Source organism: Bacillus rossius, chromosome 18, assembly GCF_032445375.1.
Source record: "Bacillus rossius redtenbacheri isolate Brsri chromosome 18, Brsri_v3, whole genome shotgun sequence".
Classification (NCBI taxonomy): domain Eukaryota; kingdom Metazoa; phylum Arthropoda; class Insecta; order Phasmatodea; family Bacillidae; genus Bacillus; species Bacillus rossius.
The window spans coordinates 241,512-313,600 of record NC_086345.1 but is presented as its reverse complement, the minus strand read 5'-3'; the positions used below and the strand labels follow the sequence as shown (position 1 = coordinate 313,600).

Sequence of the window (72,089 nt, the reverse complement as noted above, 5' to 3'; positions counted from 1 at the left end):
GAATATTGTTTTTTATTATTTTGCTGGAAGATATTTTTGACATTATTAAAAGGTTGTATTGTTTGTTATGAAAAAATTATTATTATTTATTTATGTGGTAGATATCCATTATGGGATATCTTCATCTTCTTATTTATATGATAGTTATTTATTAAGTAATCAGTATCACATTAAAGTACAGAGTTTCACTAATCCGGATGGATCTTAAAAAAAACAATAATAAATGATGAAATAAATGATGTGACAAAGGAAAATAAGAAAATACACTTCTAACAGAGGTTCCTCTTGCCCTCGGTTGCCGGGAGTCTTACCGCTAGTTTTCCAAGGAGTGACTCACTCTATACCTGCGAGTTGTTTTGTTTTGTTCCCTTCAGTCGATAGGTGCTCCTGACAGTTATTTTTATTCAGTTCGAGTGTTGTATTGTGTGCACTGTTATGATTACACTTGTACTTCCTATTTCTGGTAATTAAACAGAGACCTCATATTCTTTGTTCACTACTTCTTTATTACGATTACACTGGATATAAAATACTATTATAGAAACATACACTTCCTTGTTGGCTTCCATCTTTTCACTGTCCTTTCTTGCCAACCTTAGCTACACAACTTCCTCCTGGCGATCCATGTATTTCTCTACTATTACATCTCCCTTTCTTAACAGTACTCTTCCAAATACTTAGGTCTATGTACATGACGTCCACTTTGTGTTGTGAGAGTGGTGGCAGGTTGAGCCGTGGCTAACTGACTGTCATCGTGGTGTAACATCTGATTGTTATGTTGATCCCACCATATTGTTTCCTTAAACTCCCTACTCTCATGATCCCATCCTTTAAAGTCCTCGTCTATACTTTCCCTTCTTCCCCTCGCCTGCCTGTTTGTCTCACCTCCTTCCCCCTCGTCGATCCTGTTCTTAACTCTGAACTCAAAATTGTTAGTTTCTTTATGTATGTGAACTCTATTTCTTTCAACCTGCTTGCCCTCAGGGGTCATAATCACATAAGATCGTGGTCTTTTGGAGGAGTACCCCAATACCTGCCCCATGGTCCTTTCCTGATCCCCTTGTCTGCTATAGAATACATTATCGCCCGGCTTGAAAGGCTTGAGCCTTCTTGATCCCCTATTGTAATACTCCTGTTGTTTGTTTTGTCTGCTAATGAGCTTTGCCTTGTCTGCCTGATGTACTTCCAGACTATCTCTACCCACTGTCAGCATGGTGTTTGGTTGAAGACCAAGCATCATTTCTGCTGGCGTTTTCCAGTTTCCCTCTAGCGGAGTGTTGTTTAATTCCAGCATTGCTAACTTGACATCCTTGTTCTCTACCCCGACTTTCTTTAACATCCGCTTAACTGTCTGTATGTGTCTTTCTGCTAGCCCGTTTGACTGTGCATATTGTGGACTGGAGGTGACATGGTTAAACTGCCATTCCTCTGCAAATTGTTTGAATTTCGCATTGGCATACTGTGGGCCATTATCACTATACACAATGTTCGGTATCCCATACCGAGAAAAAACTGATTTTAATTTATCTATGGTACCCTCGCTAGACATATCTCTGAGTTCTTCTATTACCACAAACTTAGTAAAGTAATCCACCACCAACACATAATTCTTTTGGAAGAGAGCGAAAATATCCGTGCCTACAGCCAGCCACGGACCACCTGGTACCTCTCTCATGTACATTGGTTGCTTGACATTTTTCTTTGGGCTCCTCAAACAAATTACACAATTATTCACCACATTCTCTACTTCTTGACCCATATTAGGCCAGTACAAATGTTGTCTGGCACGATGTTTACACTTAGATATACCTAAATGATTATAATGCACCCGATTCAGCATCTCCTTCCGTAGGGCCTTAGGAACTACAATTTGCTCTCCCTTAAATAACAAGTCATCAACTACGTTTAACTCACCCTGCACCATGAAGTAAGGTTTTGTGACATCCGCACACTCTTTCTTGTCTTTTGGCCAACCCTTTTTAACCAGCTGTATTACTGCCTGCAATTCTGGATCCTTACCTGTCTCTACTTTAAACTGTTCTAGTCTACATTGTGTGACTGGCAGCTTAGCTATTACTAGCCCTACGTGTGCTTCTATTTCTTGGCAAACATCACTATTCTGCGATTTCTTTTCCCCTAGCCTCGACAAAGCATCTGCGATGATGAGATCTTTACCCGGGACATGCTTCAGGGTAAACTCGTATGGTTGTAACCTCAAGCGCATTCTTTGCAATCGCAACGGACAGTCATTTAAGGGTTTTTTAAAAATAGAAATGAGAGGTAAGTGATCTGTCTGTACTACAAACTTGGTTCCATACAGATATTGGTGAAAGCGCTCACAACCATAGAGTATTGCAAGACACTCTTTTTCAATCTGTGCATAATTTTCTTCACTTTTTTAAGTGTTTTGTTTGCATATACTACTGGCAACTGCTTTTGAAGGATAACTGCTCCTAGGCTATGACTAGACGCATCGACTGATAAAACTATCGGCTTATTTCTGTCATAGTACTGTAGTACTGGGTTTTTTGTTAGCACTTGCTTAAGTTCCCTAAAGGCCTGCTCATGGTGATCATTCCACTGCCATGCTGCATGCAGTTTATCAACTTCTCTCAGGGGATGACTAATTTTATTTACCTGAGGGATGAACTTTGATACATACGTGATCATTCCCAAAAAAGTGGCTAATTCTTTCTTATTTTTAGGTGTGGGCATGTTCCTTATTGCTTCGACTTTTGCCTCATCAGGGCTAATGCCGTTGGAACTGATTTTGTGCCCAACATAAGTTACCTCTGAAGAACTGATCCTGCATTTTGACTTGTTGAATTTTACTCCATTTTCTTTAGCTCTTTGTAGTACCTGTTGTAACCTCAAGTCATGTTCCGCTTGATCTTTCCCCCATATAATCAAATCATCTATGTAAATTTCCACCCCTGATATGCCTGCAAAAATGGTTGTTAAGCATTTATGAAATACTTCTGGGGCCGATCTTAACCCATATGGAAGCCTAGTGAATTGGTATCTCCCAAATGGTGTATTAAATGTTGTTACATCCTGACTTTCCTCATCTAATTTGATATGCCAGAAACCCTTGAAACCATCCAATGTTGTGAACACCTTCGCTTCCGGCATTCGTGAGACTAACTCTTCGAATGTGGGCAATTGAAAGTATTCTCTTTCTATTTCCTTATTTAATTTAAATGGATCTATACAAATTCTGAGACTATTATCCGGTTTCCTGACCACCACGAGAGAGTTAACCCATTGTGTTGGTTTTGTCACTGGTTTGACTATTCCTAACTGCTCCATTTTATCTAGTTCCTGTTTCAGTGCATCTAGCAAGTGAAATGGTATTTTTCTAGGTTTTGCAACGTGTGGTTCTGCTCCATCCCTTACCTTTATTTTGTATGTATAGTTGAATACCCCAATTCCTTCGAACAATTCCTTATATTCCTGTAACACTTCACTAACGCTGTCAGGCAATGCATTGCTATCTAAGCTATCTATGAACCCTGAGCTACCTGTACCTCCTTCCATGATGCCCTGTTTAGAACATTTCTGTCCCCCATTGTTTTCAACTGTACCTACCGTTAGTACTCTCCTCAACAGATAATATTGTTTTATAGTGGGTAGGCCGATCACTGGTGGAGCGTTCTTGTTACCTTCTACAACTTGAAACTCCACCACACCTTCCTTACCTCCTTTAAATCTACAATAACAGAAACACTTTCCTACTACAGGTATTGGTAGACCACTATAATTCTCCAATTTTACTGTTGGGGGCACCATTTTTATTTTTAGGTGCCTTGCCTCCTCAGTTGTGATTATGTTTACCTGTGCTCCAGTGTCTAATTTAAATTTGACATACCTATTCCTAATTAACACTTTTTCAACCCATTCCTCCTTACTGTTTGCACTTTCACTCTGTACACATGAAACTTGACCTAATAACAATACTTGCTCATTTACTTGTCTCCCGTCCCATTTCTGTTGTCCGTTAAATTCCCTGTCCTGATCACTCATTTTGTTTACCCCAACTGTTCCGCTTTGCTGATTCACTTGATGTACAGAATTGACGTTTTATCTGCACACTATTCCAAAATGCCCTAGTCTGTTACATACCTTGCACACCTTTCCATATGCTGGACACTTCATAGGTGGATGCTTCTTACCACATCGCGAACAGCTAAAAGCATTGCCCTCGACCTGGTTCCAATTTCTTCCTCCGTACCGCTGTGGCATCTGCTTGCTGCTCTCCTCTCCATCTCTGTAAAGTTCTGTTGATCTTGATTGTGGAGGCCCCGAATACCTGGATAGTTTTTGATACGCCGATCTTGAAGGTTGTGCTTGCTGAGACATATTGGCTTGTTTGATTTTGCACACACTTGCCACGTTTTCCCCTCGGGATACGGTTTGTAACTGGAATTGTGTTAGTTCTGCATTTTTGCATATCTGGACACACTTGTTTAAGGTTAAGTTGTCTGTGTTTAACAGTTTGGTTTTAATTTCCCTGTCTTGCAGACCACCAATAATTCGGTCTTTTATCAGGCTGTCCCTCATATCCCCAAACTCACAATTCCGGCTTAGTTTCTTCAGGTCTGTTACATACATATCAATATTTTCCCCTTCCTTCTGGTCCCTGTTGAAAAATACATGCCGTTCCACACTGACATTGGTTCGCGGAACTTAATAGTTCTCAAAAGCACTTAAGACTTTGACTGGGTCATTTTTTTCTGCCTCGGTCAGTTCAAATGTATTGTAACGCTCCAAACCTTCTTCACCAATTATTGTCAGTAAAATCGCCGTTTGCACCTCCGCCGTTTGCTTCGTGGACCCCGACGCTAGCATATACAATTCATACTGCTGCTTGAACCTCCGAAAATTTTCCGCTGCATTTTCTGTAAATTGCAATGGATTAGGCAGTTTTAAATTATTCATGGTGATGTTGACTGCGTTGCTCGGCACGCTGCTCTGCAATACCTTATCGTTACCGCGTGGTGTCTATTTGCCGTTCGTGACACGTTGACTCTTCTCCGACTGCGCCATGTTATGATTACACTTGTACTTCCTATTTCTGGTAATTAAACAGAGACCTCATATTCTTTGTTCACTACTTCTTTATTACGATTACACTGGATATAAAATACTATTATAGAAACATACACTTCCTTGTTGGCTTCCATCTTTTCACTGTCCTTTCTTGCCAACCTTAGCTTCACAACTTCCTCCTGGCGATCCATGTATTTCTCTACTATTGCATGCACTTATTAAGAGCAACGTAATGGCTACTAAACTGTAACAATGGAGCAAAAACACCAAGCCTTACTGTTACTTTGTATTAATTTGGGTGAATCATTAACTAGAATCACGCAAGATATAGGAGTGGGAAAACAAACTGTTTCTGATTGGAAAAAAAATTGGAAAGAAATTGAAGATTTTTGTGCCAAAATGGTAATTAAGAACAGTCTGGGTAACAGAAGCAAGTTAAAAAACCAAAAAATGAAACTTTAGACAAGGCTTTGTACATTTGATTTTGCGAACAACGTGAACAAGGCGTTCCGCTGTCGGGCGTAACATTACAAGCGTTTGCGCTCAATCTCGATGAAAAATTAAAAGGTGACCCTGTTTTTACTGCCAGTGTGGGATGGTTATCTCGTTGGAAAGATAGACACTGTGTTCGTGAACTTAGTGTAAGAGGTGAAATTTTGTCAGCTGACTAGTGCAAGTGAAGACTTTAAAGTAAAATTTTAAATGTTTGTTAAAGATGAAAACTTAGAGCATTGCCAAGTGTTTAATGCTGACGAAACGGGATTAAATTACAAAATGCTTCCAAAAAAAATTAGCATCAAAATAGGATTCTGTAGCCAAAGGTCATAAGGTAAAAAAAGAAAGAGTAACTTTGCTTCCTTGTAGTAATGCTTCTGGCAACTTGAAAATTCCACTTTTGGTTATAGGCAAATCGGCTAAGCCTAGGGCCCATAAAAATCTTAAAAGAAATGCTCTTCCAGCCCAGTACACTTCACAAAAATCGGCATGGACGGACGGAAAAATTTTTAAAGCTTGGTTTTTGAAACATTTGTTCCTAAAACAAAATAGGTTTTGAGAGACAAAAAACACCCAGAAAAAGCTGTGTTGTTAATTGATAATGCACCATGCCACCCGAGTGAAGAAGAATTGTGAGATGGTGAAATTTTTGTAAAATTTATGCCAAAAATGTGACTTCTTTGATACAACCTGTGAATCAAGGTGTGATTGAAGCAATAAAACGGCTATATAGGAAAAAATTGATCATGTCTCTTTTAGAGCAACAAGAAGCAGACCCGTCAGCTAACTTAAGGCTAAGATCCTTAGTTTTGCAGCCTCCAAGAAAATTTTTTCTGCCATGAATATCGTAGTAGATAAAAAAATATATAAACGGCAGAATTGTAAACAAAACTTTGAATTTTGTAAATATGATGATAAAAATTTTCTCAAAAAATGCGTTCTTATTTAATTTGAATTTCGAAATTTTCAAAACTAAATATTAAGTATATATTTAAACGGTACACGGCTGTTACTTTGCACACAACTTAAAGGAGGTACAATGAACAATTCTGCCGATTAATTTTTTTAATACAACGTACAGAATTTAAATAATCTGAGTATAAAATATTGTGATTTAACTGTCACTTGCCGCTGATGAAAGGAACGAGTTCAACAGTTTGCCGCTAGAGCTCCGATTAGTTCCGAGTTTACTCACTAGATGCCTCGAATATCGCAGGAGTTCAGGCGGGAATATTATCGCTTCGAAATGGTCAAAACACAACACTAGTATCAGCAATAGTAATCAATGAATTGAAAACCGTCTCACGTTGTCGACAATTTCTATAGATATATTTGTCAGCTTTTCAGTGATGTAAATTATAATTAATATGCTTCTTGTCGTGACAAATTTATTCATAGAATATTTTTGATTTAAAATCATCTAATTACAATTACTGAATTGTTTTAGTAGATAGAGATTTATTATAATAGTTAGGCACCTTAAAAAAAACTTATTTTGGAAATACTTAAGTGCTAAATATGATTATAATATCTAACCTGTTTCGTTTACGGGCATCTACGTGAACGTCGCAAATTACATTTATTACAACATTATTTCACATATTATCTTAGTGACTTCATTATGTATTTTGATATGACTCTTTACCGTAACACATGAATGAATCCTGAAATCACTGTGTATTAAAATAATAGCAAAATGGTTTCATATAATAATATAACTTCCAAAATCAATTTAAATAATTATTTATACTTCTATTCAAGAATCGTACATTCAAGACAAATAAATAATGTTTAAGATTGTATTAGAACATTTTAATTATTATAAAAAAATTGATTTGCAAAATGACAATTATTTTCTATAAATTTATTTAATTATATTTCTTTAGTTATATTTATTTAATTATGTTTCTTTAATTATATTTGTACCTCGACTTTAGCTCTGGTAGTATGGTCTATACCTCTGGGTGTAATGTTACATAAATGAGTTATGATCAAAATATTAATAGTTAGTATTGCAACTTTATAGAGATGTTAAAAAAAATTAGTAACTGAAGGACCAGCCGCCTATGGCAACTTCCTCCCGTAATGATTTAGTTATGTATATAACGATACAAAAATAAGGGACAATCTCTCGATGCTGTCGTTCAAGAATGGTTAACTAAAAGTCGTTTAAATTTACCTTTGGTTTTTAACAATGGATTTTTCACTACCCAAGCATTTATTGTATCACTAACCTTGAGCCGTTAAAACATTTTCTTTTGTTACACAAGTTCGTTAGAAACACAATTACAAGTCAGTGGCGATTCTTTTTTTTTTTTGCTTCTGGAGTCATGTAAAATTATGTTTGTAAACAAATATTGGCCAGAAAGAATTATATATTTGTCATTTTAACTTCCGCTACATTATTTGTAACTATAAATTATCATAGAAACATAAGTTCCACGTTCGCGCACACACGCACGCATATGTATACATGTAAATACTTTTTAACAAGTGAAATGAGGAGTTATAGCAAATAAACATTCAGGTAATTTTCCAAAATACAATTTTAAATACCTTTATACTGTGTTCTTACATTTGCAGTTAGATTTATTTAAATTCTTTGGCAAATATTACAATTTAAAAACTTTTTTAAGTATGTCCCGTAATTTTTTTAGGTAATTTTATTTGTGTTACAAGAAACCGAAGACCTTGCTGAAGTGAAATTATTATGTATATAAAATGTGTTTAAATGGGTGTGTAATACTTAGATGAAATTGATACAGAATTATATGAAATAAAATTATATTGTTTTACCAGCCTTTGAGTTTTCTAGCTTACGTGAAATTGTTATAATTAAACTTTAGGGCCAAAATTTTGAATTGCTCGAATATGCAAAAAGTAGTTCACTCGCTCACATACTGGCCAATACAAATTCCAACCCACTGCCAAAAGGGCTGGAAACTTGAAATTTGGATCGCAGCCTCAATGAGGAAATTCGGAAAAGTACCAATTTTTATTTTCTAATTATTAAAAAAAATTAAGAAATAGGCACACACCTTTAAAATCGGTGTAAACCTTCTTTCGGAAGAACGTTGTTGCAGAAATTATTGTTTACTTCTCATGATTGTACAAATTGAACAGTAGGCCTACTGTAAATGTATTTGATGACATAAGCAATAATAAGTTATTAGCTGATATTGAATACAAACAATTTTTTTCGTGACTAAAAAAAATAAGGTTCTCTGCTTGACGAGTGATTAAATTATACTAATGTCAAAAAGATGTTATCGGGAAAAAATAAATGAAGTTATTTTATACCACTGATTCACTACCCATAAAATCAAACTGCAAAGTCTTTGCAACTGGTATCTCACACAAGAAATATAAAACATATTCGTGCTTTATTTTGTATAAAAATAAAACACATATCATATAATATCGGGAGATAGCCTTGAAAATCGTGCATATCACTAACATGGCCAATCAGACTCATAGTAATGTTTACGATGGATATTTTCGGGGTAGTTTTACGCTCAAAATTAATACAAAACAAAATCAGAAATCCTTGTATGATCATTTATAATACTACAAAAAATCTTCCATTTCCTTCGAATTTTATTGAGCACTAAAATATTGATTTACTTTTGGCCCAGATTTTATTTGAAGATACTCTGTACAGTTTTGCTTGTTTGCATTGTTTATTTATCAGGTTTAAATCATGGCCAAATTAATTGAAGTGTAACACAAATTATTTATATATGTGTGTCTGGTTTGGAATCAGTATGATGTACTAGAAAAACTATGTCCTATCAGTGTAATGAATGGTTGTACCCTTATAAGCGTTGAATATTTATGAAACATTTTATTTCTTTGGTTTTTAAAGCCGCAGACTTGTATTTTATTTATTTCATTTAGACAACAACACGCGTCCGTGTTTTCTACATGGCACACTCTGTAATATTTTGAATGTTATAGTAATTTTGGCTTTTTAAAATCTGTAATTTATGTGCAGTAGAGTAATTTGTAATTTTTTTATAATTTCTTTTCATATTTTTAATGATCCATTTGCTAATAGTATATACACTTCTCCATTTATTATAATAAACACATATTCCATTATTGGAATTAGTTCAGAATGGGTATCACAAGACTACAATAACTATTCTCCTGCATAAGAAAGGTGATAATACGAGTAAAGAAAATTATCGTCCGAGAGGAATTACGTCTTATATCCAGGGACACCTGTATTTCGCGAATACATTTCGTGTCAAGGTATTTTACAAAACACTGTAGATTTTTCTTGTAGTTATTGGCTGTGATCGGTGAAGGCTGTTTTCCCGCACTCGACGGGGCCAATGAGGACGTAGTTACCGTACTGCTGCACGCCCGCAATTCTCCAAACCTCTAAGGAAAAAGCTACAGTTATGTGTGAAATAGCCTGACACGAGATGTATTCGCGAAATACATGTGTCCTTACTTATATCGAAAAATATTTGAACATTGTATGATAATTTTAAGTATGAAAAGTACAAAATACTTTCAAATTTAATACATGGTTTTAAATCAACTCTAAGCACTAAAACACATACTGCTTTATTTTCTACAAAATAAATCTATACATGGCAACTGATTATGAATCAATTGAGCTTTTTTTATAAAGCATCTAAGGCCTTGATTGTTTAAATATATTGTTGGATAAATTAAATAAACTAGGAATACTATCAAATGCACAAAAATAGAAGAGTTTGATCTTATTGTTATAAAGCATAATCTATCTATTTAGCACAGCCTGAATAATTCATTCCCCATTGTCAAGACTAAAATTAAAAAAAACCGCGAAAGAAGCAGTATAAAATAACTATCTCATTATCTTTGCGGGTGACTCAAACATCATACAAACAAAACGAAATATTCTTAAACGCAAGAAAGCATATTTTAAACACTGTAAATAACTTAGATTTTAAATCAAAGGATAATAATCAGTCTGTAAAATTTAGTTAACGATGAGTTGGAAACAGAACATCAAACATATATCATAGGTGTTACTGCCAACAGAGAACTCTCACAAACAATACAATTCCTTTCTGCGTAACCTGCAAGCTCCGGTACCTTCTGTGTGTGTGTGTATATATATATATATATATGTAAAACTTTTCCGGAAGTCGTCCCATGGTAACCACTGAAATATGAAGTCTTACTTCTAAATCTACTTATCTAGAGAACAAATTGTATTACATTATTTTCATAAAATTAACACCTTTATACGAACAGAAGTTTGCTCTTTTATTAATTTTTTTTAGTTACGTGATAATTTTTTTGAGTTATAAAGGAATCCAACCTAAACAGTAAAAAAGAAAGGCTTTTAATGAACAAACCAACTAAGTCATTATAGATAACTGTTCAAACCATTTAAGATTCATCCTGTTACATAAATTTTTATATTTATATACATCTAATGTATAAACAAATCTGAAAAAAAAGGCAATAAATTCCGATTGACTTCATTATCGAACTAGAATAAAACACAAAATACACTTGCAGAGAACCACCAAATATATTGGGTAAGTGTTTCTGCAATGGAGTTAAACTTTAAAATTGCTTTATTATTTCAAAAAAAAAAAATTTAAAACTCCAAGCAAATGTAAGAACACGTCTTCTAGATATAATGGAATATTATAATGCCGTGTCCGAATTCACCTGAAGAATATGACTTCGCAAGGCTGTCAAAAATGGACGTGAAGTATGCTATGCAATACGCAAGTAAATAAATCTGTGTAATTCTCGCGTACTTCCACTTGACAATACGTCTTCATTTGAAAATTTTTTGGTCATATTTTATACATCATTTAAATAATTTAAGAGGTCGTAAAATAAATATCATTTATTTTGTATTTTACTGGTATCAATAAATAAATTGACAAAATTAATTTATGGATTTTAAAACGAAGTTTCAACAAACACATGTACATATTTAGCCTACCGATCGTTACTACAAAACAAAAGTACAATAATAATGTAAGTTGCCGTAAATTCACATGACAGCGATGAAGTGTTAAAAAAATGACTAATTTCCCATGCGTTTAAAAATAAAATCTAAACATCCTTTTCGGCTGGCTAAACATTGAACCTATCTGGATTCGTCAAAGGCAAGTGAAGTACGCAAGGTTGCAAACATGTAACTGCATTACTTTCTGATTAATTTTAATAAAATTATGCATATCTCCAAAAAATGTTCAGTTAAAATTAGTATTGTATTGGTGTTTGTATTAAAATATAATGTAGACCGGGTATATTTTTATTGTGTTTTAAGATTTGTTGACTTTTGTGCCTCATGTAGGTACTTTTGATGAAAAGTGAAAATGTAATTATGTATTATTATCACGGCCCAAAGCATAACTATATGATCGTTGGCCGAAAATGAATTGTAGTTATACTTGTATATCTAAGAAAAAGATTTGTATTTTGTATGAATGTAAGTATTATATTATGTAAATTTTTATTACTTAAACAAATATTTCGTACTCATAATATCTAGTTTCCATTTGCCTTAAGACATAATCAAATGATACACTCAGCAAAAAATATGTATTGGTTCGCAATTTTTCATTGTTACAATATTTTAAAATTTAAATTTGCTATTCAGCAATATCAACTTCTAAAACGTGAGTAAAAATTATCATTAAATTATATCAATGGCATATTTATTGCATTAGTATTCCTTACTCCTAATCACGTACTCTCGTTGATTACCTTCTGTATAACCTCAGTGATCGTAATTTATGTACACCTTTTCCCCACTAAGACGATTTAGGTGCAGATTCTGGAGCAGTGTTTTTTTATGTACGGATGTGTCAATAAATCCATCAGTTTGGTGGTGGTTTGGGGGGGGGGGAATTACTACTCTTAAAATATCACTTTATCTGTATGCACGATAAAATATCCTTTGGTTAGCTCCCTCCGAAATATTCTTATACAACCTATGACGTGTAGCCTACTCCTTAGATATTTTACTTCCAACACGTTTGATTGCGTAGAGAAGGCGATTATTCGAGTATGTGGCCCTTTCAGAATTAAATTATTATTATTAGTTACAACTGATGTTTATTTCGAGCCTCTTTGACTTCCAGTTCATACATAAAAAACGAACTACCAGTGATGCTTGACATCACCAGTAGGGATAGCGTGAAGGAGCTCCTCATTTCGCCAGACGAGACTGACATACACAAGTATTTATATTGCAATAATAAATTACTAAATTATAGCTTAATTTTCGAAAATATGATTTTTTTTTACAAGAAGTACGAATGCCAGGACATTTACTAATAACATCGTTTTTAAACATCACATATAAAAAAGGAAGTGTAATCAAAAGCCACAAGCTGCAGGTCAGCTAAAATAGCAAACCAAACATTTTTATAGCTCTAGCCTCATGTATACATACTTAAAAACATAATACATTTAAAACACTAAAATTAATGCAATAACCTGCAATATTTTGAAGACAGATATTCAGCTACAAAAAATTCTCCGATAGTGTAAAAAGTTCGCCTGTATATATAGTTGCACAGAAAAATACAGTCCTAATCAGATATCAAATATAGCAAATAATACCGCTTTGCAACATAACGTCATGCTATTAGATGGTCAACGTTCAACTGTTTGTGTACATAATACACATACGCACACACCTGTGACAAAATGTGTAAAGAAAGAAAATTTGTAGAAGCGCAAAACATTTGTAGTACACACACACACACGGTTAAATATTTTTTTCTTTACGGGGGCAGGAAAACTACATTACTGGCCAACTTATTTGAATGTAGTGGTTACCTGTGAACGAGCGTTCTTGCAAAAGAGATCAAATCTGATAGTTTTGACCACATAATCACCGCAGTAAAACATACAATTTATATATCGTATAAGTGTAGTGCACCAAATTAATATTTATTATAATTACCTGGGTTGCACTCGGTTACGTACGGGTTTCTAACTGAAATGTACCAAAAATAGTAATATTTATTCTCTTGCGCTTTGTTGAGGATTGAGTATTCTTGGGTGGGTGTGAGGGACATGGACAGAGAAGCAAAGGGATTGGAAATCTAATGCTCGCCGAGGAAGAGTACACCCTTCCCCCACCCCCCTCTTCCTGACCGGTCGTAAACATGACTCCCCGCTGGGCGATAAGAATTCTGAGAACAGCGTCCTCTTTCCCACCCCCCTTAATTTTCCGCGCGTCGCTACATCGTTCAACCGTACTGCCAGTGCGCTCTGTTGAGGACGTAGATAACTACGCGTGTCTTTGCCGCTCACGAGAAACTCAGGATCTTAGCTTTAATGGATCATATTAAAAAAGTGACAATGAACTGTCATTTACTTGGCTGCATGAGCATGGGAAGAAATTAAGCCGTCAACTTTTCAAAAAAGCTGGAAAAATTTGTGGCCAAGCATTTCACAGGAAAAACAGGGACAAGACGAAACTCAACCAACTTCAACTAGCTTTGATTTTGTACATGTTTCTCAACAGTTAGAGGATTGTGCCAACATAGAGGAGAATGACATATCAGAAGGGATGAACAGTGACAGCGTTATTGATCGTCATATGTTAAGTGAAGATGAAATCGTGGAGGCGTGCATTGCAAACACAGCAACTGAAATAGACAGTTCGGAAGATGACGATGGAGGTACGGAGGAATCAGCTGGCCCAACTCATGGTGAAGTGACTACATGCTGGAGGGGTTGCTGAGTTACTCTGAGAAGCAAAGCTGCTGAGCTACTGACCTTGAGGTGCCTACGAGATCGCACGGCAAAACGACGGCAATCTTCATTAAAACAAAAGAATATTACAGACTTTTTCGAGTAAGTTGTAATTGTTTTTAACCTTTAATTGTTTTATACTTTTTAATCACATGTAGGTATGTACAATACAAATTATTGTTTTATATATAAGTTACATACATATGTACATAGTTTCTTAGGTACTTTATAATAAAACACAGTTGATTTTTAAGCATAAAGATTTTTTCTTTAGCCTAAAAAACTATTTTTGATACATTTTAAAGTTGATTACCATTAATCCGGACTTTCCATGATCCGGACAGGGTCCGGTCCGGACAAGTCCGGATTAGCGAGACTCTACTGTATGCATCCAAGCAGAGTGTTCTTTTGTGTATTTATTTATTTATTATTATTTTAGCAAGTCTAAGATAAAAACCCAACCCCCTCCCCCTTCTTTCATAGTAGATGTTTCTTGTTATTTCAATGAATTGTTGGCCCCAATGTTTTGTTTCCATGAGTAAAGCCTTGAAGAGTCGTAAAAGTACTCAAATGTTAGTTTTTAAAATTATTGACTGCATGAAAGGGGAAAACAAATCTAAATAATTTCAGACAGTTTAGTGCTATAGATAGCTTATTTTAACAAATAAATTTTCTGCTGTATTACTGCTCATAATATAAATATTTACACTTGGAAAAATCATTCAGCAGGGTTCTCTGTATCATGAGCTGGCAGTTATCAAAATGCTGCTTTTAATGCGTACTCATGTCTTGTACATCAAACAGGATAGAGAGGCCTGCCAGGTTAAATAAATTAACACCTTTCCTGCAGTAGTTATTCTTTTACTAATTTGAAATAGAAGTAACTGTGCGCGTGCACGGATGGACAGAATGTGTTCTGCGTGTCGGCAGCGGTGTGCGAGGGGCGCGGCCACGCCCGGGGCGAAGTGGGCATCGCTGCTGTGAACATCCTGCACCCCAGTCTGGTGCTGTGCCAGATCAGCGACAGCCAGAGCTACCACAACGTGCTCACCAAGATGAACATCTTCAACCCCGTGGAGGTCAGCTCTCGTGTCTCCTGCACACTTTCACTTCTTGGGCTCTTATTACGTTTTGTCTTTTAATGCTTTTATTTGTATTATTTAAATTTGGTACACATTGTGATTCATTCCCTAAATGGCTTTACCTGTGTAATTACTGTCTTATAAAGATCATCCTTTAAAATTGTGTCATTTTTTGATGCATGTGCGAATGCAAGTCGACACGCACAAACTTATGTTTATGAATGAATAAACATACTCTGGACTATTCAACAAGTGACCTGTTTAATTAAATCTATATTATCAGGGTACAATACTTGTTTATTGGGAACAAAATTAACATTTTAATCACTGCAAGTGTTTTAGTAGATGTGATAATTTTGCAATGTGTAGTTGTCTATTTAATTCTTTCATCTTGACTCGTCTGGTATTCAAAGCAGCCAATTTGTTCGTAGTTAATTTTTGATTTTAGGCTTTCCTTGTAACATAGCATGATTTCTGCCTCTGCTACTAATAACTATTGAAATGAGAATTTGTTCTGCTACTGATGTCTTCATGTTTCATAATTAATTTCTACACATGTTTCTTCTATTTTCCATAGCCATTTAAGGTATTTTGATTGTGAATCAATATTAATTATTATTATTATTTTTGTTAGGTTCTAAATACAGATGAATGTAGTTTTATAATTATTTCCTCTAATTTGCATGGTTGGTTAAAATTATTATGTCTATTAATTACATTTTTTCAATTTTAAAGCATCGTCTGGGCAGTAAGACTGTTACATTCAAAAAGGTTTAAAAATAATGGAAGATACAGCTGCCAGTTAGTTATTTTCACGCCTCAGATTAGTGGGAAAACCCAACATGTAAGCGCACGAATGCGCAGCAATGAATAGAACTTTTGCTGGGTGCTATCTTGCCAGCCAATCAAATCACACCTTTAGGTAGGGTGATGTTTCTTTCCATATTTCCAGAGAAAAATGTTTTTCCATGACTATTTCTTATATGGTCATATACCTGGTTCTGTATTGTGATTGGTGAGTTGACACAGGGTTGTCTCCCCTTTTTCACTTTTGTAAGGGAAGACAACTTCGTTGTTGAAATAGCTGTCGCTTGATCGTCGCTGCGTGCGGCCACATCATTGACAGCTCACTGAAATGCAGTGAGATTTTTCAAATGGCTAATTTCACTCCTGTCGGTCAGGATCAGGCCGAATAGTAACTTTTTTTAAAATTAGTTTTGGACTTTTAAATCAAAATTTGACCCCAGCGTCGGCATCGGCCCACAGTGACTGTCGTCACCCTCCCGGGCATGTCCGCGCGATTAAACAAAGGGACGCCAATTGTTTTTTTTCTAATTGAGCGAAGAGATACAGTTAATATCTAATACATTGTCTGCACCTGTTGTGAAAGTTGTAATCTACGTCTGTTTTATTTGAGAAGTAATAATAAAACGAAAGACTGCTTTAAAACTCTTTTATTGTAAAGACAACTAACCACAACTTTTTTCTTACGAGAATAATTTATCCTTAATATTGGCAACTAGACAAAAAACAAAACTTCGAAACCAATGTATGTAAACTTTTCAAGTGATTGAAGTGTCTTGTTACTATTCTGGATTGCTTAGCCGGACCAACCCGGAAAGTAACAATCGTCTACTACTTCTTGACCTTGCGTTTAGGCTAGGAATGACCCTATGAAAACACTACTCCAGAACACCAAGCTTCTTGATGGCCGCAACCTTGATATGATTGTGCTGTCTTCTTTTCCGTTCCCAAGACCCGTGGGGTGTGGTTGCTCGGCAGATCATCGTGCCGAACACGTTCTGCGACGGGATGCAGCCGTCCAAGCTGTTTGTGGTGCTGAGCGACTTCTACCAGTGCGTGACGCCCGTGCAGAGACGCCACTTCAACGACACAGCAGGGCTGCAGCACATTCAGCGCATCTGCGTGTCCGAGTACGCCTCTGTCGAGATGCTCATCACACCCAAGTCAGTGCCTGCTTTTAGCTGCATAGTGTAGCTTAGGTATCGTCTGGTATTCAAACTGTTGAGTTGACTGCATAGTTTTACTTATCATTTCAGATAAGAAATTTTTTTAAACCCCAGTTTAATGTAAAATCCAATCCATGTACAAAATACTGACAATATTATATTTTTAGTTTAAACACTAGTTACTCACACGTTTTGGTTGTTATAGGATCCATGTAAACTGTATTTTAGGTCAGAAAATTTACGAACGTGCAGCAACATATGTAATGTAACTACAATTAATGATACTCTTGTTCCTTGAGATACTATGTTGTTTGTAGGTTAAATGTGTGATATGTGTTATAACAGAATGCAAATATATTATTTATGTGTTCATTAGGGTGACACTTAAATTTTGAATTTCATATTTTTTGAGGCATACTTCCTAAAAACTTTTGTAATCACCCAATATACTCTAGAAAAAAAATATTAGCCCTTTTTAAGAACATTATAATACTATAAACTTGTTCATACAAGTCGCGCAAATACTGCGCTGTGACCTGTAACCAAATATTTTAATATGACAATATGGGAAACTGGCCAATTATCATTGGCGAAGCGCGAGAATTTACTGCATTGCTTTCAAGTAGGGGTGGACGGGATCCCGAAATTCGGGAAAATAATTTTTCTCTTCGGGATAATAACTCTGGAAAATAATTTTTTTTAAATAGTATAAACCTTCGTCGTACTAATTTTTAAATTATAAAATACGTTACAGTAGTTGGAAATAGGGGGTTCAAGCACAGGCGGAGGAGCCAGGAGCCCGCCATCTTGGATGACGTCATCGGCGGCCATCTTGGATGACGTCATCGGCGGCCATCTTGGATGACGTCATCGGCGGCCATCTTGGATGACGTCATCATGACCTTTGACCTTGACCTTTGACCTTGCTAATCTAAGCTAATCTATGCCAATCTATGCCAATCTACGCTAATCTATGCCAATCTATGCCAATCCATATGCTAATCTATGCTAATCCGTATGCTAATCTATGCCAATCCGTATGCTAATCTATGCTAATCTGTATGCTAATCTGTATGCTAATCCATGCCAATCCATGCTAATCCATCCGCCATTTTGTATTTCTAGAAATTTCCACCAACTTCGAATCGTGACGTCACCGTTGCACTTTGTGTCACGGACGCCATCTTGGATTTGAATTTTTTTTTCGAACTTTGAAATTCGATGTAAACATCAACCGCCATCTTGTTTTCGTCTGCTGGTGGCCGCCATCTTGTTTTCGTCTGCTGGTGGCCGCCATCTTGTTTCGTCTGCTGGAGGCAGCCATCTTGCGACGTCATATAGTTCTGTTGGTCGCCACCAGATAGCAGCAGGGATTATTTTATTTTTTTTCTTTAACTAAAATAATTTCAGTGCCGAGGCTGGGATTCGATCCATGGGACGTGAAAACGTCCAGGATGTCGTGGTTACGAGGCGGACACCTTGACCACTAGACCACGAGACCAATTGGGATATGGTGGAATAAATAATCTATATATGCCACGTACTGACGTCAAGTTTTATGATAAAAGGGGGGAGGGTGTCTTTGCCTTCCCAAATGCATGAAATTCAAATTATTATTATACCATCGCCATCTTTAATTCCAGCACAGACTACCAGATGGCGCCAAATTCAAAAATTAGTTGCCAGAGGCGCCGCCATCTTGGTTCTCAAGTTGGCTGGCAGGTGTCGCATGCCGCCATCTTGGTTCTCAAGTTGGCTGGTAGATGTCGCTAGTATCGCGCGCCAAATTCAAAAATTAGTTGCCAGAGGCGCCGCCATCTTGGTTCTCAAGTTGGCTGGTAGATGTCGCTAGTATCGCGCGCCAAATTCAAAAATTAGTTGCCAGAAGCGCCGCCATCTTGGTTCTCAAGTTGGCTGGTAGATGGCGCCACCGTCACCATATTTTAGTTCATACAATCGATACCAGATGACGCCACCATCGCCATCTTTAGTTCCTAGTGTTGCTACCAGAGTGTGCCACCGTCGCCATCTTTAATTCTTAAAGTTACTGCCGGAGTGCGCCACCGTCGCCATCTTTAATTCTTAAAGTTACTGCCGGATGGCGCCAAGTGTTATGCAATGTGTAACCAGTCGAGATAAGTTTGGAACCTGTAGCCATATTATTATTAATTAATAATGTATGTTTATTAAATATGATAGAGTATTTATAAAATATTGGTGTTGTGTAGAGACTCTCTCTTCTTCTCGTAGTGGCGGAAGACATCTCGAAGGTAGTGTTAGAATTTATGTATTAAAGCAATCACTCTAGCTGAGGAGACTAATAACTTATAGTTACAATTCAATAATATCGGCAATTAAATGTTTTGATATTAAAGCAAACAACGTAAATGTTAAACACATATTTATTTAAAATCTTATTACAAACAGCAAGGGGTAAGAACAATCGATGATTTAAAAGAAGTAAATAACGAGTAATAAAATCACTTAATATTCACACACTACACATCATAGTGACAAAGGCAACATTAACTCGAGACCCAATTATACATAGTAGTATGGGTGGTCGAATAGCCAGAATTTAAGTAGCTGAACATTACAATGGGCGCAATGGAATTTGCCATAGAGTTTTATACATTTATCCAGGCGGTTTCCATAAGTCTTTAAAAGTTTGTTGAAGCTAGGACAGTTTCTTTCATTATGTAAATCAACAATGTTGGCACTGCACAGTTCACTAAAGATACTTTTCTGTTTGTCTCCTAGGACGTATACTACATCTCCTTCTTCAGGGTTGACGATGTCACATAACACTGATGAGATTTGGTCAAAGCTCACTTCACCTTCGTTCCACGAGAGTCCATGCACTTCATAAGTCAGTTTACGATTCTCGCTTTGCGACAGCCTGTCTAGTTCGGACCAGTCACATGGTGGTTTGAATATGTATTCATAGGTCCTCAATACATCACCATCCTCGATGAACATTGCTGCAAGTTGCTTAACCACATACCCCTTTTGTGATGTGAGGCACTGAATGTTGCAGAGAAATAATGACATTTTTTTTGCCAGTACTCACGATAACTGATGTGTGAAGCTGTGCTAGCTCTGCAAGGCTGATGCTAGTTCTACAGGTATGACTGCAAGGCTGCAGTGCTGATGTTGTCTCTAGGATGCTGAATGTCAGACTGGTTGTAACAACCTTTGGTGTCGTAGTACACACAAATTTACAATTCGTCTTCATCACTATCCCCCAAGCCACTATCCGTTCCTTCATCCACATCTTCGTTCACCTCTTGCGCTTCCTTTGCGGCCTCGATGCAGGTCATAACAGCATGATATAAATAGGTAATAAATATCTCTTCCTCAGGGAACTCAGTGAGAATGTTGAGGGTGGAGGATGTAAGGTGGTAATGTATATCATTAAAGTCCATACCTATGTAGCGACGTACTACATCCATTACAAATTCCCGAACATCGTCCATCGTAACACTGTTTAAATTACAATCGCAAACACTCTCCGCGTAAACACTGGTGGAAGCCATGATGATGAGAGCGTGGTTAGAAGCAGACTACCACGTTAGCGGAGCGATGCTGTGAGGCCCCAGAACTCGCTCGAAATAACCTGCACAACACATTCCAAAAACATGACGTAGCCTATGGTTGACGGCACAAACACCCTGAGTGGCTCTGCGTGTTTCCTCCTGCCCGAACACGCGCTGCTGTGAAAGCCTCTTCCCGAGCACAGACGTCACTCCCGCAGCAGACAAAACAGGCGTATGCTACAGGAGCTAGAACAATTGAATAGCCAAATATATATTTAGACTACCCAACTTCATAAATGACATGAGATAATTCCTGTGCGATAATCATACTTTAAATGTTGTAATGTATGTATAAACAATAATCATGACTAAGTACTTGAAAAAAAATGTAAGTGAGGTGTTATTCACCTTTAGCGCTTCTCGATTTCTGTATCTGCTACCCACGAATTAAATTGAGATGGGAAACCCCACCATTTCACAAAAGACCGACCATTTCTTCGTTTGAGAACTTTCTCCACCAAATATGTGTCCGGATACATCGTAGACTGGATCTCTTCAGCATAGAAGCCAACACGAATAGGCTTGTGGTCCAATTCTTCGAGGTAGTAGGTCCTGGGTTCCGATTCACGAACGTGTGTCACACGGAAAAGTTCAGAACTCCAATTCGCCGTGAAACCTTTCTCAAAGACACCTTTCTGCTTGGAGATTCTCACAATGTCACCAACATTAGCTTTATGCTTGCGTGTATCTTTCTTCTTCGTGTTGGTGAATACAGCCCCAAGTAGACGATCATCCTTTACATCTTTAGGCTTCATTTTCGTGGTAGAATGCACTGTGGAATTATATTCACTTATAAGTTTCGACAAAAGATCCAACCAAAAACAACTCAAAGTCTTTTACAAACATAATATTTATTACTCAATTTCTATCCTACTACAGAATCACTTGCGAAAGCCAGCAATCTTATAAACATTTAGCCCTGCATAGACGTGCAACAACTACTTCTTAGCTCCAAATGGCTCCAAATGCTCCAAACGGCCTTCAAATGCTCCAACAGCTCCAAAAAAAGGCTCCAAATGCTTGACAGCTCCAAATGGCTCCAAATGCTCCAAACGGCTCCAAATGCTCCAAATGCCTCCAAATGGCTCCAAATGCTCCAAACGCTCCAAATGTCTCCAAAAGGCTCCAAATGCTTCAAAAGACTCCAAATGCTCCAACAGCTCCAAAAAAAGGCTCCAAATGCTTAACACAGCTCCAAATGGCTCCAAATGCTCCAAATGGCTCCAACAGCTCCAAAAGGCTCCAAATGCTTGACAGCTCCAAATGCTCCAAATGGCTCCAAATGCTCCAAATGGCTCCAACAGCTCCAAAAGGCTCCAAATGCTTCAAAAGGCTCCAATTGTTCCAAGAGCTCCATCTTCAATTGGTTCCAACTGATTCCAATTACTTTTCTTATCGAACTTGGCATGATTACTAACATGTCTTTATTAGTATACATTTTGACTGGCAGTGGTAACGTATTTTGCACCTTTAAGTTATAAGTTTTATTTAGAAATCATATTTCGATAAATGGTAGATACCATTTGGAAAGAAAATATATTAATTTATCTTTAAGTTTATACACATACATTTAATTTAAGCCATTATTGTATGTAGCCAGCTTCCCTCAGTTCTTTGAGTATGAAGGATATTTCTTTAATGTTCGAATAGTTTCCTGCACAAAGCGATCCATGTAGTAGTCGTAGCCTGTCAACCAATATGTTAGGATCTCCCCATGAGGTATAATCAAACTCTTCTGCTGCGTTCATCATCCTTGCATGTTTATAATAAATATTATCTCTGGTGTCTATCGTTTTAACACCAACCTCAAGGTCACTTTCGTCATCGTGCCAGAAATTATCACAAGCTTGATCAGGATAATTTATTTTATTACGACGTTTCCATCGTTTTGGTCTCAAACCACCATCACAGTCTTCACTCTTGCATGCTTTTGGTGCTTCAGCACAATACTCAATCATGTCAGCCTTAGATGTGTCAGCACAGTCTTCGTTCACACCAGCTTCTGATGTGTCACCACAGTCTTCAATCATGTCAGCACCACAAACTTGATCAGGATAATTTATTTTATTACGTCGTTTCCATCGTTTTGGTCTCAGACCGCCATCACAGTCTTCGATCTTACCTGCTTTAGGTGCTTCAGTACAGTACTCAATCATGTCAGCCTCAGATGTGTCACCACATTCTTCAATCATGCACGCTTCAGATGATTCATCAAAGTCTTCGACCTTGTAAGCTTCAGATGGTTCTCCATCTTTCTCATTTTCATGGAGACGACTAGATATTGGAGTAAATATATTTTCATTTCTAATGTGGTTACAACTACCTTCGTTTGTTTTAAATTTTAAATTATTATCTTCATCTAGATCAGTAATTTTAGCATTAGCTTTTTCGCCTTCGTTCCTCTTCCGCGATGTTGTAGCCCAGTCTTCGTTATCTTTATTCATCTTAATTGTACAGGTCTTGTAATGTCTATCCAAGCAATATCTTCTACCAAAGGATTTCTGACACTGACTGCAATGAAACGGTTTTTGACAAGGACCCAAATTACACTCGCTTCTCTCATGTCGTTTAGCATTCTTTCTCAAGGTAAACACCTTGCTACAGTATCTACAGTGATGACGTTTCGATACAGCGTCAGATCCTAAATCGGAATTCATATTAGTTACCGAGACTAATGCCAGATGCAAACTAAGAGTTTTAAATTAGATATATTACTTAAATAGAATTTTTTTAATTATTTCATCAGCGAGAATTAATTTATCTCATTCAAAGGTACTTGTTGCAAGTAGTTCTGCTTTTCAACAACAGATGTCGACACGTATTGCTTGCAGGTAAATATTATTTCTTTCTTTCATGCGGGATGCAGGATTCTCACTAACGATCGCAATAGAGGGATGGCATCGCTATACTCCAAGGAGAAGGTAGTTTGTTCTTCCAGTTAGTGTTTCTCAGGGTATATATTATTATTTGACTGAATAATGATTTTTTTTTTTAATTCCACCTAATAAAAATAAAATAGAAGCACTCAGAGTAAACCATCAGGGATGATGTCGGTTATAAACATCATAAATTACCAATTTTTTTTAAAAAAAGTCCAAATTTAATCCTACTTAAGCAAAGAGTTCACAAGCCCGCTTGTGCTATAACTCTCGTGTTGCTTAAGCAAAGAGTTCACAAGCCCGCATGTGCTAGAACTCTCGTGTTGCTTAAGCAAAGAGTTCACAAGCCCGCTTGTGCTAGAACTCTCATGTTGCTTAAGCAAAGAGTTCACAAGCCCGCTTGTGCTAGAACTCTCATGTTGCTTAAGCAAAGAGTTCACAAGCCCGCTTGTGCTAGAACTCTCGTGTTGCTTAAGCAAAGAGTTCACAAGCCCGCTTGTGCTAGAACTCTCATGTTGCTTAAGCAAAGAGTTCACAAGCGGGCTTGTGCTAGAACTCTCATGTTGCTTAAGTAGGATTAAATTTGGACTTTTTAAAAAAAAAATTGGTAATTTATGATGTTTATAACCGACATCATCCCTGATGGTTTACTCTGAGTGCTTCTATTTTATTTTTATTAGGTGGAATTTTAAAAAAAATCATTATTCAGTCAAATAATAATATATACCCTGAGAAACACTAACTGGAAGAACAAACTACCTTCTCCTTGGAGTATAGCGATGCCATCCCTCTATTGCGATCGTTAGTGAGAATCCTGCATCCCGCATGAAAGAAAGAAATAATATTTACCTGCAAGCAATACGTGTCGACATCTGTTGTTGAAAAGCAGAACTACTTGCAACAAGTACCTTTGAATGAGATAAATTAATTCTCGCTGATGAAATAATTAAAAAAATTCTATTTAAGTAATATATCTAATTTAAAACTCTTAGTTTGCATCTGGCATTAGTCTCGGTAACTAATATGAATTCCGATTTAGGATCTGACGCTGTATCGAAACGTCATCACTGTAGATACTGTAGCAAGGTGTTTACCTTGAGAAAGAATGCTAAACGACATGAGAGAAGCGAGTGTAATTTGGGTCCTTGTCAAAAACCGTTTCATTGCAGTCAGTGTCAGAAATCCTTTGGTAGAAGATATTACTTGGATAGACATTACAAGACCTGTACAATTAAGATGAATAAAGATAACGAAGACTGGGCTACAACATCGCGGAAGAGGAACGAAGGCGAAAAAGCTAATGCTAAAATTACTGATCTAGATGAAGATAATAATTTAAAATTTAAAACAAACGAAGGTAGTTGTAACCACATTAGAAATGAAAATATATTTACTCCAATATCTAGTCGTCTCCATGAAAATGAGAAAGATGGAGAACCATCTGAAGCTTACAAGGTCGAAGACTTTGATGAATCATCTGAAGCGTGCATGATTGAAGAATGTGGTGACACATCTGAGGCTGACATGATTGAGTACTGTACTGAAGCACCTAAAGCAGGTAAGATCGAAGACTGTGATGGCGGTCTGAGACCAAAACGATGGAAACGACGTAATAAAATAAATTATCCTGATCAAGTTTGTGGTGCTGACATGATTGAAGACTGTGGTGACACATCAGAAGCTGGTGTGAACGAAGACTGTGCTGACACATCTAAGGCTGACATGATTGAGTATTGTGCTGAAGCACCAAAAGCATGCAAGAGTGAAGACTGTGATGGTGGTTTGAGACCAAAACGATGGAAACGTCGTAATAAAATAAATTATCCTGATCAAGCTTGTGATAATTTCTGGCACGATGACGAAAGTGACCTTGAGGTTGGTGTTAAAACGATAGACACCAGAGATAATATTTATTATAAACATGCAAGGATGATGAACGCAGCAGAAGAGTTTGATTATACCTCATGGGGAGATCCTAACATATTGGTTGACAGGCTACGACTACTACATGGATCGCTTTGTGCAGGAAACTATTCGAACATTAAAGAAATATCCTTCATACTCAAAGAACTGAGGGAAGCTGGCTACATACAATAATGGCTTAAATTAAATGTATGTGTATAAACTTAAAGATAAATTAATATATTTTCTTTCCAAATGGTATCTACCATTTATCGAAATATGATTTCTAAATAAAACTTTTAACTTAAAGGTGCAAAATACGTTACCACTGCCAGTCAAAATGTATACTAATAAAGACATGTTAGTAATCATGCCAAGTTCGATAAGAAAAGTAATTGGAATCAGTTGGAACCAATTGAAGATGGAGCTCTTGGAACAATTGGAGCCTTTTGAAGCATTTGGAGCCTTTTGGAGCTGTTGGAGCCATTTGGAGCATTTGGAGCCATTTGGAGCATTTGGAGCTGTCAAGCATTTGGAGCCTTTTGGAGCTGTTGGAGCCATTTGGAGCATTTGGAGCCATTTGGAGCTGTGTTAAGCATTTGGAGCCTTTTTTTGGAGCTGTTGGAGCATTTGGAGTCTTTTGAAGCATTTGGAGCCTTTTGGAGACATTTGGAGCGTTTGGAGCATTTGGAGCCATTTGGAGGCATTTGGAGCATTTGGAGCTGTTTGGAGCATTTGGAGCCATTTGGAGCTGTCAAGCATTTGGAGCCTTTTTTTGGAGCTGTTGGAGCATTTGAAGGCCGTTTGGAGCATTTGGAGCCATTTGGAGCTAAGAAGTAGTTGTTGCACGTCTATGCAGGGCTAAATGTTTATAAGATTGCTGGCTTTCGCAAGTGATTCTGTAGTAGGATAGAAATTGAGTAATAAATATTATGTTTGTAAAAGACTTTGAGTTGTTTTTGGTTGGATCTTTTGTCGAAACTTATAAGTGAATATAATTCCACAGTGCATTCTACCACGAAAATGAAGCCTAAAGATGTAAAGGATGATCGTCTACTTGGGGCTGTATTCACCAACACGAAGAAGAAAGATACACGCAAGCATAAAGCTAATGTTGGTGACATTGTGAGAATCTCCAAGCAGAAAGGTGTCTTTGAGAAAGGTTTCACGGCGAATTGGAGTTCTGAACTTTTCCGTGTGACACACGTTCGTGAATCGGAACCCAGGACCTACTACCTCGAAGACTTGGACCACAAGCCTATTCGTGGTGGCTTCTATGCTGAAGAGATCCAGTCTACGATGTATCCGGACACATATTTGGTGGAGAAAGTTCTCAAACGAAGAAATGGTCGGTCTTTTGTGAAATGGTGGGGTTTCCCGTCTCAATTTAATTCGTGGGTAGCAGATACAGAAATCGAGAAGCGCTAAAGGTGAATAACACCTCACTTACATTTTTTTTCAAGTACTTAGTCATGATTATTGTTTATACATACATTACAACATTTAAAGTATGATTATCGCACAGGAATTATCTCATGTCATTTATGAAGTTGGGTAGTCTAAATATATATTTGGCTATTCAATTGTTCTAGCTCCTGTAGCATACGCCTGTTTTGTCTGCTGCGGGAGTGACGTCTGTGCTCGGGAAGAGGCTTTCACAGCAGCGCGTGTTCGGGCAGGAGGAAACACGCAGAGCCACTCAGGGTGTTTGTGCCGTCAACCATAGGCTACGTCATGTTTTTGGAATGTGTTGTGCAGGTTATTTCGAGCGAGTTCTGGGGCCTCACAGCATCGCTCCGCTAATGTGGTAGTCTGCTTCTAACCACGCTCTCATCATCATGGCTTCCACCAGTGTTTACGCGGAGAGTGTTTGCGATTTTAATTTAAACAGTGTTACGATGGACGATGTTCGGGAATTTGTAATGGATGTAGTACGTCGCTACATAGGTATGGACTTTAATGATATACATTACCACCTTACATCCTCCACCCTCAACATTCTCACTGAGTTCCCTGAGGAAGAGATATTTATTACCTATTTATATCATGCTGTTATGACCTGCATCGAGGCCGCAAAGGAAGCGCAAGAGGTGAACGAAGATGTGGATGAAGGAACGGATAGTGGCTTGGGGGATAGTGATGAAGACGAATTGTAAATTTGTGTGTACTATGACACCAAAGGTTGTTACAACCAGTCTGACATTCAGCATCCTAGAGACAACATCAGCACTGCAGCCTTGCAGTCATACCTGTAGAACTAGAATCAGCCTTGCAGAGCTAGCACAGCTTCACACATCAGTTATCGTGAGTACTGGCAAAAAAAATGTCATTATTTCTCTGCAACATTCAGTGCCTCACATCACAAAAGGGGTATGTGGTTAAGCAACTTGCAGCAATGTTCATCGAGGATGGTGATGTATTGAGGACCTATGAATACATATTCAAACCACCATGTGACTGGTCCGAACTAGACAGGCTGTCGCAAAGCGAGAATCGTAAACTGACTTATGAAGTGCATGGACTCTCGTGGAACGAAGGTGAAGTGAGCTTTGACCAAATCTCATCAGTGTTATGTGACATCGTCAACCCTGAAGAAGGAGATGTAGTATACGTCCTAGGAGACAAACAGAAAAGTATCTTTAGTGAACTGTGCAGTGCCAACATTGTTGATTTACATAATGAAAGAAACTGTCCTAGCTTCAACAAACTTTTAAAGACTTATGGAAACCGCCTGGATAAATGTATAAAACTGTATGGCAAATTCCATTGCGCCCATTGTAATGTTCAGCTACTTAAATTCTGGCTATTCGACCACCCATACTACTATGTATAATTGGGTCTCGAGTTAATGTTGCCTTTGTCACTATGATGTGTAGTGTGTGAATATTAAGTGATTTTATTACTCGTTATTTACTTCTTTTAAATCATCGATTGTTCTTACCCCTTGCTGTTTGTAATAAGATTTAAATAAATATGTGTTTAACATTTACGTTGTTTGCTTTAATATCAAAACATTTAATTGCCGATATTATTGAATTGTAACTATAAGTTATTAGTCTCCTCAGCTAGAGTGATTGCTTTAATACATAAATTCTAACACTACCTTCGAGATGTCTTCCGCCACTACGAGAAGAAGAGAGAGTCTCTACACAACACCAATATTTTATAAATACTCTATCATATTTAATAAACATACATTAGTAATTAATAATAATATGGCTACAGGTTCCAAACTTATCTCGACTGGTTACACATTGCATAACACTTGGCGCCATCCGGCAGTAACTTTAAGAATTAAAGATGGCGACGGTGGCGCACTCCGGCAGTAACTTTAAGAATTAAAGATGGCGACGGTGGCACACTCTGGTAGCAACACTAGGAACTAAAGATGGCGATGGTGGCGTCATCTGGTATCGATTGTATGAACTAAAATATGGTGACGGTGGCGCCATCTACCAGCCAACTTGAGAACCAAGATGGCGGCGCTTCTGGCAACTAATTTTTGAATTTGGCGCGCGATACTAGCGACATCTACCAGCCAACTTGAGAACCAAGATGGCGGCGCCTCTGGCAACTAATTTTTGAATTTGGCGCGCGATACTAGCGACATCTACCAGCCAACTTGAGAACCAAGATGGCGGCATGCGACACCTGCCAGCCAACTTGAGAACCAAGATGGCGGCGCCTCTGGCAACTAATTTTTGAATTTGGCGCCATCTGGTAGTCTGTGCTGGAATTAAAGATGGCGATGGTATAATAATAATTTGAATTTCATGCATTTGGGAAGGCAAAGACACCCTCCCCCCTTTTATCATAAAACTTGACGTCAGTACGTGGCATATATAGATTATTTATTCCACCATATCCCAATTGGTCTCGTGGTCTAGTGGTCAAGGTGTCCGCCTCGTAACCACGACATCCTGGACGTTTTCACGTCCCATGGATCGAATCCCAGCCTCGGCACTGAAATTATTTTAGTTAAAGAAAAAAAATAAAATAATCCCTGCTGCTATCTGGTGGCGACCAACAGAACTATATGACGTCGCAAGATGGCTGCCTCCAGCAGACGAAACAAGATGGCGGCCACCAGCAGACGAAAACAAGATGGCGGCCACCAGCAGACGAAAACAAGATGGCGGTTGATGTTTACATCGAATTTCAAAGTTCGAAAAAAAAATTCAAATCCAAGATGGCGTCCGTGACACAAAGTGCAACGGTGACGTCACGATTCGAAGTTGGTGGAAATTTCTAGAAATACAAAATGGCGGATGGATTAGCATGGATTGGCATGGATTAGCATACAGATTAGCATACAGATTAGCATAGATTAGCATACGGATTGGCATAGATTAGCATACGGATTAGCATAGATTAGCATATGGATTGGCATAGATTGGCATAGATTAGCGTAGATTGGCATAGATTGGCATAGATTAGCTTAGATTAGCAAGGTCAAAGGTCAAGGTCAAAGGTCATGATGACGTCATCCAAGATGGCCGCCGATGACGTCATCCAAGATGGCCGCCGATGACGTCATCCAAGATGGCGGGCTCCTGGCTCCTCCGCCTGTGCTTGAACCCCCTATTTCCAACTACTCGTTACCTATGTATACATACGTCCCGTAACAACTTCGTACACGTATTAAACGAACAAAGTACAAAGACATAACAAAAATAAATTACATATTATAAACATTAACGTAAATTCTACACTCGTTCATAAACATAGTTTAAAATAAATCTCTGACTAAATAAAGAACTCAAAGTTGAATATTATTTTTAAGTTTGGCGAATGTTAACATCTTTGCCGTATTTTTAGGTTATAATTAGGGATGGTGATTTTTAGTTTTTGCTAAATAGATGCTAAAATATGCTAAATTATATTTTTTCCGCTATAAAATGCTAAATCTAGACTATTCCGAGATAAATGCGAAATCAAGGTAAAAAGCGTAGATTCGTCTTCACTGTACACAATTTATTTACTGATTGTATTTTGTTTCAGTTCAGTATCAAAAGAAACCATCATTCTATGGCGTATTCAGCACAAGTATCTTATTGTCACGTCATTCACAACTACTATTATTCGTAAATATTGAATGTAGAATGGCCATCCGTGCCTCACGATTGTAAACAAAGCAAAGAACAACTAGCTGGAAGATTGTCCGTCATCTTGCAGAGTACAAGTTTTTAGGCCACCATATTGCGACATCTCTGCTTCGTTGCGCTAACAATTGTAAGTCCCATTTTCTGGCTGTGTTTCACGTGAAAGCCGCATTCTTGTGTAGTCTGTGGAATGTTGCGTGTTTACAAATACGTAGAGGTGGGTTGTTACAGCAATTTTCGGTATCTGTTCCAACCTGATACTGATACAGTAATGTACTAGTTACAAGTATCTGATACTTTTGTATCAGAGCAGTAGCGGTCCCAGGAAGCGACAAGGTATCAGCATTGTCGTTACAGGGTACACATCCTCCGTGCCGTCATCACCAGCATAAAAAGGTATCGGTGTCTCCTATACATTATTTATAGGGCCAATGAAAAATGGTAAATAAAAAAGGCCCATTTCGGTGAATAAAAAGAGTTATTTCGGTGCCAAATTTCGGTGAAAAAAAAATTGTTTAGTTAGAAAAAATAACTATTTCGTCATTATAATTTTATACACATGTATATGTTTGATGGAATAATTGTTTTATTTGGTCGAAATTTATCAAAAACAATGTTTTGAAGTACATTCACATCTAAAATTTAGCACGCTGCATTTGTAATTAAAATTCTCAAGATTACATACAAAAAAATCGGAAACTGATCATAAACGTTAGTGGCTCAAGTCCATTTTACTACCTATCTCTGAAAATCAGGTATTATATGTTTCCTGCAAACTAGTCCCCACCAAAACACTGTACTTATTCAACAGTACAGAGTATTGTTTTTTTTTGTTTACTTTTTCACCGCCTCAACTGCGTGTGCGGTATTTGTTCATGTATATGTTGGCACTCTGGGCCGGCATTTATTTTCGTGCATTGCCGTGACAACTACGAAAATAAATAGTCGCCTCGGCTAGGACGCCCAAATACAACAATTAACATTTTGAAAGTTATGATTTGATTGGCTAATATGGAAGTGACGCTATTTTTCTGGACTGCGTTTGGCCGATTCAGAGAAAGGAACAAAGATTGAGTTAAGGCCTATCGACGATTGCGTCACCAGACGCATTTGCGGTCGGCAAAATAATGTCATTTTTGCCGTTTTATGGCCTTCTACGTCTCGTAGGAACGTGTGCGACGACGGAGACTGAGTAGGCGTACGTCTGGATGTAATAATTTTCATTCGTGAAATATATGGTTCTAGAGTAACTTGACGCTTAGTTCCAGAACCCGATGCTTTGTTCACCTTGTGCGATGCTCGAAATTTACAGTGTTTTCACACGTGTATTTTATTTTCCAGTCGACTTGCACATTACAGAACTTGCACATCATGACGCCTTTTTCTTTACTGATTACGTAAAATCCTTCAGCTCTTTCGAAAACACAACTTTCGGCATTTTATACGTTTATCCAGTGACCACGGTAATATGACCAAAATGACACAAAAACTTTCAACGGAAAACGATCATAGATGCGGAAGAGAGACATATTGCATCCACTCGGAAATAAAGAACTTAAACTCGACAGACACGCACTCGTGAAAACAAAATCATAGAACATTTCGACACTCGTAACTACCAACGCCATCTGTGATTTGTCCACCAGTAGCTAAAGTGATAATTATTATTGCCACGCTCTACTCTATGGGTGCTAGATAAAAACAAAAGCAAAGATGGCATCTCACATATAACCTCTTGGAATAATAAACGTTTTGTGCAAGTTCCAGAATGATTCAACGTGATTTTTCGCGATAAAAAAGGTTAATTTCGCGCGAATATCGCGATTTCGTCATATTTCGTGAAAAACTACGGATTTCGCGCATCACAGCAAATTTCGTTAAAACGAAATGCACTATATTAACGTCTTATCACTACCAAGTAAGGTTATTTGTATTACACATCATGTGCAAGTGATTTTTTTAAAATTTCGCGATTTCGTCATTAACGAAATTTGACTACCCCTAATTATTTATCATGCCCGGTAATTCTCTACGTCTGTTACTCTCATGCCCGCCTGATACAGCCAGTATCAATGAGTTCAACATTCACTGCAGTTCGTCCTGGCCGTGTATTAATTACCACCATGTACATTGTTGCGGGCTGTCATGCTTTGTAGTTAGTATCTTTATAGTGAAATAAGGAATGGATAAGTGCAAGAAAAAGACTTCATTTTTGTGGAATTTTTTTACGGAAAATAATGAGTTTGCTAATTGTAATTTGTGTAAAAAAAAACTGAGTTATAAATATCATCGACTAATCTGAAGAAACATTTGAAACGTAAACATTGATATAGTCTGCATACTAATGTACTTATCTGTTTTTTTAATTTTTAATTTTTGATAAAATCGTAATCTTTTAATGTATGAAAACACTAGTTACTAATTGTTTTCGGAAAAAAAAAGTCCTAATGTTGATTACATCTGTTATTAGTGTCAACTGAGAATTTATTTGCATTTTCATAGCTGTTAGGTGCACAAATATAAATATTATATCTTGTATTAATGTACTTTTTAATATTAAAATTTCATTAGTTTTATTATTGAATGAGACTGTGCACGCACTGCGCACTGAGCGTACTTTGATGTGGGACAATAACCAAACGACTCGTAACAATTTCGCTTTGCGCCTCTTCTTCAACGCCTTCCCCTGCGCTTCCTCCCCTACATTCTTTCCCTTCTTTATCCCTTATTCGTCGTTCCTGCTCCCTCCCCTTTCACAAGCTCCGCCCAAGTGACCGTCATCTGCGATCGGGTTCTGCGCACATTGGCCGTGGTGTTGTTCCAGGCGAATTCTGTACTGATACTAAAGTACTTGATACTTGAATAGTGTACTCGTTTGCCCTTCCTGATACAGACGCGTATCAGTGGCAAAGTATCAGGTTGATACTTTTCGTCCCACCTCTACAAATACGTGCATACTCGTGAATGTGTTGTATACTGTTATTTCTTGTGGTAAAAATGGGACGAAACGTCATTATAATTCGCAATCGCATAAATGAATACAAAAGTGAACAGTTATAGGAAAGTGATACGAATATTTTAATGCCCAATTTTAATTTATGTAATCGCCATCTGGAATGGAAAAAAAAAGATTTACTTGAAAAGCACATTAAATCTGAGGGACATCAGACTGAAAAAAAATAAAAAAAAAATAAAAATTCACAGAGAAGTCGGTTGAAGAAAAAAAGTCGGTAAAATGGCAAGCAACGGGTTCTTTTTTAAAAATATACTTTTCTTCAGTAATGTAAAATGAGAGAATTGGCTAAATTATGTTTTTTAAATGCTAAAAATTGCTGAATTTCAAATTCAAAATGCGAAATGTCATTATTTTAAATGCTATAAATCACCATCTCTAGTTATAATTTGTTTAAAATTAACAAGAGCAACAGTAAGCAGTGTTGCCAAACGCGTAATATTCAAAACGTTAGTAAACTGAAAGACGCCATCTTGGTTTCACATTATTATGCCATTATAAACGTCTTCATAAACATCAGAGGGTTTTATGTTTTAGTAGTTGGTCATTATGTAAAATGAAAGTGAACAATTAAAAACAAGTGGTATTTTTAAAGTACGCGAGATAATTATTTCCGGTAAATTTCATTTAATAAAAAAGGGTAGTTTATACACTTGTGTGAATGATGGAACCTGGCATTCCAGGCAGTACCTAGCAAAAGTGAACCAGGTGTATCTTCTGCGCCTATTTGGAAGTTCTTTAAGAAATTACCAAATAACAAGGTGCAATGTACTTTGTGCCCTTCTGTCCTGAAAACGGAATATTGTTCCACAACAGGTATGCACAGACACTTAACATAACATCCGAAGGAAAAAAATGAGTTGGCCATTCTTCAAGAAAAATACACATCTTTCAAATTATAAAGCACAAGTGAGAAAAAGGTAGTTAAATCAGATGTACCAACAAATCAGCCCAAGCTAGCTGATTTTGTCACCTGGGGTATTGACCACCCCTAAGCAAAAGGCTTTGACAAAAGAAGTACATAGGTAAATGGTTAGCAAATGGTTGCCATCCATACAGCATTTTGTCGAAAGAGGCCTAAAAAATGTTTTAAAACTGGCTAAGCCTCTGTACAGTCTGCCATCGAGCAAAACATTCAGCAGGAAAATAATTCCAGAGCTGTACGAAGAAACTGTCGACAGTTTGAATACTAAAGTAGGCAGTGCCGTTTCCACTGATAATGTGGATGGTTTATTAAAAAAAGACTTTAAAATATGCACATTTTAAAAGTAAATATAATTTTCTGTACATCAAGCTAAGAGACATTTTACTGCTCTTGCTCCCGATCCCGATCCCGAAAATCTAATGTATTTCCCGACCGAATCCCGTCCCGAAGTAAAAATGCTATTCCCGTCCACCTCTACTTTGAAGCTATTTTCACTCCACGCCGCTAGATGCCAGTACTTTAACGCACTTAAAACACATTGTAAAAAAACGTAGTTACACTCCACACTGCTAGGTTCGTTAACATCACTTGTCTCGCGTATTTATTAAGCGTTTACTTCCCCTATTACAATATTTGCTGAAACTACGTGTTTTATTTGTCAATTCTTGAGTGATTTTTGGATTTTAATTACGCTGTTACTCTTTGCATAAAGATTGAGGGCGTACCGGTGTTGTGGTGAAATTATCGGTGGAAATTAATGGGCGCCACCACATGAGTGGGCACGTGGACCCGGCTGAAAGACTCTACTCAGGGCGTTACGTGGCCCGTGTGCGGCGAGATATTAGCCCTCAAAATGTTATACGCAGCTCCTGTCCCGACCTAAGCCCGCTCTCAGCGTCGGGCACGCTTCTAATTCCCGCAGTGGGCTCTCAGGGCGTCCCACACGCCGCTGACCAGGTTAGGGACCCACGTGGCCCCCCGAACACAAAACACGTAACACAGTTAATTGGCTTTTATTCTACTCACGGTACACGTCCTTACACGATCCTCCACTGATAAAACTGTAAAACGCCGGAGGCACGAATCAGCTTAGGTGAGGAGGCGAACCACGCACGTGGCCGCCTCAAGCCGTTACTTAATACACCGGTGAGATAAAAACTCCGAAGAGTGAATAATTATTACGTAAGCAGTCTCCCCGACCGAGAGAGGCCCCGAGGATGAAAAGTAAGCGATTTAAATAAAATAAGTTACAGAATTACTACTCTGTGAACCAACGGTGATGTCCTCGGGGTGTCCGCAGAGACGTCTGCTCTCGGCCGGCTGTAGAAGGAGACTGGGCTGAGCTCATCGCTTGCAGGTGGCAACGGCGCCCCTTCGCACCGAACACAATTACCGTTACACTTTGCTGTAGCGTGCCCCGAGTTACTATTATAAAATACATAAATCCTTTTACAATAATTATTAGATTACTTCCATGTCCAGACCGTCTGTAATAATTACTTATAAACATAAAGCAGGGTTCAAATGAGTTTCATGCTAGTTCCTCCGTCGCCCGCTAGGGAGCGTCCTTGTTCGTGCTTGGACTTATAAAAATAACAAAAGATCATGAAGTTATTAATTAAAAACACATACATGCATAGCCATCGTTACACTGTTTTGGGGCGGAAAGAAAAAGGATTACAATATTAATTATCATATTTAGGGGTGCGGTGCACTGCAGCTAAGCGCCCTCTTGCTGTAGTTCGTGGTGCGCAGTTTGAATCGCACACGGCTATGTACGTCACGATACAAATGCCGGGTAGGAAAGGTGGTGGGAAAGGGAACGGAGGATGATCAGGGTCGTAGGGCGAAGCCCCGGCTGACGTCAAGATGTTGATTGGATTATGCAGTGATGAACAAAGTATTTTTCTTATTGGACTGCCTAGCTGTCAAACAATATGGTGCAATTTTCCCGTCTAATTAACAAGTACCGTATATACTCGTGTATAGCGTGCCCTTTTTTCCCCTCAAGTAAAGGAAAAAAATAAGGATGCGCGCTATACACGGAAAAAAAAAGTTTGTGGTGGGGGGGGGAGGCGGGGAGGAGTGGAAGTCGTTAACTGGCGGGTGATGTTTCTGGCCAGCCCCCACACATACGCACAAGCAACAAGGCATCTGTTTTTCACACACACACACACACACACACATGCGCGCGCAAGCTCGCACATCATGGTCTCTTGTTTATTTTTAGACCTCCCCTCTTTACAGAAAGCCAGCTCAGAAGCTAGTAAAAAAAGAGAGAGAGAGAGAGAGAGAATGTTGTCACCAGTTCTCCCCCCCCCTGTCCACTTTCTTCACTTCCTCCATTCCTCGTCCCAGCAGCGACCGGTGAGTCATCTAGTTCTCCGCGCCAGCTTAGCAACGTAGCGCGGCACGCCTCCCTCCCTCCCTACCACGTACCAGATGTGACGATACAGCGCTTCATTATCTTCCGTCTACACAGCAGAGTTTAAGTATTTTCCTGATGCATCACCACACATCAATTTAAATTATCAGGTACCACAAAATGTTAGTAAAATTTATTTATGGGAAAACAAATTTTTCAATTTTTTTTTCTTTGGAATTTGTTGCAAAAATCGTGGTGCGCGCTATACACGAGGGCGCGATATACACGAGTAAATACGGTACTCGCTGTCTTGTTTTATAATATTTGTGAAGTCAAGCTGACTGTCAGTGAAAGTGTAATCTTGTGATTAGGGAGTTCATTATATTTTGGGAAAAAAACAAGAATTCTCACAAAGCCATTTATTTACAAACTGCATGAAGAAACTCGTTGATTTATATCATGTTTGGAGAGACCTGCAAATATTGTAAGAAACATCAGGAGACTTTTGAGAATCGTGAAAATAATTTTAAAAAAGATCTGGATAACTTATTTAATATTGCACATGCTGATGCCTTTAAAAGAATGAGAATAGCAGAAGACAAGGCATTTTTGAAGAAACAGAAGAATTTGGTCGACCGGGTTGCTTGGCTGGTGTAGACAAAAAGTTGGCGGACAAAGAAAAGAAGAGAGAGCTAGGCAAAGACGATTACATGAAGAGGAAAGAAATATAAGACAAAGAGAGTTATTGGCTGTTGCATCTACTTCTACTGCACATAACTTGGAACATCCACAAGTTTCAGATGAAGAGATTCTAATCTCTGAAGTCAGCTTGCCGGAGGTTCTTTGCACAGAAACAAGTTTGAAAAGAGGTAATCTGATAACACCTAAGCTTGTTTAGACTTTAGATTGATGCCAACTAAGCATAAGAGACTGTTTGTATTCTTCATGCGGTCGTAGAAGCGCTCGGTCTTAGCAGCAATGATTTCCCCATTAACAAATCCTCGATCCAGCAAATTTGTACTCAGACGAGAAAATCCAGGGCTGCAGCTATAAAAACTGACTTCCAGAACAACGTGCCTGATGTAGTTACAGTCCGTTGGGATGGAAAACTACTATCAGGCTTGGATATGCGAAGTTCAAGAGAAGAATGTTTGCCAGTTATCTCTCAGTTTGATGACAGAGAACAGCTTCTTGCAGTACCAAAACTTAAGAATTCTTCTGGAAACATCAAGCCAAAGCTGTATCAGCTGACCTCTATGACTGGAACCCTTAATGACAAGGTACAAAGAATGTGCTGCGACAAATCATTGAATACTGGCAGCTGTGCTCTTCTGGAACAGACTTTAGAAAGAGAATTGTTACTTTTCGCTTGTCGCATCACATTTATGAGTTGGTACTAAAAACTGTATTCGAAACCAAGTTAAAGAAAGTAACTAACAGCCCAGACATTCCGCTCTTAAAAAAATAAGAGACAATTGGAAAAATATTGATTAAAATGACGTTGAGCTGTGTCTTGATTTCGTAAAAGAACATGTTGCTGAGCCACATCTTTGTTAATGTTTTATAAGGCAGAACTGGACAAAACGTTTGTAAGAGATGATTATAGCGAATTGGTTGAACTATGTGTGGTGTTTTTAGGAGGAGATTCAGAGAAGAATATAAAAATCAAGCCCCCTGGAGCTATGCATCAGATGCAATGGATGTTTGCTTCAGTCTCAACTCAGAATGACCGTGAAGGATAAAAAGGCCCTACAAAATGTTTGCTTGTTTATTGTCATATTGTATGTAAATGTAAAACCTTGGTGTGAATGCACAGTGGCGATTAAGACACCTAACCAAGATTTGTGCTTCTTGATGGTGTTAAAAGACTACGAAAAAGTTAACCCAACGATTTCCAAAGCTGCTTAAAGCAAGTTTAGCCATCACCTGTAGTATTTACAGTGGAACCTCATTATTACGAGTACGGGATACTACGAGACCTTCGAAGATACGAGAGTTTTGTAATGCACCGTCAGTTTGACTAATCATACTTAATTTGTCTGGTAATTACGAGTGTTTCCCTGTTGCCCCTTCCATAAGTAAGAGTGATTTAAATGGTATTTTGAAAAAAACATTCACGCAGTTAACACAAAGACTGTTAAAAGAGTGACGAAGAAGGAAGTGGCATGACTGGTGACAAGCAACATGCCTTGTCTCTCGTTCCGCTTCTTTCCCCAGCAGCAGGGAAGGGGGAAGAGGAGAGGCCGTGGGCGGGATCGTGGTGACTGACATGCGCTCACTCTTTCTCTCGCTTGAGGCAATGGCTACTTCCCCTTCTTTCCCTTTATTCCCCAGGATTGTCCTCTCTCTCTCTAACCTAGGTTGAAGGTTGACATTGAACAAAGGCACATACTGCAGGGAGTGAAGAAATTTTTCAGCACCTTAGAGTGAATGTGTGTGTTGTTACGTCAGCCAAGGTTCTCCCCTAGTAGCTAGCTGCTGCGCTGGCTTTCGACTATGGGGGGAATCTGAAAATAAACCAGCCTTCACACAGCCTTCTCTCGCACTGTGATAATAGGCCTCATCACAGAGGTTCTGACATGTGTCGTGTGGTTTGTTTATTTTAATTTTTCTTCGTTTACCGTCGCCTGGCAACGAGACGTGTGCAATAACAATCTCAAGTGTTTGTTTACATTTACTATAAAACAGTTTTATGTACCAAAGACATTTTATATTTATTTTGATTAATTTAGAACTGATTATTTTGGATAAAACCACCCTAATTAACTTTTTCTTTCGGCCGTTTTCTTTGAATTTTGTACGTTATACGCAACGGAGGCCGGGGTTTGGCCCGAGGCCGGCGGCGCCTGGTTTGAAGGACCGGCGCTAGGCATGCCGAGGAAGAGAACGTTTTGGACCCATCTTGGGAAGTGCGTTTGGTCTGACGACAGCTCTGGTCGTCAGGCGTTCAGTGATCCAAACACTCCGTGTGCGAGGCTTAAAAACATTGTTAAAATTACGGCGACGCTTCACGGCAGTCGCCGATGTAAGATTTCCTCCGATCTGCACAATACACAGGATTATATGAATGGTTGAAATTGGACCCTGCGCATCACCAGGTAACCTTATAACGGTTAGTTATATACAAAATAAAACAGTTCAACGCCGATTGCAAATTTTGATGTTTTTTATTATTTTTTATTTTTCTAAACAGAATGCCCGACGAATCCAAACACTTACAATAGTTCATTCACTCGTTCCACACATATATCTGCCCATCGAAAAACTGCTGGTAGCTCGCATGACGAGAAATTACCGAAAATTAATGACGTAGATGAAGTCCCTCAGTAATGTTTTACTGCGAGTACACGAAGATGGTGCGACCTCGAAGAGGACCGCACCCAGCGAAAACGAAATCCGCCCCGAGCCAACTGCCGACGAAGGTGGCCGCAATTTCTAATTCATTGTCCGAAAGAAAATAAAACAAATTAGGTTGATTTAATATTCGGCCTGGCTCCGACCACCAACGTGAAATTATCTATTAGTACATTACATAATAATTTGGTGAGAAGCCACCGAACGCGACCTACTTGTCCAGCGTTCGACAGACGACTGGTGAAGTCTGGCCACTCTCTTCTCCACGCAGGGAGGAGAAGTCACCTGACCTCACCGACCAATCACACGCACGCTTCATTCACTCTACAGATATTAGCCAATCACAGAACAAGTTACAACACATGAAAAAATCTTGTACACACAGAAATCTGGGCTTCCCCTGATCAGTCTCTTTTCAATTTCACCTCGAAATCGGGGACTTCCATTCTCGTTCTCTTTCCCACACCGTGAGAGAGCAGTTATCACCCGGTTCCCATGCAGGGGGGGAATTACCGTCTTTATCTCGGTTGGCGGGGAAGCACTGTTCCTTTCTCACTCCCACTTACAGGCCTCTCATGCCTCTGTTTCTAACCATCACACCAGCCCAGACACAGTACCGTGATTTATAATTATATTACAATACGTTAATAAAATTTAAGAACAGCAATCATAATACAAATTACTTTACAACATTAAAATCATTTATAAATAACCTGAAAAAGTAGGCCTAAACACTTAAAAATCTAGAACAGCGGCTCATTTGTGAATAATTACATAAAAAATAGTACTGATTGAAAATGTCTAATAAAATAATAAATACCTTCTTAAAAACATAGCAAGTGAAAAATATCAACCCTAAAATATATAACAAACGGTAAAATATCATTAGAAAGACTTTTTAAGAAATATTTACATTCATAAAAATAGTTTAAACGAAAAATTATTTAATTAGGATGGCAGGGTCTTGCAACATTACAACCTTTGAAAAACGTTATAGCTCCAGATGACGCTTTTTCGATTAAGGCCGAAATAATCATCTGAGTGCAAAAGTATAAGAGTAATATTTTTCATCATTTGGGAACAGCTACATTTTGATATATAAATCTTAAAGGCCAATTTTTTTTTTTGTTGACATTCAAATAACACACAAGACTTTACGACCGCAGGTCCAGAAGTCTTGAACGATAGAATTTCGAGCCCTAACGACGTGATTTAGCCGGAAGACAACCCTGAGATAAATTTAATTTGATATTTTTTTCAACATAATCTTAATATTGGAACTTTTGTTTTGTTGTGTCCGACGTATTGGCAGCGATCAGTTTGTTGATTCTTGGCCCCCTTTTCATACTCACTGTATAAAGTGCTGGAGTGGTCTAATTTATGTAAACAGCAATAATAAATTCAATACCATCTTGGTTTTCCATTATAATATGTTTGTTACTACTTTACTAGATTCGCCATTCGCCCGTCACACAAAATTTTTCTATTTCCAGTATTTGTTTACATATTTTTATTTATGTAGATAGCCCTAGTTTTTACAGTTATGCACCCTACAGAGTCACATCTGTAGTCCCCTTTTAGGTAGGTATATATAGTTAGAGCACTTCTTTTATTTTCCTTTCTCTGCTTCAGCGACCTCCACTCCATGTCGCGACCGTGGCCCCAGCTGCTGTCTTAGCAGTGTTCCGTGCTCCCTCATGCGCCAGACCTATTCAGTCCCGATTAAAACGAAAACCATTGCAGATACAAAATAAATCATAGAGTCCTTTTTAATTTGTACTTTAATTTGCTACAACTTTTATTCAATGCATTTTTCACTAAAATGCACCGTTTTCAAGTTAAGGGGCCTCCCTATTAAAAATGTTTAGCGCGTGGGGCCACTGGCCACGTGCTACTGCCAGTGGTTGGGCGGGGCGATATACCTGAGACTGTCGCCTGCGCCGGGGTGGAGGGGGGATAGGGCGATTCAGCGAGGGGGGCGGAATAATGGGAGGGTTGTCATTGTGTGGAGTCCATTTGCTACTTATAACTGCGTTATCTGCGAACAAGATTGTGGCAAGAAAGGTGACTGTTTTTCCCTTTCGCTACATTCAACCCAAAGGATAATGTTCTCGCATTGCCTTGCTTGCTTCCTGACAGTGTTTATCATCTTGAAACATTAAATTAGTGTTGCGATCCAGTCCATATCCATGAAAAGCAAACAATCGTCAATTCTGTTTAAAACATGTATTTTTATTTTTTAATTAACGTTCTACATAATTAAGAGATTTACATACATTACAAAAAATGCTGTCACCAACAATCGATGTGTTAGCTTGTGTTTTCAGAAAAAAAATTGTAAAAATTATATAATTAAAAAAATTTCCAACATTAAACTTTCTAACTGACATTTGTGTGATGAATGGTTTTGCACGAACTGTTACGCTTTCATTCATAAAAGTCTTCCGCACCGCGACGAGAAATCACGTCCTACTAATAGATTGAGTAATAAAACTGGGAATAAAATGATGAAAATAATATTAAATATTTTTACTCTTAGACACAAATCAACTTTATAAATCGCAATAACGACAAAGAAATTTTTAACTTACTTCCTGAAGAAAAAGTGCATGTCAAACTCACTTTAAAATTCTGTAAAGAAAAAAAAAATGTCAGGAACAAACAAGTGTTCCCACCAACGTCACATCGTCAACTTTGTATTCTAGGGTTCATGTCGTATTTAGTTACACTAAATATTACTGCATATTATTATTTTCTGGCACTTATTACATGTTTAGCATTTTATTTTTGCATATTTTTTAATGACTTTAACGTTGCATAATATGATGAATAAGTATACACGAATGAACTGGAATCCCGTTCCGAGTTACATACAGACTGTTCACTACGAGCAGTGTAAATTTCTTAGCTGTTGCAACAGCGGCCTACAGGTGGATTCAGACTGCAGGCTAAGTCAGTCACGCTGAATCCACCTGAGTTCAGATTTTATCGAAGACAAGCGCGGGTGTTATGTAAGAACTCAGTGTGCACTGACTGTTGTGCTCAAGGTGTCAGTGAAATGTATAGCTGGAATCACGGGCGAAAATCTGTAGGATTCCCATGAGGCCCGCGGGATAACGTGAAGATTTTGCAAATGCAAGCGGGCCCCCTCAGACGGACTTTTTTATTTCAGGGAGGTTTGGGCCACCCTTAGATTCTCCCCTCCTCCCGGAATCTACGCATGCAGCTGGAATTAATTTTTAGCCAAGTACGTCATTTGGTGCTGTATTTAGGCTGTCAAAGAAGATACGAAATATGGCTGCTTTGATAATTGACGATAACTCCTTTTTATTGTGAAATAGTAGTCTACCCATCTACAAAGAAATCCCTAAATATACCACCACTACTGTTGGGGATTTTCTATACAAACTATCAAAATAATTTTGGTTTCGTCACTGTCACTAGCTGTTATTGTATCATACGAAAACATGTATGTTTTGTGTATTAATTTACGGTATTAATCACTGTCAAAAAAAAATCTTTTTCGATAATAGAGTGTAAGCAAGGTAGAATACAATGGCTAATTTTTTAAATAAAAAAGGAATAAAGTATTTTTTGCTTGCAGTAGTTCAAATTTTTGAATTAATTTAGTTGTTTGTTTAAAAAAACCTTCTAAAATCAAAGAAACTACCTACTTCCTAAATAGATAAATAGTGCTTTAAGATCACACGCTTTCTTAAAATTATTTAAACGCCAACATTTCAAATGTAGATTTCACATAATGATAAAATCATATCTATTTTCATGGTCACGCCTAATGGAAATAATACACAACAATTCGTCATATATGTTTTTTATGCTTTTAACAACTACTCTACACATGAGCAAATTTCAATATACATAAAACTGAGGAACTGCATTACATTTTTAATCTGTGTACGACACTAACAGAAATTGAAGCATAAAATAACATTTTTATTTTTTAATTAATAAGTATTTCATCAACGTGAGCTTTACTTTCATCTCAATGAAGCCACTCTACATAGAGTAAGTGCACATGTATTCAGTCATAACAACAGACCCTCCGGATCACAGAGTAAACGAATGAATGGAATTCATAACATTACGCAGGGTTTTAAGACATATTTTCCCTTCTACTCAATCGCAACATCTCACTAGCGCGTATAATGGTTTCAGTAAACATAACATAAAAAATATTCGCCCCATGTACAGTAGAGGAAACTAAAATGTTTGGAATACTGTAAACTAATTGTATTGTCATTTCTGTAGTCGCTCGAAGCGGCAAACTATGTATCTTTGTTCAATAAAACGAAATATTAAAACAAACAAACAATAACATTACGTTCAGACAATTCGTTACGTGAAGTGAATGTAATAAAATACACAAGACAGTTACACACACCATTACCAAAACACAATCCAATAAAAATCATTTAATATTACATGTCGACTTAAAATTATTATTATTCACCATTATAATTTCTTGCGGGTAGCCAGCAGCAAAGGGACACAATTTTTATTCATTTAATTAACTTTGACAAAACTTGTAAAACCTGGCATGAGCAAAGTAAGCTAATTCACAATTTTATTTTGCGTCAAAATATTAAACATCAACTAGTAATGAATTAAGAGTATGCTTCGCTTGGTAGAACACCGAATATAGTCATCTCCAGGTATTAAACTGAATTTTGAAAGAGGGACTCAAGTTTCTGAAGAAGTTGTTGACTTTCCTGATGATCCATCGACAGATCGTAAACGGTCTCATCGTCGGGATGTCGAGCTTGGGACCTTTTTCCTCACCATAGACCCGTGGTCTGTTCTACCATTCGCACAGCTATCCCACCTATACAAATAGCCGAGTGCTACTACTCCCGTTGCTTCTATCATGGAGCTCGCCTGCAGTCGTACTTCCCTATCCAGCCTGCGTAATACACGCGTCCTACCTTCTAGCCGCCAAGAACGCGTCCATTTGTGAAAAAGCCTCACCCGCCAACAATACTAACTGATTAATTATTATAATATGCAAAACATAAAAACATTACATATGCGATAAAACAAAATTTGCTGCTGTCATAAGCCGAAGAAAAAGAATCAATTTGAAATACGTATAACATAGACAGATAAATATAAAATAGAGTTATCGATACTAATCTATATATATATATAACTCGAAGGTGACTGACTGACTGACATAGTGATCTATCAACGCACAGCCCAAACCACTCGACGGATCGGGATGGAATTTGGCATGCAGGTAGATGTTATGACGTAGGCATCCGCTAAGAAAGGATTTTAATTCTACCCCCAAGGGGATAAAATACCACTCACTGACTCACTCATCACGAGATCTCTAAAACTATACACCCGATTGACTTGAAATTTAGCATAGTTACTCATTTTGTGATGTAGACGCTCACTAAGAAAGGAGTCTGCGGAAATCCGATCCCAAGGGGAGTTTCGGGGGCGTAATATATCAAAATTTCCAGTTTTTTGTAGGAAATCACCATGGCAACGGCTGTTGCTTTGTTGATGCTTCATTAGTCTCTATGGCAACGACTATTTCATTGTTAGTGCAGTCCTCATCACCGTTGAAATTTTGGCGGGTACTTAAAATTTTCAAAAATTGCCCTTTTTTTCAAGTATATATATTTTACAGACTTGAAACTTCATGGTAATGTACCTTATGTTACGCAGGATGACATTATCCGAAAATTAGATCCCATGGGTGGTTAAAACCAGGCAACAGTGGGTACTTTGTCTGCATGAGAACAGGATTTTGCATTGTTCATGCCTTCTGCATCTCCATGGCAACGGGCATCGCGCGGCAGTAGCGTACCCACAAGGAGGGGCATGTATAATGAGCGGCGCAAGAGTGATCTGCCTGTAGACTGCCGTAGCGAAGTACGGGTACATCAGTTGTACGTTGCGTGCACGAGTCGGGAAACCATCGGTGCTATTCATTTTCTCTCCGGTACATTATTCAGCATTGTAATAAATTTTCACTGAATTTTTTTTTATTTACCATTACTGTAAATGGGAGATGTGGTTTAATTTTTTTTCCATTAGTATAGCCGTGCGAAGCCGGGTCGGGCATCTAGTGTTTTAATAAACAGAATAATATATGTCGTATTACACTAAATATGCGTTCTTACTGACAACCGAATTTAAAAATAATATAAATTACTTTTTTTCTTTTTCAACCATAACCGCATAGAAGAAACAATACTTTTGATACAATTTTTTGCATAATTATACGACAGGATTAAAAGTACATTGTACGTAATAAGTATTTGCTTATAGGAATTAATGCTGCAGAATATACGACTAGATTCAAATGCATAGAATTTAATATATTGTAAAATTTATTTGGCAATATGCATGTAACAAAAGATTGAATTTGTAATGAATTATCTGTTTTTAACTACAAATATAATTTTATCATATCTCACTTTCATTCAAACTTAAGAGTGTCATTTTTAACAACAAAATAGCCACAACTTCACATAAAAATATTTTAACTTGATACTTATATTGTATAACTTTTGATAAAATTAAATGTTAAGAGGTTCATTTAAGTTTGTAAGGAAACATAAATATAACGTTCAAAATAAATAACAAAAATTTTGTGTAGTTAGGAGCTCCGCGTCATGCAAATAAAGGAAAGTTAAACTTTTCAGTATACGGCTGCAAAATTATAGAGGAAAATGTTATTTATTCATAACTTTTAATTCCCGTTTGGAGAAAATAAATCGAAAAGTGCTATACCGAAAGTATAAAGTTGAAGTTCAATATCGCTTGTCAAGTAATTTCAAGAACAAAAAAAATTTGTTTTCTTGAATCTACTTTTTTTCAGAAAAGTATACATACATACAATATTATTTAAAATAAAAATAAAATTTTTTAGTCCTTGAGTATAAATTTACTGAAATATTTTTTTAGTTAGTTAATTTTTTCATGCGAAGAAATATTTAATTGTTGAAATCACGAGAACATAATTTATTATATTTATGTATTCCAAAAGCTTATGTTAAAGATCGACTATATGCTATTCAATTTGCCCAAAAGTTTTACTGCAATAGGAGAGCATTACAAAAACACAATTTAAATAAGGTAGGTATTATCACAATAAGTTATGTTCATAAACTATATTAATGGGAAACAAATATTTATCATTTAATGATATGCAACTTTTTTCCTTTGAGGTAAAAATTGAGGTATATTTAATGTAATAAGTAAATCCTCTCATAAAATTTACTGAAACTAATATTCTTCATTGTCCGTCATATTATGATTCCAAACAGTTTAAATCAACTGAAACATGAAATAAAATAGTAAGGTTAACCATGAGGTGTGGAAGAAATTAGAGATTGCTTTGTAAAATGTTTTAAAATTTTCTCATGAAATATTGTGATTATTATGTTCGTACATAATGTAAAAAAAATTAAATACATGAAATTCAACACATACTTTGTATTGCAAGTTATTAAACATATATTTTAAAAACACATGTGCGTATCTAAGTCGAATTGTTATGTAATTCATGATGAACATTACTGATACAACTTCCCTTCCAAATAACTTTCACCCAAAGATAAGGCCGCGGACAAATTATACACACTGGTCGCACGAGGAGCTGAAATAAGTCTTATAAGAAAGCCGGCCGGAGTAATTCTTTTCAAGCCAAAGCTAAAAGTAATGGATGTTGTTTGTCTAAAGCAGGCAGTGAAATGACATACAAGTTTACAGAATAGCCATATAAGATCTTTGACGCTTCTTATCCCGTCAGTGGACTGTACGCGAAGAACCAACTGCATCATGGCCTGCCTATGTTATATACTTACGTATGAATACACTTGTAAACGTTGGTTTGTATACTTATGTATGTTGCCGACATCGATAGGTATTCTTTGGCAGCTCAATGTGGATTCATTCGAACACGTTTGCGCTAAACACGACATATTTTTACATAAGAGTGACATCGCGCACTGAAAAAAGTTGCAGGTCTGTAACGCAACAGTGATACGAATATTACATAGTTCGAACATTTTCTGGAGCACGACATTCACTTTGGGTAATGCTAAGCTACTTTATAGGTACACTTTACCCGCTTTAAAAGTGATAACTTAAAAAAAAAGTGTACATGAAAGCAGACTCAGCCATATGTTTATTGCTGTTGTATTTTCATAAACCTACTACGTTCAATACGGCCTGTAAGTAGAACCATGTTTTTTTTACGACTTGTGTACAAGCTGTGGTTGTAAAGCGAATTTATTTTCTTAGTTAACTAACGTCTATCATAACATATTTGGAATAAGGCTACCTTCATTTTTTTTTCTAGATTGCTCTATATATATATATATATATATATATATATATATATATATATAAAGTATTACTTCAACGGAAATATCTGGTAATAAAAATAAATGAAAAAAAGCATGAAAGATTAAGGATTATTTTTTTTCAACAACAAATAATTTATGGTTTTAACTGCTTTGTGTACTATATAAAAACAGAACAAGCTTTCAAAATTTCACAATTTCTTTGATTATCCGTTATAGTTATGTTTTGTTTTAACTCATAAATATTTAAGTTGATTGCCAACGTCACGAATGTACAATAATTTATTTCACACCGCTCCGGGTTGCAGGTAAAGTAACAGGCGTGCAATTTGATCTGAAACGTGTTCTACTTATTCAGGCCCTTTAATTGGGCGTGACGGACTATGTGCCAAATATGTAACAATTATAAGTAGGTGAAGTATTTTAAAAAATAAAGAACTTGAATGCAAAATAATGCATCTAACAAAAATAATTTGCAAGGTTCTTTCGTGGATATTGTAATGTGTGGGCAATATTTACTTAATTTTGGTTTTTCGATAAATTAATTGTGGTTAGTAAAATTTTAATAATTTTGTATAATTGCTGTAAAAAATTTATTTCCTGCCCTTATTAATTAATCGAGCTGTAGAAATAAGTTTATCTGAAAATTTACGTCATCTTTATTAAACATTGCCACTAATTATACTTTTTAACATCAAAATGATTTTTGAATTTTGTAATTAATAACGTACCATCCATAACTACATATGTGAGCGATCGGTCACTGACCTCATCTTCAATCCTCCTCGTGATTCCTGCGCCAGGAGGAACATTTACATAATTCTGACTAGCTTATTTAATATAGAACTTCCCTAGTTTTAATTTTTTATTTATCATTCCATGAACATTTTTAAAACAGTGCAGACAATCAGATATCTATCTAACCAAAAAGCATAGCAAAATGACATTTAGTTTTCAAAATACGATTTTTCTTTTAATTTAAAATACATTTTATATAAACCTACATTTTTAAGTATTAAAACTTTTGTAAATAGTTAACAATTTGGTAAATACCATTATACAATTTTTCCCCGGCATTGTAAGATGTGTAAAATCATTTTGGAAAACTAAAATAATTAAAAAAAATATTGGGTAGTATAATAATTGTTTCTTGAATTTTTATTAAAAACAGAAGGAAAGACAATAAAGTGTATTTTCATGTTAAAAATTAAGTATAAATTTTGTTGAATTAGCTAGCGAGACTGTAAAGCCACCAATAAATAGTTTGTAGGACAACTTTCAATGTGTTGATTGATCAGTTTCGATACTTTATTTCGTAATACATGATCTAGTATGGTAAGCTTTAGGATATTTGTAGTTTAAACAAAAGCAATGTTTTAGAGATACACGAATATACACACAGAGTAAGTCGAGCACATGGTACTCTGGCGAGGCACACTAAAAGCAATTCTGAGAATTTCTTTCAGTCACGGGATTATCTTTTACCGGTGCCGGTTGTGGGTTGTCTCCCTCTCACTCACGCACACACAGGTAGCCATCCTCCCCTCCGAGCAGGGTTCCCCCACCCCGCTACCTGAGCTTTGGCTGCGAGCTGGCTTCGCCGAGCGGCAGCACAAGACGGTGGAAAACTTTCAGGATTTTCAGAGATTGCGGAAAATATATCTCGGAATTCAAAGCGATGACTATATGTTTTAAATACATGAATTTCTTCAGAAAAAAATTATCTTTTTTTCTAGACTTTTACTTTTTTTCTGTCATTCTCCTAAGAAGTATAAAATGGCCCCAAAGTTGGACAAGTTGGTGATTTTTTATTTCATATTTTGATAGAAAAAAACAAAAATGTAAAAGTATACAGACAGTTCGTGTAGTATCTTCTCGTGGTGAAAAATTTTCAGATTCGTTGTGTCGATTAATAAAGTCCCATCTTTATTTTAAAAACATAGTGTTCCGCTAACTTCTGATGCTACTAGGGAGGCCCCTTAAGGTGTGAAATTAAGACATTTTTAGAAAGTTCAAGAATCTTAACTTTGACTTCAAATTTTCTATGTTCGGTTATTACGAGTATTGGTAGTAGTTACAAGAATTTTTTCCACCATTGTCAACTCTCGTAGTAACATTAAGAGACATTTGTTTTATCTTTCTTTTACAATGAAGTTGATAACCGAAGGTGAAAATTATTGCCAACTTAACCAGAGACCAAATGTCAGATTTTGGCAAATGCTGCTTTCCATCGAAGGAAGAAATATCGGAAAAGTTGTTCTAAGCTAAACTTTTTTTGTAATCTTTTGATTTTTTTTCAGAGAAAATGCTGAATGATTTTGTATATCGGAAAAGAGCAAACAATTTCTTTAAAGTTTTTTTCATGAAGATGTATCTTCTTGATGATAATACAGCTTTTATGGAAGCTAAAAGAATAATACCCTGTTTTATCGCATAATCGTCACACATGCATAATCATTACACCGCTGTTTTAGGGCGTCAAAATTTGGATAAAAAAAAACTCTTGCGTAAACGTTGCATAATGTTTTTGGTTCCACTATTAGATTCCCAGCGCTTTGTGTAGGTTTTTTCCCCGTATAAAATGATGTATTTTAAAGTAGAAATCGTGTTTTGTCTGTAAAATTTCGTTCTCCTGTAAAATTATTAAAAATTCATTTTATGAAGTAAATAAAAGACAAAATGAAAGAAGAGAAACATGTGTTTACACAATGCAAACACTACACTTCAGCCAGTGGTTTTGGCGTTAATCCAATGTGGGACAGGCCATGAGTTGATAAAAACATTTGGCTTCACCCACCTACTATGTAACCATGCAGACATGGCTCTCCCTCGTTAAGTCAATATGTAATAAACAGAACAACATGCAACTATTTCCATATCACCCTAAGTGCCTTTTGAAGTGAAATGGAAAAATAACTAAAGCTGGAACATTAAAACTCATGAAAGTTATATCCCATAATTTCACAAATTTAACAGTAAAGCAACACGTTAACGAACTTCAGGATAACGTACACTTCACTATAACGAACATCTCCTACGGTCCCGCCAAAATGCAATGCAATTATATGTAAATTATTTTCAACTATACAAATTTTCCAGCAATATTTTGCGGGAGGTTTACAAAATATTCACGTTAATGAACACAATATATACGCTGGACAGTCATCATAAAAACTTCCGTCTCAAAATTCTGTTATAAAATGATAACGAAATGTAAGAAGCACAACAATACGGCACACAATGTCAGCAGAACACATCAATTAGGTAACAGCGCTATTAATATCTAACGTCTTTTGTTGACACGCCTACAGTGCTCCCACTTCTAGCATCTGCCGCCACCTTGCATTGGCGCGCCTGCTGCGCTCCTACTTCTAGCATCCGCCGCCAAAGGCCATTTTCCGTTGCGGATGTTTTGTATTCAGCATTACGTCATATCTGTGTTGTGTGTTTTTATTTCACGCCCGCAATACAAAACATGTTACATAAATTGTAAAGTATCGTGTGAGTTTTAAGTTTGTGATTTTTTTGTTGACGTTTTGATATTGTTTTGGCAAAATGTTGCTGAGAAAGCAAAAATCAATTGATATGAAAACGAAACTAGCTATAATTAAAGCAGTAGACGACGGGAAGAAGAAAACCGACATCGCAACAGAATTTGGAATCGCGAAATCTACTTTGTCCACGATTTTAAATCGGCTGTCTGAAATGATGACAAATGATTTTTTATCCCACAGCCGAAAACATATTTCAGCGGCACCATATGAAGTTCTGGAGAAACGATTGTTTGATGTAACTCGGGAACTGGGGGCAATGAAAAAGCAGTCGTGAATTAAAGACTTTTTTTTTCCAAAATCAAAGTGAATTGAGTTTTTGTTGTTGAAATCAATTTAGTTTACTTCATATAATTACATAGTCTTACTTTTTTATTTTAGAACAGTGTTTTTTAATGTGTTCCCATGAACTTGAGTCTGCACCATCTGTTTTTAAGAGATCAGTTAAACTAGAATTGATAAATATTACATATTTTTATTCTTAATGTGTTTACAGTTATTTACAAGTTTTCATGATTTTTTTATAGTGATGAATTGAGAAATAAGTAATTTTTATACAGTTGCTAACGTACTTTTTATGTTGTTAATAGGCACAACCAAAAATAATGCAATTTTTATGATTTCAGTATAAAGAACTTCACTACAACAAACCACTGGCAATCTTGGGCCCTTCAAGTTTGTTGTAGAGAAGTTTTACCATATATCTTTTACTGAATAATATTAGGTTAACATTTTTGACATATTTTAAAATATATACCTAATTGTAACATGAGCAGTTTATTTGATTTGTAAATCTGTAAATAATTTTAAAATTAAATTTAAATAAGAATGAGATCTTTATCCTGTAGATATCTAGGTTTTTATCATACATATATTTAATTAAACTGCCCTAATTTTCTTATTTCAGATTTTATGCACTATCAGCCGCAGCAGCCTTGCTTAGATACATAGAATATTCCCGGAACAAGATATTTGTTGCCAAGTCCTTGAAAGTCGAATACCAAGGTTCACTTAACACTACCATCATTGGTAAGTTGTTTCTTTGCTATCCATACATTTCACAGTCTTATACATCCAACAAAAGTAACCACTTTTTTATTACTTATTCCCAAGGGCGGCGCCAGCCGATGGCCTGGGGGGGGGGGGGCAAGTTGTGGGAAAAGTATGTATTTTTTTTGCATTTGGCTACATTATTTTATATCTCTAAGGCTCTAGGGGGGGCGGGCAACTTCACCCCTCCCCCCCCCCCGCCGATGCCCATGCTTCTTCCTGAAACTCAAATTTATGGCTTCTTTTTGGCTACAGCAATAAATTATTTTAGTGTGGCCAACTCCCCTTCTACCGGGGTAGTCGCACACGTCCACACTCACCACACCAGTCCCGCGTACGCGTCACCACTGACATACTGATAATGAGAGTGTAAATAAATTAAGTTTAACAGACGCGCATCGACTGGTGTAATATTCGGCATGCGCGCAAAAAAATATATTAGCATACTAAATTTACCGACAGTCCTGGAAACTCTATCGTGATAGGTATAATAATGAATTACCAAACCAAAGATGCTCAAACTTAAATACCGTAAAAAGGCAAAGGGACTTAAAAGGTAAATTCTAGGTATCATTTAAATTGGTATAATTACATTCACAGTGTAACGACATTGGTTTACAGACCCTCTTGCAGTATAATTAATTCTAATCCAAAGTCCCAAAAAAGTCTATTACGGAGGAGGGGGGAGGAACGGAAATTATGACGTTCTTTAGTCTATATAATCCAACCACTAAATCCCGTCGCCACACTCTGTTTTCAATACACATCTTCTGTAAATCGTACCAGCCGGGAAAATAAAGTACTAAAATCCAGTTCTCACACTTACTTGGTACTGAAGCATACCTCTGAAGCCGGAGACTCCCGGAGTCGGGCGTAAACCCCACTCACTATTTGCGCTTCTAGCAGCGCTCGTGTACCACCAAGTTTTTCGCTTCGCCAAACGTGCCATGGCATTACCGTCATATTCCCATTAATTCTTGTTCACATAACATAACACAACTTCCCCATGGCTGGGATGCGATTCCTCATTCACGAACAGTTCCGCGGCCGGTGGTCAAAAACACACTCCTCGCAAAACAGCTGGCAGCCGCCTCCCACTCGTCACGTCAGATGACGTCACCCCCCTCCTCTGCTACCATCCCTCACTCCGCTAGATCGTTCTCGTTACTTCTCGTACGTCCCACTACAGAGTAAGAGTAGGTACTTAACGTAAAATAAACCAAGTATACTATTAAAAAGTTACAATAAATAAATATTAAAATACACCATTAAATAATATAAGGACATAAATAGTGTTATAAAAAATCAAATCATCTTAGAATAAACTTTACGCAAAATAAAAATAATAATAATATTATCCAAGACGACTGAGGCCGCCACAAGTGGCCTCATTAGTTAAGTTACATGAAGATAGATTTCCTTTTTGAAACTTGTTTCTCTATACTATTCATACTTCTTTGTCTTATTGTCAAGGAGATAACTTAATAAAACAACTATTTGATTATTCAAAATACAGTAAACCACCATTTTTACGAACTTCATTAGAGCGAACATTTCATTACTACGAACTATGTCTTTGGTCCCGTCAGGCGTCATATAACATAACGTAAAAAAATTTCACTAGTACGAATTTTCTCGCTCCAATTTTTAAAATATTCTATAAATATTCATTTGAACGAACACTTTTCTGCCCGGCACGATAAATGACAAACAGATAAAATCGTCGCCATTGGTCGCGAGACGCTGCCGTGGGAGACTGTAAGAGCAGGTGGTGTGCAGACGTGGGGACGGCGCGCCGCCTGGAGCTGGTGCGCAGCCAGCGCGGCAAGGAGGCGCGCCACAGCCTGCTGGGCGTGCTGGACCGCTGCTGCACGGGCGGGGGGTCGCGCGCGCTGCGGGCCAGCCTGCTGCAGCCGCCGTGCCTGCACGAGACCCTCCAGCAGCGCCTGGACTGCGTGCAGGAGCTGGTCGACTGCCCCGAGCTCCTCCGCGCCCTGCAGGTACCACGCCCGCCTCCTCAGTCACAGTTCACAAGAACACAATTTACAATTTACAATTCTTGTTTTCCTCAAAAACAACATTTTAAAAAGTTTAACAACTAAAAATAGTTCCGTATATGATTTGTGAAATGGCGGCGCCATTAATTTCCCTGGATGTTTGGAACGGTGTAGTAGATCCCCAAGCATAAGCTTATCTTCACAAAATAATGTTTATAAAAATATTTTATGTTTGTTTCTTAGTAACGAGACGCAACCCATTTGTGTCGATTGTTGTGGTCATGTCTCGGGACAGCCGTAAAATCACCTCGCTCTGCTATCGCACAGGGTTGTCTAAGGAGGCGGATACTGAGTTTGGGCGCCACCACGTGGTTTGTGGGCAAGTGCACCCGGCGAGACTCCTTCTCGGGCCTTGACGTCGCCCGAGTGCGACGAGACGATGCTTCGCTGGTTCCTAACACCCGCTCTCAGCGGTGGGCATGCTGGTACACTCGTGTAATGCCCTAATCTTTACCTAGGTGGGCTCTAGGCATCCCACACGCCAGACAACTACACCGGGGCACCCGTGACCGAAATAATATACACTCGAGATTCACACCTGATATTTATTAAACATTGCTCGTCCCTACATTGTTCATGCGAAGCGGATATAAAGCCGATGGCAAACAATCGGTTTAGGATGTGGGCCAGGTCACCACGTGGCCTGACCAAAGAAACGTAACGAAGTTAAATTTAAAATGCTCGAGGAGCTTAAATTCTTATTGAAACGGTCTACCACCCGGAGTAGGCCTCGAAGACAGAAAGAAAGCGATTTAGATTAATATATGCAAAACGGATGCTAACGGATCAGATATTACCAAACAATGAAGTCGACAAGGTGCGGGAGCATCCCACTCCGGGCAGCCATGTATATTATATGCGACGGTGATTCATTATAGATATTTAAATGAAGTCTCAGAATTAACATAATATTTTCTTTAAACGGTAATCTTGTGTACCATAATAATTTAAGATGTTGATATAAGATACAATGGCTGCCGTTCACTTTCTGTAAATACAAAAATAACAAACATCCAAAAAATGTTTTTCTAAGATTACGTTTTTAATCATTAAAATATTACACACTAAAGCACATTGCTTTTACTGTTTATTTAAAATAAAGTACGTAGGGTACGGAAATAAAATTAACCCTGCTTAATGTAACATCTAACAATTCTTTTCACTTGAGTGAATTATTTTTAATATCAAATGTTAATTATTGGAAGTTATTTATTTCTAACAAACTTCAGTACGGTAGAGCTTTTACAGACATTCTAGCTTTCTGGCAAGATAACATATGCATTATATACAATACACAGGGAATGGACATTAAATAATAAATAGTACATGTTTAAGTCAGTATTAATTTTCACGTACGTATGTTGCACATTAAAATTTTATCACTGAAATAAAATCCTTCGCTGGAAAATTCTTTCGATCGGTCACTGGCAGAAACCTTCGTTTTAGGCATTATCAAAATATTTTTAATCACATAGGAAGAATTTAACCTTTTAATACGCAAAAACTTGCCGTGCTGGAAAGATCAAAACAATGGAGAATAGATGCAAATACAAACGCATACCGAATACCAACATACAGCATCTCTGAAATTTAATTTTATACTTCACAATATATTATTTTTAATGTTATATCGTAATATGATTGACAAGTATATCCTAACAATGGGGCCAACAATGTGTAAAATGTTAGATAAAAAAATATAGGTGTTTGAAAATCTGAACAAAGGCACATGTTCAATGGTTATAGCATGTCCACTGTCCCGTCCCTCCCAAGTTTCCCGCATGGCTTCCTTGCTCGTCTCATCTCGGCCACGCTCTTCGAGGAAGCCACAGTGAACCCACTGCAATTAACAGCGCAATTTGCTGCACTGCCGGGCGACCTCACGAGAGCTTCAGTGTTGTACTGTCAATAATATACAAGTCTGCTTCAGAACTATATTTACATTTCTACGTCACTTTCAAGCTAACTATGAAAGTGGGACGATGTGAGTTTATTATATTTAAGAATAACTAATGTGGGAAATAGTTTGATGTTTTATGCGACCTCAGTTATCCAACTTTCTTCTACCTAAAGAAAAAACAACTTTAAATGAAGCAAGTTCAGTTATTTATGTGGGTTTAGATGACTCCCTTAAATGAATCACAACATGCTCCAGGACTTTTGATGACGGGCACCGAGCTCATGCGACAGCTGCGAAGAAGTCATGCGCGTAAGTCAATGACTTTCCCGCGCTTGGTTTCAAATCTTCCTTGTTACACCCAGTTACACAATCAGGCTTTCCACAATCTTACTTCGGTCGATTTCCCTGAGATTTTCCATATTTCCATGAGCCACCTAAAATACAGGATGTCGATAAAAGAATGTTCCAGTTTAATGATATATAACAGTTTAATTTAGACTATTTACAACAAATCATACGTCAAATTGAAAGTAAACTAACCTAGTTTTTTCTAACAAATGTTCAATATGTGCACCTTTAGTTATATGGCACACCTCCAACCTAAGGTCCAATTCTTTCAAAACTTGGTTAACATGTCCGGAGTAACTGAAGCAATAGCCTCTTCAGTTCTGTGTCTCAACTCTGGTAGCGGCGGAACGTAGGCTCAATCTTTTGTAAAGCCCCAGAGGAAAAAAAAATCGCACCGCGTTACGTCAGGTGAACGTGGAGGCCAGCGAAAAAGAGCTCTTATCTTCTCGACCATTACGACCAATCCAGCGGTCAGGGACTTGGACGTTCAACCACTCTAATGCAAACAAAACGCACGTTAAACGGAAATTACAGATTCACTCTTATCAAATTGCGAAACAAAAAACGCTTTAAGTAGGTGACGCTGCATACAAGAAAGCAAAAGCAGTAGTCACGCATGCTCTTATCTAGAACTGTTTGAGTAACATCTTAATTGTAACCTTGAACCAATACGCCACAACGCTTACAGTTAATACTATTAAAATTATAACTAGGACATTCTTTTACAGACATTCTAGCTTTCTGGCAAGATATATGCATTATATATAATACACAGGGAATGGACATACGTTCTCAGAGAAATTGTTCTTCGCTCATCCCACAAAACGAGACAGATACATAAGCAAAATCTTTTTCCGTGGCTACTGTACGTTCCTGGAATGACCCGAGTCCATCAGACATCAAAATTACCTTTCCATGTTTAAGAAAGCATTATTCAGGTACTTACTTACCTAACTCCCGTGCTCAGGTTAAATGCGCGTGAATACGTGCAAAAAATTATTAGTAAATGTCTTAGTATTTTAGGATACATAATGTCTTTGGTTTGTTTTAAAAAATGTTGTCTGTAAAAATGTTAATTTATTCATTCTTTATAATATAGGTTATATCTCATGTTACGTTAAATCACTTATAGAATATTATATGTTTTTAATTTTAACATTTTTTCATACTTGAAAGTAATTTTATATTTAGTTTCTATTATGTAAAATGCTTGTTTTAATTTTCTTACTTATCGTTTTATTTAGGTTTACTTAGTTATGTAAATTTTCTTCGATTATAACTATACAGGTAGGTACATATATAATATACCGTATTTACTCGTGTATAGCGCGCCCTCGTGTATAGCGCGCACCACGATTTTTGCAACAAATTCCAAAGAAAAAAAATTTGTTTTTCCCGTAAATAAATTGTACTAACATTTTGTGGTACCTGTTAAGTAATTACGTATGAAACAAATGATAATTTAAATTGATGTGTGGTGATGCGTCAGGAAAATACTTAAACTCTGCTGTGTAGACGGAAGATAATGAAGCGCTGTATCGTCACAACTGGTACGTGGGCGGGAGGGAGGGAGGCAGGCAGGAATGTGACACGGAGGACTAGATGACTCACCGGTAGCAGCTGCGACAAAGCGAAGGAAGTGGAAGGGGGGGGGACTGGTGTCAACATTCTCTCTCTCTCTCTTTTTTATTTTACTAGCTGCGTTAGCTTTCTGTAGAGGGGGAGGTCTAAAAATAAACAAGAGACCTGCGAGCTTGAGCGCGCACGTGTGTGTGTGTGTGTGTGTGTGAGAGAGAGACCAGGTTGTGTGCGTGCGTGTGTGTGTGTGTGAAAGAGAGGCCTTGTTGCTTGTGCGTATGTGTGGGGGGCTGGCCAGAAACGTCACACATCACCGGCAGTTAACGACTTCCACTCCCCCGCCACATCTACTCACTTTTTTTTTCCCCGTGTATAGCGCGCATCCTTATTTTTTTCCTTTACTTGAGGGGAAAAAAGGGCGCGCTATACACGAGTATATACGGTAAATCAAAAAATATTTCAGCAAACATACAACATGCAGAATTGACTATAAAACGTTTTACTGTACAATATACAGTTGAACCTTTACCATTTTCAACTAACCAACTGCTACTGAATTATGGTAAAAGAAATTTTATTTTTTTCCCCTCTAAATTAAAATCAAATAAAAAATACTAACTTAAATTTTGTGGCAAATTCACGATTCCTTGGACTTGAGATTGATGAATTTTTATCATGGGACAAACATACGTTTGGTTTGCTAAAGAAATTAAACAGTATGTGTTAAATGTTCAAAGTACTTTCTCATATAACTACCAAACAAAGTCTATGGTCTGCCTACTTTGGCTATGTTTATTCTTTAATCAGTTATGGAACTATGTATTGGGGGAGTAATAGACATCATCTACAATCAGTTTTTATTATACAAAAAAAAATTAATCAGAATTATACTCCACATGAAACGTTTGGACAGTTGTCGTGATATTTATAAATCCTCAGGTCTTCTTACTGTGCCCTGTATTTATATTTACAAAGTATTATTGTTTATTCATAAAAACAAATTAATTTATTTAAAAAATACTAATATTCATGAGCATTTCACGCGAATTAATGCAGATTTTCATCTGCAAAGGGTTCATAAGAAAGAAAACTCTACAGTCAGTTAGAAATGTTGGTATTAGATTATTCAATAAATTACCATAAGTTCTAAAAAATATGGACCAATATAATTTATTTAAAAAATTTTTATTTCTTTATTTAGCACATAAGGCTTTTTAATATAGACGATTATGAACAGGAGGTAGCTTCGTATTTTTTTTTTATGTAAATCAAATCAAATCAACAACCCACCAGTCTGAAAAAATAAAATTGCTTGATCCAACAATAAAACATCGAAATAATATACTACTGACGAAAGGATATAATATAGTGATTCAGTTCCAAATTAGTACACAGTAGCTTCAATCATTTACGTTTTTAAAAATGTTAAAAATCAGATACGGATTAATAACGAAACGCGAATTTATAATTAACTAGCGACCCGCCCCGGCTTCGCACGGGTGTAATGCTGATACTAAATATACTAATCTATACTAATATTATAAAGCTGAAGAGTTTGTTTGTTTGTTTGTTTGTTTGTTTGTTTGAACGTGCTAATCTCAGGAACCACTGGTCCGATTTGAAAAATTCTTTCAGTGTTGGATAGTACATTTATCGAGGAAGGCTATAGGCTATATTATATTATCAATAACATTAGTGATCCTTACTATAAGTCCAATTTAGAATCAAATGCATTGGAGGGGGTTAGATACAACATGCAGTACATGTACGAAGTGTGTGTTGACAATGCCGCAGGCGCTAGAAGTTTATTTCCTATTGCCTATTAACATTGTTGCCACGCAGTAGATGCCTTATCATTCTTAATTTTCCCATACAAGTAAAAAACACCCGTGTGATATTAACAACGAAGCAATCAGTACCCTCATAAGAGTTCAATTAGTATTTAAATACTTTTTATCACTTTAAATCGCAAACCTAAACTATTGTTTTTTTCCTCTCTCTCTGTGTTTAATTTGTTTTTTTATTGCCCTTTTTTTCAAGTACATATATATATTTTACAGACTTGAAACTTCACAGTAATGTTCCTTATGTTACGCAGGATGACATTTTCCGAAAATTAGATCCCATGGGTGGTTAAAACGAGGCAACAGTGGGTACTTTGTCTGCATGAGAACAGGATTTTGCATTGTTCATGCCTTCTGCGTCTCCATGGCAACGGGCATCGCGCTGCAGTGGCGAACCCACAAGGAGGGGCATGTATAATGAGCGGCGCAAGAGTGATCTGCCTGTAGACTGCCGTAGCGAAGTACGGGTACATCAGTTGTACGTTGCGTGCACGAGTCGGGAAACCATCGGTGCTATTCATTTTCTCTCCGGTACATTATTCAGCATTGTAATAAATTTTCACTGAATTTTTTTTTATTTACCATTACTGTAAATGGGAGATGTGGTTAATTTTTTTCCATTAGTATATTTGTGCGAAGCCGGGTCGGGCAGCTAGTCCCTAATAAAAAGCAAAACAGGTTTAATTGTTGGTTGTCGAGGTTCCACTGAAAATACTAATGTAGTTATGAATATAAAAGTGTAAAGTGTGAGACTACCTAACGCGCCTGGCGGCAGGTGGTGATGCCGAGGTTCGCGGACGTGGAGAAGCTGCTGGGGCTGAGCCTGCACTCGCCCCAGCAGGAGAGCGCCCGGGCGTCCGAGACGCAGCTCAAGTACGTGATGCTGCTGAAGACCAGCCTGGAGCTGCTGCCCGCCCTGAGGACCACGCTGGAGCCGGCGCGGTGCCGCCTCCTCGTGTCCGTCAAGCAGGTGGTGATGTGCATGTAGACATGCTGCATTTGGTCTAAAACATGTAACAGACCTTCGATCGCCTTTTATAAATATGAACAATGCGACCAAATCGGAGAGGCTTGGAACGTGCTCAGCAGAACAGTTACTTATCCAGAGGAGGAGATCTGAAGGAGCACGTAAATTTAGTATACACACCGCTCAAGTCGAGTGTAAGTGTGGATCTACAAAGGCAAACTCAATAAAACACTGGATATCTGGTTCTAATTTACTGGCTAGTTTCGTTGTCACCATATTCAAGCGTACAAAGATATATCAGATAAATAAAATAAACAGGTTACTTTCAGTCATGGTAAGAATTAGGCAATCACCATTTATGGATGCCAAATTTGTAACAGTCGACAATTCATTTTTACAGAACAGAATTAAATTTTATCAATTTTACATAATAATTTTTCTCAGGCCGGCTTGTTAGTTGTGAAAATACATTAAGCAATTTTTCATGATACTAAATTAAGTCAAGGCTATTACTGTATAATATTACAAAAATATATTTGTCTATTTTTCTAATTTCTCAAGATCCTAAAAGGTCCATTATGAAAGGTCTTCGCACTGTGGTAATCTGTTGATTATGTGCTTTTTTTTTAAAGGTTTTTGGAGATAATAAATGTTACATTTCAAATGTATTGTCTACTCATGCTGCCGGCCAGTACACGATGCAAGCACCGGGGTGGCACAGGCGGAGAGCAGGGGTGGTCCTCGGGCTGGAGTACGATTCCCGCTCGGGACATGGAACCCACTGCGAAACAGAAGGTCACACAGTGGTAGAAAAAGGAAAAATAGCTAAGCCGGAAGGATCAGAGGTTAATTATAAGGCCAAAAGTGGGGCTAGTGATATCTTAGTGATAGAGAGGGAGAGAACACTTACCACAAAAGTGGGTACGATCCGGAAGATTTACTCCATGGATGGGGATCGGAGCACCGCGGGAGCCAATCCGAAACACACTACCGCACGCGACATGGTGACGACTTTCAATACTTCTATAAAGGCAATATTTACACTTTATAGAAAGTAAATATTTAATTTCCTTTAATATTTATTTAATTTAATTATATTTTATTCTGTATGTTTATTTGTACTCTATGATTAACCCAGACTGTAAATTTCTTTCGTTATCGTTTGTCTATGTATTACTCTATGTTATTTTAATTTTAAATATTGTCAAAGTTAGCATAGCAGTATTTTTTGAATTAACTATTAATTTAAAGATGAACACACCAGAAATGGTCAGTAATTTTACTATCTTTTGTTTTAACAACAAACTAAAGAAAATCGTTTACTAATGACGGAAAAATATTCTTTTAGAACGAATTAAGACTTGAGGAAGACAACAGCTAAAACGCAACGATTATGAAATTGATTTATAATTGAATATTTTATAGAAGATTGGAAATGGTCGTTAATGCAAATATTAGCTGAGTTTGGAAGAGAATAATAATTTTAATCTACGATGATTCTACTCAGATATCAAGATTTTAAATAATTCTTTAACCTCTTAATGCATTTGCCCGAGTTAACTCGGGATAACAAAGAGTTCCTAAAAAAAATCTGCCTGAGATAACTCGGGTTCAGCGAAATTGTGTGTGTAAAATTTTATTTTCCCCGAGATAATTCGTTCTCCTTTTCTTTATGGAATTAGTTTACTCTTTATTCGCCAGATAGCAGCCTAAGCGTATATTGAAATGTGTCTCTACGTTTCCTCGCTAGATAGCAGCACTTGTTTTAAACATGGAAAACATCATTTACCGCAGTGATTATTTGGCCTTATTTAGTTGCTCTGTCTCCTAACAGATCACACTAGCGTATACATAGTGTATAGTTATTCAATATCCTACAGATAGCAGCATGTATCCGATAGCAGACAGTAGCAGATAACTCCCGCTATTTTTTCGGCTGTGCTTATTAGGTATTGCACTGTTTGCTTGCATGTTTATATTACGTTCGCGGAAATAATTAATTTTAGGGAAGGTGAGTTATTATATTAACTTTTGTGCAGTTTGTAGTACATTTTATGCAGTTTCCACTCATAGTTTAGTAGGCCTTTGTTAATATTCATATTTTTGACTATAAAAATGAACAGTTTATTATTCGTATTTGATTCAATTTTGATACTAATACTTAGAAAAAAAAAAAAACAAATATTCAGTCGTTTACGAATATGACTGTGTGGGATCTTGAAAGTGTGGAAAAATTTCAAGATAACAGATTTTCTCGTAGAGCGGAACAAAATTTCCACAGAATATTAGTAATTTAGAGTTATTTATGTGGATTTTTTTTTATTCATTTGGCCATGTAAATTTTGAGGGACTACTATAGCAAACCGATTTAACACAGTAATTAGGAAACATTATTAGCTAAAGTATTTTAAATTAAATCCTATAGTTTATGAAATAAGTGTAGTACAGCTTTGCCGAGACCAATATATTCGCAATTCAATTTGACTAGGCAAATATTTTAAACATTCTATTTGATATTTGTTTTGCATGAAGAAACTAGTATTTGTCTGTTGCAGTGTAATGTGACTGGTGTAGCGAGTACCTGTACTGCATGCAGTGCTTGAGCTGACCTGGTTGCTCGCGCGGCCAGGCCCTGGTGGACGACCGCTTCCAGCTGATCCTGGACAAGATCCTGGAGGTCATCAACGAGAGCGCCCACCCGGAGAAGAACTACGCCAAGTCCCAGATCCAGCAGTGTTTTGCAGTCAAGCCCGGGATCAACGGCCTCCTGGACGTAGCTCGGAAAACCTACAGCGAGATTGTGGGCGACATGCTAGGTATGATTTCAACAAAATGACTGAATTCAATGTGAGGAAATTGATGGTGTGTAGGTTTTAAAGATTGTTTTTAGTGATGGGTCGATTCCGATTCCGGAATCGGTCGGTTCCACCGATTCCAGTATAATCGTGGGATTCAGAATACAATGGTTTTGGAATCCACCATGACCGATTCCTGCATTGTTTTTAAGTTTGCAAAATACATCTCCTACGCATCGTAAGAAAATATTAAAATGCATGCAAATATAATTTTTAAACTACATAATACAATCTTTTTTACGTTACTGATTTACGAAGTACGGTGATAAACGTATTTATTTACTTGCACCGCCATTTTCCTTATAGTACAAATGCAGTATCTACTTTCCCGCTTTAAGCGAAAGCATTTTTCGGAAATTACGTTGCAGAAGCACTGCATTTAATAGTAAACCTTCAAAAATAATTAGACAAAACCATAAATGTTAAATGAAAATTATGTAAATGTAAACAGCAAGTAAAATAATGTAAACATTAACTATTTGATCATGGCAGCTACATTTGCCATTGTAAACAACCTAATTTTTTTTTTGTTTGTTCTACCTGCCATGGTAAACCATACGGCCATGAACCAAATCCGGGTGTCGTGAACGTGAAAATTAAGATGTTTCACATCTCTGCACTTTAAACTTTAAAGAATTAAAATGAAATAATTTTTGAATGAGATTTTACCCAAATTAACAGTGGAATACAGTGGCGGCCATATTAAAATAAGTTTAAAACTTTAAAAGCAACATAACCAAATTGCTGAAAATCGGCGTTCTTGTGCGTGTTTAGCGATGCTCGTTTTACGTTAGATATATTTTGGAAAGGCAGTTGGCTAATCTGAATTTCTAAACATTGCTGCTGAAACGTTCGTAAATTTTTTTTACCAAACATAAACAATCTTTTGAAAGTAGTTGTGTTAGTTTAACAGAATTGTTTCCGATAAATTTCTGAAATGAATTAAATGTTAACACGCGATTATTTGAAGAGTTTAAATATTTTGTGTAAGAAAATCTCACCATAAAATGTGGAAATTTTGAGATGCTAAAACATGCACATAATTTTCTTACTCAAGAACCGAAAATTTATTTTCTCTTTACGGTTGTGAAGAACTGCAAGACTGGATGGATTTATTCTTTTCACCAGGTGAGATAATTAAGTTCTAGTTAATATATTAAAAAGTAAGTATCTTATTTTAGTGTGGTGCATATTTGTTTCCATCATAATGAGATAAAAATTTTATTTTTACATTTCCCCCTTTTTATTTTTTTTTTGTTTGGCCCTGGTCCCTTGAAATATGTATAAACGAGGTTATATTGTCATTTTGTTTGGATCATTATTTAGTTGTGCTTGAAAATAAAATTCTTTACCTTACCATACAAACCTCTTTTTTTTTACAATTAATTAATGTAAGGTATCTAAAGTTGGTTAAGTTATAACATTATTTACAATTTATGTCATAAGACATTTTTGATTATTGGCAGTGTTTGAACACATGTTTCGTCTAACTATATGCAAGGTTAAAAGGCCAAATTGTGCTAGAAATTCAAGGTAGCGTAACTTGATGGAAATGAATATACTTTTTAACATTATATAAGCTGTATATAATGTTAATTTCTGCACAGAAAATGAAACACAACGCAATTACATTTTTAAAATCATAAACAACCTTTTCTTTTCTCTGTATATTACTCTGTTGAACATTTTCAGATAAAAATTAAGGAATCAGAATCGGATTCGAAGAATCGACTCTTTAATTTAAGAATCGAAAATGGAATCGGAATCGGTATATTTTAGGAATCGGCCCAACACTAATTGTTTTGTTACAAACGTACACTAGGAGGAATTTTTTTTTGTATATGCTGATGTTAGTTATTCCAGTATGTACTTCTGTTGTCAAGTGAACAGAATTATTGACTTGTATACGCTACAAGATATATATATATATATATATATTTTTTTTGGAAATTTGTATTCCGTAATGTGCACTATTTAATAATTTAACTGGATTTTGTCTTGATTGTTACTTTATGTTTTTTTTTTAATTATTTTACAAAGCATTTTCTTGTAAATAATTTCACTAAAATTTTCATATTAAATCAGGTTAGAAAATTGGTCTAGATAAATTCAATTTAAGTACCTGAAAATCAGACTATCATAGTATGTACAGTAAGATTATTTTATATCAAAATTACATTGCTTCTATCAAAATACTCTGTACAGCAAATTAATTTCTTAGTTAGGTCGAACTCGTAAAAATTAATTTTCAAGTTCTTCCAAAAGCAGTGATGAAATGTGTGATGAAACTTTGCAGAGAAAACTCTTCAACCCCTAAAAATATTAGCCACATTTCTTTGCAGAAACTTTAGGTGATCTTTCAAGCGAAAAGTATAGTAATTCAAGATAGCAGCGTGGTTACGTTCCAGGTTACCCCAGCTGAGCAACCAAGAATAGACACGTTAATCATTTGAAAAGTTTACATACAATGATTTTGAAGTTTTTTTTTGTTAGTTTTGTTGCCAACATCAAGGATGAATTATTCCCTTAGGATAAAAGTTTGTATTAAGTTGTATTAAAAAAAATTTTTTTTTAACTAGTCTTTTGTTTTATTATTACTTCTCAAAAAAACACTCAAATCAAACTTACATATCCAGATGATTTTCTACACGTTCACTGTAGGCTTAGCTCATCGCTCGATTACAAAAAAAAAATAATTAAAGACCCTTTGTTAACTTGAACAAAGGTACAATATCCTGTGGATATGAAGTAGCTTGGCTTCTGGGTTGTAGCCGTGAAGATGTTCACCGTGGGCCAATGCCTATGCCTGGGGTCGAATTTCGATTTTAAAGTCCAAAACTAATAAACAGAATTGTTAAGATGCAGCCTGGCCTCGAGCAACAGGCGTGAAACTGGCTATTCAAAAAATCTCACTGCATTTTTGTGAGTTGCCGATGACGCGGTTGCACGCAGTGACGATCGAGCGACAACTTTTTGAAAACCGAAGTTGCCGTCCCTTACAAAGGTGATAACAAAAGGGATGCAACCCCATGTCAACAGTCACAAAGCATAAACAGGTACATGATCATATAAGTAATAGTACTGGAAAAACATTTTTCTCTGAAAGTCTGGAAAGACACATCACCCTACCTTAAGGTGTTTTCTGATTGGCTGGCAAGGCAGCACCCAGCGAAAGTTCTAGTCCATTGTTGCTACGTGCTGGGTTTTCCCAACAAGGCACTAACTTGAGGTGTGAAAAGATAACTTACTGGTGACAGAGTGTTGCACCCGTGTCATTCTTTCTTTTTAAACCTTCTAGAACCTTCAAGAATGTTACGGTCTTACTGCCCAGAGGATGCTTTAAAATTTCAAAAACTTAATAGACATTAATAGACAGTAGAAGCCATGTGTTCTAACTGGACGAACGTGCTTGCGTGAGCCCTCCTGGTTATCTATGTATGAGTGTTTATTTCCTTTGTGTATGCCATGATTTATTGTCATTAATTCACTGCTGACTTATCAACGTGTTTTTCGGAGGTTTTCATTACCCCTACAAGATGTGACAGCTATTATATTAGAACAAGACACCATTATATTACAGTAAGACGTCCAGCAAAACATATTTCGATCTCCGCCTAAAAAATCTGACTCAAATGTTTTATTTAAAGAAAAACGACGAACAAGTAATGTTTTTAAACTTGAAGTGTCTAACATGGATGAACTCATAAAATCTGTTCAATCTTTATGTGATAAAGTTGAAGATCTGAAAAATTCAAATGCGATCTTAAATACCTTCCTGATGGATTCAAGATCTGAAACAGCCGAAATTAGACAAGAACTGCTACTGATCAAAGTGTTATTCCTCAGAAAGATTACGACAGCACACATAGTCAATTGTTTGAAAAAGCTCCCCAACACAAGAAAGCCGACCGTGTGGTAACATCGGGAACGTCTGGCAACCGCACACCGACCAGTGACCTGGTGCGACTCTGCAAGAATCCAGTCACGAGCCTCCTGAACAACAACCAGCGTGTCGACAGCGACAGATTTACCGTTGTGCAACATGCGCGCAAACCTCGTCCCGACAGGAACATTGATTGCCATTCAATGTAATAAGACAAAAAAAATACAAATTAAAGTTGGAATTATAAATAGTGCTACCTTAAAAACTGTTTCAAAACCAATTCACATGAAGATAAAGGCCTTTTCCGTCTTGGAAGAGGACTTTGATAGATTAAACAATATTGTTTTCTGGCCGAGTGGATGTCTTGTAAGCCCCATTTTACAGGAAACTTCAGATCAAGTAGCCAGCAATGTCATGATCACTCAGGAGCCTAATAATGCTATCAGCGTGACCTCCAATCCTTCCATTTTGGCCTCTACTTCATTCCCGGTGCCAGGAGGAGCGTTTTAGTGTCTTTTCGTGCAGACATAGCAACGATTGGGTGATTTCTTACCAAAACATCAGGGGACAAAAAATTTCTTGAATTTTATGAAAACCTTGTTAACTCCACTAATTACATTATTTGTCTTAACAGAAACGTGATTCAACGAAAACTGTAGTAATTTGTATTAGGTATTTCACGTACCAATACCTGATTTTCGGAAAAGACAAGAACCCTATAGTAGTTACTAATCTGTTCAACTTATTGACAATTTTGATTTCCTGGGAATTGAAGCTGTTTGGCTTTGATTCAAAATCTCACCTTCCAATTTTCTCACACTCTGCAATGTTTACTTACCCCCTAATGTAACCTCCAATACATACCAAGCCTATTTTGAGACTTGAAAATAAACTTGTCATTTGCAAAGATAATTTGTTGGTTCTTGGAGATTCCAATGTTCCCGGTTTCAATTGGTCAAATAACAACAGTGATAATATCCTCCATTACCACATTAAATCAAAGGCTCAGTTATTACTCAACTTTACTTCAAGTCTCGGTCTTATTCAATACATAATAATACTCAGCCAATGTTTACCTTATATTCCTACATGTACTGTTATGCATGCTGTAGAAGCACTTATTAAAGATGATATATATGATCCAGCTTTATCCATTAACATAACCGTGAGAAAGTTCCCCCGTGTTATTAACATATCTCCTGTGCTAAGAAATTATAAAAACTGCAATGTTATCTGTTTTTACAATTCAATTAAAAACCATGATTGGTCAAATTTTTATAAGTGTAATGATGTCAGTGAACTTGTTAATCAACTATACTCTTGTATTAATGGTAATATAAACAGCTTCTTCCATCTTTATATTAAAAAAAAAAAAACATCTAAACCTCCTGCATGGTTTTATAAGAATTAATCCAAACTTTGAAATCAAAGAAACATTTCCATAAATTCTACAAACAAAGTAAGAATATGTACTATTACTCTTGCTTTTCTCATTCTCTTAAACAAGTAAAATTTTTAATTAACAAAGACAAAATCCAGTGGTCTCAAACGATCAAGAAATCAAGCATAATCCAAAAAATGTTTTACATTATTTAAAATTAATGACTGATGGTTATTATGATTATATAGCACTGAAATCCAATGGTGCTACCATTAATGATCCTGGAGTGTTATCCAAAATGTTTGCTATTTCTTTAGCGTACCTATATTTACCTTCTGTTTGCAATCACCAAGTTCCTATAATGGACATGTCTTGATACTATATTTGTTCCTAATATTACAGAAAGTCTTGTACTATGGGGTATTAGGTAGGGCTTTAAAATCTTCTTTATCAGCCGGTCCCGATGGGATTCCTAATTTCATTCTAAAAGGTTGTTCTCATTAACTTATCCCTCTTTTAACACATATTCATACTATTAATACATATTCTAGTCTAAAATCTTAAGTTTTTCCTTGTAAATTGCAAAAATAATTCCTATACAAAAAATGTTTCAAAATTATGTATTTCAAATTATAGACCAATCTCTTAGTTTAATGGGTTTTAAAAAGTTTTTTAAACAGTTGATATAAATTCTTAAATTTTGAACTCGGTAACAAAATATCCAGTAATTCAACATGGTTTTAGACCTGGAATGTCAACATCTGATCTTATTACATTTCTAAATCCCATTTATAGTGGCATTAAAAATCAGGATAAGGAATCATAAATCAGGGATTGGTTTCAAAAATCTGGAAAAGGATTAAAATATAATGGAATGACTTCAAAAATCCGGATAAGGAATCATAAATTAGGGAATGGTTGAAATATCGGGTTAAAGCTTCAAAAATCCGGGAATGGATTCAAAAATCTGGGAATGTATTCAAAAATCCGGGAATTGTTTTAAATCAGGGAATGGTTTCAAAACTCCAGGAATGCCTTCAAAAATCAGGGTAAGGCTTCATAAATTTGAATAATGCCTCAAAACTCAGAATAAGGCGTCAAAAATCCGGGAATAGCTTCAAAAATCCGGGAATCGCATTAATATTCAGGGATTGTCTTCAAAAATCCGGGATTGGTTTCAAAAATCCATGATTGGTTTCAAAATTAGGGAATGGCTTCAAAAATCAGGGAATGGATTCAAAAATCCTGAAATGTTTATACAAAGCAAGGTTAGTCTATAAAATCCGGATAAGGATTCAAATATCAGGAAATGGCATAAAAAATCCGGGAATGGCTTCTATAATCCAGGAATGGCTTCTTTAATCCGGAAATGGCTTCAGAAATCAGGGTAAATCTTCAGAAATCAGGGTAAATCTTCAGAATTCAGGGTGAATCTTCAAAAGCAGGAAATGGTTTCAAAAATCTGGAAATGGCTTCAAAAATCCGAGATCGCTTCAAAAATCTAGGACTGGCTTTAAAAATCCGGGATTACCTTCAAAAATCCGGAATTGGACTCAATAATCCGGGGATGGTTCAAAAATCAGGGAATATCATAAAAAATCACGAGAAGGCTTCATAAATTCGGATAAGGCTTCATAAATTCGGATAAGGCTTCATAAATTCGGTAAAGACTTTAAAAAATCCGGGAACGGCTTTAAAAATCTGAGAATGGCTTAAAAAAATCAGAGAATGGCTTCAAAAATCAGGGAATAGCTTCTAAAATCCAGGAATTGCTTAAAAAATCAAGATAAGGCCATGAATAACAGAAAATGGCTTAAAAATTTGGAATGACTCCAAAAAATATTTTAAGGCTTCATAAATTGGGA

At 36.9% G+C, this 72,089-nt stretch overlaps 1 protein-coding gene and 1 long non-coding RNA gene across 3 annotated transcripts; one reads left to right on the top strand and one right to left on the bottom strand.

The window, feature by feature from the left end:
- Positions 1 to 14,125: 14,125 nt before the first annotated feature.
- LOC134541347 (mutS protein homolog 4-like) lies at positions 14,126 to 62,126 on the top strand. Its single transcript, XM_063384769.1, has 6 exons — positions 14,126 to 14,207; positions 15,211 to 15,359; positions 17,145 to 17,329; positions 53,269 to 53,390; positions 55,152 to 55,411; positions 61,914 to 62,126. Exons 1-6 carry the CDS (start codon positions 14,126 to 14,128, stop codon positions 62,124 to 62,126), a joined length of 1,011 nt encoding a protein of 336 aa, XP_063240839.1.
- Positions 62,127 to 62,527: 401 nt separating this feature from the next.
- LOC134541212 (uncharacterized) lies at positions 62,528 to 64,975 on the bottom strand. 2 transcript variants are annotated; one of them, XR_010076573.1, is made up of 3 exons: positions 64,687 to 64,975; positions 63,016 to 63,128; positions 62,528 to 62,886 (listed from the first exon to the last, which is right to left on the bottom strand). It is a non-coding gene; the product is annotated as an uncharacterized LOC134541212 (long non-coding RNA). The 2 variants fall into 2 exon arrangements; XR_010076572.1 differs by having other exon boundaries at positions 64,715 to 64,975.
- Between the last annotated feature and the right edge of the window lie 7,114 nt (positions 64,976 to 72,089).

Bases quoted from the DNA above. Each gene is read 5' to 3' on its own strand.
- LOC134541347 (XM_063384769.1), top strand. From the start codon at position 14,126: ATGTTAAGTGAAGATGAAATCGTGGAGGCGTGCATTGCAAACACAGCA. The intron at 15,360-17,144 runs GTCAGCTCTCGT...GTTGCTCGGCAG, and splicing joins ACATCTTCAACCCCGTGGAG to ATCATCGTGCCGAACACGTT. The intron at 53,391-55,151 runs GTAAGTTGTTTC...ATTGGTCGCGAG, and splicing joins ACTTAACACTACCATCATTG to ACGCTGCCGTGGGAGACTGT.